Here is a 72,089-nt window from a genome sequence, read left to right as displayed (position 1 = left end):
TAAGATGACATGTTGCACTCAGTTCTTGAATATGTGTCTAAGCACAGAATGTGGAAAACTGACTTTTTCCTAATCAAAAAACGGACAATTAAGGATATCCAATGAGCAATGAGAAATGTGTATAAAACCCAAGGTAGGGACAGGTATGAGATATTTTCCCCTGAGGAAGCCATAACGGAGAAACGCGTAGGGCGTGTGATTGCAGTGAGAGACAGATAGCTGAATTCCATCACGGAGCCGGAGTCTGCAGCTGAGACGAGATTTCGTGGGACTGTGAACGATTACGTGATGCGGAAGTGATCGCAGTTGAAGACAGACGGCGGCATCGGGGCAGCATTGAGTGTGAGAGACTCGGCTGCCAAAAACTCTCAAACTGCGCATTTTTTACTACAAAAATGTGAGAGCAATACCTTCTTATTTATATTAAAAACGATTTTACACTATATACAGTATTATGTTCTCCACCTTGTCCCATGCATGGGATCCGTACTTGAGATGGAAGCCCTGTATTCAGGTTAAACTTGAATAGCTCTGTGATCCGGTTGCTGGAACGGTTGGAGAGTGTGGGAGAGCCTTGCTGCTTTAAAGAAATACCTCACGCAGAGTTCCTGGTCCCAATGGTGGATAAAGGCATTTAAACATAAAGGTTCAAATATTGGAACATACTACCCTATGATTATTTTTTGTCTCTGTTCTTCTCTTCCCTATATTTGCGCCTAGGTCACTCTTTCATGGTATCTGATTTTGCGGCATTTGTGGAGCCGTGGACCTAAGTGGCTGCAGCTATACAGGGATAGTTAGAATTATGGGTTAAACCATCTCTCTTGGTGTGTGGAATATATTATATTAAGTATCTGATTTGCTATTGTTTGAAGTTGCGCTGTTTGTATCTTGTATTTTATATAAATATATATAAATATAATACACCATTGTTTTTTGTTTCTGTTTTATTTTTGGTCCTTTCTCCTCTGCTCATATATTGGGGATGATGACTTGAATCCACGCACTGGAGGACTTTCTTCTTTCCTGTGTGGGGCTTTGCTCCTTTTCCCAACGGGCTGTTCAAAGTCCAGAGTAGTAATAGCGTAGGAATAAATATCCCAGAAAAACAGGCCTTCTGTCAAGTTGTTCTCCCTAAAGAGTTCCAGCGTACCTCCCTGGTTCAAGGATATCCAAAATGTAGTGTGTGACAGACAGATTCAGGCACAAGGGGGAGGCCTGAGTTTTTTAAGCCCCTTAACGAGGCAGTTGGGACATGGCTAATTATCCAAGCCTTTTCCCAGCTGAGATTAGCTAGGTCACTGCTGGACTGCAGACCTACACATAGGTCTGCCAGGCATAGGGCTGGTGTCTTACATTAGTTTATTTCCCTGTAACAGGGTGAAAGTCATTTAAATGTACCTTGAAAGACATAGTTTGGATCAGTGGAATACGTGTGGGTGTGGGCAAGATGACAGCCCAAAGCCTTGGGTAAAGTTACTAAATACTAAATATCCTGGGCCTGACAGCAATTCGCAAGAATAAGAAAAATATATTTGCAACAGTTGCAATGAGACGAATCACATGATGCAAAACATGTCATGATCAGGTGGGGCGCAGGACAGATATCGGTTTCTCATGCAAAACCATAACTTAGGTTGTCATATTCCATATCCAGGTGTGCATATTAAGTACACAGATGCAACAGTGACGATGGTGTTCGTCTAAGTATTATAGAAACAGTTATGCAATCTTTTATATATTGAGGTAAAATTTAAAAGTCAAAAGAAAGGTTTATTTTTTTCATTAGTTGTAAAAATGCCACCCAGAGAGATGGATGGAGAGGGGTGGGAAGAGGACAAGTGCAGAAAGGTATTTTTTTCAGTGTGTTTCAGTGTATTTCAGTGAACAAGGCTTTAGAATATAAACCCTGCAACTGCGTTATAACATTGGATTTCAACTAAGGATATGTCCATGCTGGAACATGTGAAATCTCAATTTCCAGTCAAGACCCTTTGGGAGAAGATCTGATCAATGTTATATTCTGTTTGTTTGAACCTTTTATTTTAAGAAACTGACTGCATTTTTATACACACATTCCCAGCAACCTCAAACCCCAACACCCACCACATCATATATATCTATAGTTGTGTCAAAAGGAGTGCTACTGAGCGTGGCAAATGTATATAACAAAAGACAGGGAAGCCCAATGCTACATCCAATTTGACAAAATATATATGGTAATAAGTATAAAGTTAAATACTTGAATAATAATATTTTCTTGGTCATTAAGCTTATAGCTCTTTGGCCAAAGGGTTTAACTAAATGACCATGAAAATATTATTATTTAACATTATACTTATTACCATATATATTTTGGCAAATTGGATGTAGCATATTTTTATATATATATATATTTATATACAGAAAAAGAGAGAGAGCGCACGCCCCATAGCTGTAAGGAATCCACTACTGGCTTTGACTTTTGCCTTGCAGACCTGTGCAGTTGCAGGCTTCCTCTGGCAATCTATGGCACAGGTGCTGCCTCTCATTGCAGCTTCTGCCCTGTGCTACTTCATTGGAGGAATTCTCACACACCCTCCTCCTGTGATTGGATCTCCGCCCTTTATATTCTAGGCGTTGGCTCTGAACCAGCGCCGAGCATAAACTATTCCTACCTCTATGTTACTGTCTCTGCCACAAACCACCCCAGGCCTCTCTCCTAGCGTTCTTACCTTCCAAGTTCCTGAGTATCCAGAGGCCTGGTCCTGGACGTCTGTGCTGAAGCGTTGTTGCCAGCACTGGCCTGCTGCTATCTCCTTGCAGTGGCCTACCCTGGACGTCTGTGCTGAAGCGTTGATGCCAGCACTGGTACTGCTGCATTCCCTCCTAGCAGTAGCTACCCTTCCTGTCCTGTGGCCTGCCGCTATTCTCCTGTAGTGGCCTATCCTGGACGTCTGTGCTGAAGCGTTGATGCCAGCACTGGTACTGCTGCATTCCCTCCTAGCAGTGGCTACCCTTCCTTTCCTGCAGCCTGCTGCTATCTCCTTGCAGTGGCCTGCCCTGGACGTCTGTGCCGAAGCGTTGATGCCAGCACTGGCCTGCTGCTATTCTCCTGCAGTGGCCTACCCGGGACGTCTGTGCTGAAGCGTTGATGCCAGCACTGGTACTGCTGCATTCCCTCCTAGCAGTGGCTACCCTTCCTTTCCTGCGGCCTGCTGCTATCTCCTTGCAGTGGCCTGCCCTGGACGTCTGTGCTGAAGCGTTGATGCCAGCACTGGCCTGCTGCTATTCTCCTGCAGTGGCCTACCCGGGACGTCTGTGCTGAAGCGTGTTGCCAGCACCGGTACCTGCTGCATTCCCTCCTAGCAGTGGCTACCCTTCCTTTCCTGCGGCTTGCTGCGATCCTCTTGCAGTGACCTGCCTTGGACTTCTGCGCTGAAGCGTTGGTTCTACCCGACGCTGCCCTGCGGTGAACTTCGGCCAGCCTGCTGTCTCCTCCTGCTGAGATCGGCGTCATGGGCCGAGGCCGCTCCTCGCGCAGAAGCCACCCCCGCGCTCACGCTCCTAAGCTGAAGCGGGGAAATCCTGACTACCTGTTGCCGAACTCCTGCTTCCATAACGACGATGCTGCCTTCTCCAATCCTGACCCTGCGATGTACGACTACGAACTGCGCACTCCGGATCAGTCTGCGTGGACTCAGGTCGGTGATTATATAACCCCACCTCAGCCCCGCGGTCCGGTCCCGGTTTGTGGCGAGCATCGGCGTAACAGTATGCTCGGCCCGTTAAAACCGGACCGCGCCGTGGCGGGGGATGGCAATTTTCCAACTGAAGTTATGTCCCGTCCTGCGTATCAGTCCCACTATGAAGGCCAGTATTTGTGTGAAGTAATACCCCTGATGGATGAAATGTTTACCTATGAAGGTTTAACCCCTTTGCAAAGACAATGCCGTTGTGATCTCTTTATTAAGGCTTACTGTATCCTGAGCTTAAAACAGTCTCTAGCCGAATGTATTCGCTCCCCTGATTCCCCTTTAACCTGGGATAATGTGAACCCTATGGAACTGGCCGACGCCCAAGAGGCAATCTATGCCCTGGCCTCATCACTGGACATTCATCTAGTAGAACAGAGCGCCCTCCTCATGTTGGCTCAGTCTCAAGATACACTCCATGTATTTTCCTCAACACTAGACACTCACATAATAGAACAGGATCCCCTCCTTGCCAGCTATGCTGCTGCTTGGCAGATTCTCTGTGCTACCAGTCCTGTTACTAAACCTGTGGGGTTACCTCTCTCTCCTAAGAATGGTCAAACCATTTCTCTGTCGCTGCCCGCTAAGGAAGAAGCTGCCACGCTCCCTAATCCTGAGTTAACCTCCCTAAGTTCTGTCCCTGAGGTTATTTCGGTCTTAACCCCTGCTAGTCAGGCTTATGCGTTCCCCACTGTAAATCCCTGCAGTACCCAGGTCAGTGTGTCTTCCCTAGCACCAGAGAATGAATCCTGTTTGCCCTCTTTTCCTAAACCAAAAATTCTAAGCTCTGTTTCCGAGGTTTTTTCTGTATTAACCCCTGCTAGTCTGCTCTGTGAGGTTCCTACTGCTAACCCTAGTATTCCGCAGTCTAATGATAGGTTCCTAGGGCAAGAGGCAGAACCCCCTATGACCCCACTCTCGGAGACTAGCTTCTATTTCTCTGATTCTCAGGTACAGAGTAATTTAACCCTTGGGGTTTTTCCTATGTTAACCCCTGCAGGTCAGCCCTGTGAACCTTCCTTGGTAGATCCCTTTAGTTCGTCAGTCAGGGACACCTCCTTAGCCTCAGAGGATCAACCCCTTTTGTCCTCTGACTCGGCTAAAATTCTCGGGGCTATGCCCCCTGAACTTTCGGCAATAATACTGGCTCCAGTAAAAAGTATTCTGGAGCCGTTTGTTTCTCTAAACCTGTTCGCAGAATCCCTACTCCTAGGTATTTCACTCACCCCGTCTGCCACTCAGAGAGCTGAGACCCCTGCTTCTGAGCATAGACCCCTTTTCGTGGAATCTGTTGTCGTTTCTGAAGTCCCAGACACTCTTTCCCAAATACCCACTTCAGAGGCCAGCACAGTCGTGGTTGCCCCACTTGCACTGTCTGAGTTCTCCTTTTCCCAAATCCTAGGGTTTAAAGCGAACAGTACATATTATTCTCCTTTCCAAGTGACCCCTTCTGAGATCAGCGTATCTGCTGTTGCTCCCTCAGTACCATTAAAGTTAGGGCCCTTCTTTTTGAATGATCAGCCTTTCAAGTTTGAGACTCCCTTTATCCCTGACTTTGTAAAACTGCAGTCCCTTCTCACTGTAGTTAAAAGTTCTCCAGAAGCCGCTGAGTTAAGCTTTGCCGCTGCCAAATCTTCTGTTATAGAAGCAACCTTGCCTAGCTTACTTCTGTCTGCCCTATCTGTGATGCCTATCACCTTTACTAAAATTTCTGTTTTGCAAGGTATTTCTCCTAGTAAATCTGTGATACCTGCCATTCCTTTAATCAGTTCCAAAACCCCTGTCACTAAGTCTCCCATGGAGTCTGATGCCCTCACTAGGGATTCTCAGGGACCCAATTCTGTAACAAGCAAGATGTCCCTTGTGTCTGTTGGAGAGTTTACCCCAGTTTCTCTCACGGATCATGCCACAGCCTCCGGGATGATTAAAAATGACTTTAAGTCTGGGATGCCCATTCCTGTAATAATACTGTTTCACGCTGATTCGCCCACAGTATTCGGGGTATCCACTACTGACTGTATGTCTACTACCACGAACTCAGGGGTATCGCATTTGGAACGTTCCCTTTTTTCAGAAGATCCCGTCTTTAAAATGGACTTATTTTTCTCTGTGTCTTCCACAATACTTGGGGTACTTGCTATTGACTGTCCTGTCCCAAAACTAGGGTTACCTCTCAAAAAGGTGCCTGGAGCTACCGATGTTAAAGACCCTATGTTTAAAACAGTAACAATTTGCATTGCTTCTCCCACAGTATCATGTGAGACCTGGGTACCTGGGACCTCCACTCCGAAGCCAAGCTCTAGTTCTCTGTCTTCTTTCTCTGTGTTGGAGGCACCCAGCTTTAACCCCAAGACTTTTTTCCCTAAGGTTGATGCACCGCTTAACCGCCTGCCTTGTTTTTTGGATAAAATCTGTTTTCTCACCTTTCAAACAGACTCCTTACTCGCAGGTCTCTGTGCGGTGCCCAAAGTGCCCAATCTGTATGGCAATTGGCCTCTCCCTAAGACGAAGACACCCTTACTGGACCTCGTCGCTTTACCTGAAGCGTCCGTTCCTGTTCTCTATGGGTCCACTATGGGTATAGACATGCTTATTATGTCCTTCGCCAAGGCCACAATTTCGGATTTGATTCTCTCTAAAGATCACAAACCAAAGGAAGCGGATCCTTCTTCAACTGCCAGTACCATGAGTTGCATACACACTGCTACAGACTCTCGCAAATTGCTTGGGATAGCAACCCTGCTTGGTATCAAAAGTACCGCTGCAATAGTGTGTAGTGAACCCTCCCGCCCCATTCCCTTGCTAACCACCACCCGGAATTCCTTGGAAGCTAAAGACTCTCGCAACTTCCTCCGTGCTGATTTCACCAAAGACATTGCCTTCTCTGAAGGTCCCTCTGCCATTTTTGTCCGACAATCTGTGTCCTGTGTCCCGTACTCTTGGACTATTACTATGCACCGGACACCTGGCTACCGTCCTTCCGATGTTCCCATTCCGGAGCCCTCAGGTCCCATTGTCCATGTACCAAGAACTGCAGTACCACCGCTGTCTTTCATGGCACTCGCCAATGTACATCTGGATTGTGGACCTAATTCTCGCCGGAGACACTTCAGGAACAACTCAATGTCTCCCAGACCTATGAATGGTCCTGTTCACCCAGGCTTTTCACCCAGTGGTGGGGGTACTGTAAGGAATCCCAACAAACTATGGGCTTTCAACGCCACCTCTCGCCTAAGGAGGTTTAGGAACAATTCCATGTCCCCCAAATCTGTGATGGATCTTGTTCGTCCGGAGGTCTCACCTGAAGGGGGGGGTACTGTAAGGAATCCACTACTGGCTTTGACTTTTGCCTTGCAGACCTGTGCAGTTGCAGGCTTCCTCTGGCAATCTATGGCACAGGTGCTGCCTCTCATTGCAGCTTCTGCCCTGTGCTACTTCATTGGAGGAATTCTCACACACCCTCCTCCTGTGATTGGATCTCCGCCCTTTATATTCTAGGCGTTGGCTCTGAACCAGCGCCGAGCATAAACTATTCCTACCTCTATGTTACTGTCTCTGCCACAAACCACCCCAGGCCTCTCTCCTAGCGTTCTTACCTTCCAAGTTCCTGAGTATCCAGAGGCCTGGTCCTGGACGTCTGTGCTGAAGCGTTGTTGCCAGCACTGGCCTGCTGCTATCTCCTTGCAGTGGCCTACCCTGGACGTCTGTGCTGAAGCGTTGATGCCAGCACTGGTACTGCTGCATTCCCTCCTAGCAGTAGCTACCCTTCCTGTCCTGTGGCCTGCCGCTATTCTCCTGTAGTGGCCTATCCTGGACGTCTGTGCTGAAGCGTTGATGCCAGCACTGGTACTGCTGCATTCCCTCCTAGCAGTGGCTACCCTTCCTTTCCTGCGGCCTGCTGCTATCTCCTTGCAGTGGCCTGCCCTGGACGTCTGTGCCGAAGCGTTGATGCCAGCACTGGCCTGCTGCTATTCTCCTGCAGTGGCCTACCCGGGACGTCTGTGCTGAAGCGTTGATGCCAGCACTGGTACTGCTGCATTCCCTCCTAGCAGTGGCTACCCTTCCTTTCCTGCGGCCTGCTGCTATCTCCTTGCAGTGGCCTGCCCTGGACGTCTGTGCTGAAGCGTTGATGCCAGCACTGGCCTGCTGCTATTCTCCTGCAGTGGCCTACCCGGGACGTCTGTGCTGAAGCGTGTTGCCAGCACCGGTACCTGCTGCATTCCCTCCTAGCAGTGGCTACCCTTCCTTTCCTGCGGCTTGCTGCGATCCTCTTGCAGTGACCTGCCTTGGACTTCTGCGCTGAAGCGTTGGTTCTACCCGACGCTGCCCTGCGGTGAACTTCGGCCAGCCTGCTGTCTCCTCCTGCTGAGATCGGCGTCATGGGCCGAGGCCGCTCCTCGCGCAGAAGCCACCCCCGCGCTCACGCTCCTAAGCTGAAGCGGGGAAATCCTGACTACCTGTTGCCGAACTCCTGCTTCCATAACGACGATGCTGCCTTCTCCAATCCTGACCCTGCGATGTACGACTACGAACTGCGCACTCCGGATCAGTCTGCGTGGACTCAGGTCGGTGATTATATAACCCCACCTCAGCCCCGCGGTCCGGTCCCGGTTTGTGGCGAGCATCGGCGTAACAATAGCATAACACTGTATGTTTTATTTAAAAAAAGGGAAGGGAAGGAAGGGGGGGGGGGGAATCAAACTCACAAGATTTAAAAGTAAAACAGGCAGTTTGTGAATAATATCACCACCATCCGGTTCTGCTGGGCAAAGTCACTTCCCGACCGCTGATCAGGATAGCCGCCAACCGGATACCAGGGACGCCGTTTTCTCCGTCTATTTACTGCTCAGATTCAGCTCTCCACTTCCGAGATGGCCGCTGTGTTCTTCCTGCGCTGGGTATGGCCTCGTGCGCGTGCGCAGCGTCTTCGTGACGTAATCGCGCTCTCAGTTTCCCTGACGCGTTTCATCACCAATCGGCGACTTTCTCAAAGGGCTGATGATTCATGGGTAAAAGTCCTGCCCTTTTATACAGCCAGTCCATTACTTCAACGATCAGTAACAAGGTGATTATTATTAACCCACAATAGGCTCCTAGGGTGCCGCTCATAACTTTAAAGTGCATAAGATGACTGACTGCTAGAAGAGCAGATTCGGAACAATATTATAGGGAAATAGACACTTAATGTTGAGGGATCTATAGAACTTAGTTATTACAAAAAACACACATTAAAAATATATAATTAAAAACTGAATGACACTCTGATGAGATAATGAATTAAAAAATAGTTAAAAGATAGACACAATGTATATATTGGGATAAAGGGACTATCAGACACAATTCATCTAGCACAAATAGCCTATATCAATCTATCAATTACTGAACTTGATACCATATTCAAGAACAGATTGTTCCCTATAATAAACACATAGGAGCAAAAGTGACACTGAATATATGCTCTACTGAATAAACATTTTGGTACTGATGAACGATATTGTAATAAATTACAAGACAGAAGATCCAAGAGGAGGAGAGGAGTTAGAGCGGGGAGAGTCCAACAGGGGAAGAAGGAGAACAGAAGAAGATTGATATCTCCCAATGAGGGTAAAAGTTCTATATTTAATCTGTCTTCTAAACAATTATCTATTTATGACATATCTCTGTTGGAGAGGGGTCTGTCATTTGCCCCAAAAACAGGCCCAAATGCCTTTCAGCTGTTTGTGGATCTTAATAGTTTCATTAGGAAAATCACTTTAAAAAGACACTTTAATATACAAGAAACTAACATTAGATCTAGTAAAGAGGCTGATTTTTTTAAATACACAGGATCATTTACATCTTGAAGCTCTCTCTTCATTGTTGGGGGAATCAGAATGTGTCTTGAATACATCACAGGATTGCATTGATCTGTCAAATTTGTCTTTGCATCCCATTGAAAGTAATTTCGATTTGGAGGAAGATTTAAAAGTTGTACATTCACCCTTTAGACCCAAATCGATCTTTTTCCCCTACCAGTCGAAGGGAGGTTTCGTTGAGGCCTTTTATAGCCTAGTACTGCAGGACTTTGAGGCATTATGCTGCAAAAAACCTAAAATAAATAAAAATCTGAGTCATGGAGAACTGGACGCATTAAAACAATTTAAAGAAAACCCCTTAATTGTCATCAGGCAGGCAGACAAGGGGGGAGGAGTGGTCATCCAGGACACTTCTGCGTATCTCTTAGAGGCACGCAGACTTCTGGGTGACCAAGCCTCCTACATTACACTCGAGTCTGACCCAGTCTTGGGTTATCAGAAGGATCTGAAAGAGCTTCTTTCCTTAGCACTCACCCAGGATATCATCACAAAAACTGAGTTTAAATTTTTATTTAATTCCCATCCTCGCACACCTATATTTTACCATTTGCCTAAGGTGCACAAGTCCCTGGTCAATCCCCCTGGCAGGCCCATTGTGTCTGGGGTGGATTCGATGACGTCGAGCCTGTCCCAATATGTAGATTATCATCTTCAACCTTATGTGGCTCAGCTACGGTCACATATTAGGGACACGCTCCATGTCATCGAGGCCACCTCTGGCATTAAATGGAAGTCCACCTATCTATGGGCCACATGCGATGTGGCCTCATTATATACCTGTATTGACCACACCATGGGTATTGAAGCATTAAAGTATTGGCTTGACAGGGATTTGTGCATCCCAAGGAAACACAAGGTATTTATTTTAGATTGTGTTAGATTTATTTTAAATCACAATTATTTTCTGTTTGAGAAAGTATTTCATTTACAGATCTGTGGAACGGCTATGGGCACGAGGTTCGCTCCCAGCTATGCAAATCTCTTCATGGGCTTCTGGGAGGAGAGATTTGTGTGGCACAATAAAGATCTTGGAGCGGGCCTCGTGTACTATGGCCGTTTCATAGATGATATGATTTTCATCTGGGACGGAGAGGAGGCACAATTATTGGAAATTCTTAAAACATTGGATGATAATCCCTTAGGACTAAAATTCACATTTAATATAGATGCCACCTCCATAGTCTTTTTGGATCTACTACTTACCACAGATGAAGATTTAAATATTATTACATCCACACATTTTAAGGAAGTCTCTGTAAATAACTATGTCCATGCGTCCAGCAACCATCGAAAGCAGTGGTTAGATAACATTCCTCTGGGACAGTTTCACAGAATTAGGAGAAACTGCTCCAGAGACACTGACTTTGTCCAGCAGTCTGAACAGCTCAGCCTAAAATTCAAACAAAAAGGTTATGATAATTAATTAATCTCTGATTCTTTCAGGAAAGTCAGTTCTCTTGATAGATCAAAAATGTTGCAGACGTCCAAAAATAGGCAGGTTACATCTCGTCTGGGATACAGTTCACCAGTGATTGCGGACAATAATGTTAAATCAAATTCGAGATTTATTACCACCTATAATCAGTCCTACAAAGCTATCCAGAAGATTGTGAGCAATCACTGGGGAATTCTCAGATGTGATCCTCATTTAAAAAGCATTCTCCCTGAACGAGCATCGATTGTTTACAGAAAGGCTAGAAGTATGAAAAGCATTATTGCCCCCACTAAATTGAAATCAGACAAAGTTACCAATAAATTGTTTGACAGTAGCCTAAAAGGTAACTATAAATGTGGACGAGGTAGATGTATTACCTGTAGACATTTGAAGACAGGGTCAGAATTTAGTTCTCCCAACAGAGATATTGTCTATCAGGTCAGAAACTCCATTAATTGCCGAAGTACATTTGTGGTGTACTGCATCCAGTGTGGTTGCGGGCTACGCTATATTGGTCGCACCACTAGGCCCCTCTGCACCCGTTTCCTGGAGCACAGAAGGAGTGTAATAAAGGGATTAATTGTGAATGGCATCTCCCGACACTATAAAGTTCAACATAACCAGGACCCGAAATGTATGACAATTATGGGCTTGGAATATATTTCACCCTGTGCTCTGGGAGGCGATAGATTTAAGATCTTGTGCAGACAGGAGACTTATTGGATCCACCAGTTAGGGACACTTACCCCTGGTGGACTCAATGAGTGTCTGGATGCAAGTACTCTAGTCTGATCTCCTGCCCTCTTGGACTCTCGTCGCTCTTAATATGTGAGTATATACATCAGCTCTCTCCTCGGTCCTCTTTTTCCTCCACTCCCACATCCACTTACAGTTCCCTTCCACCCACTCTTCCCGTGTAACATTTCCCCATTCCATTTGGATCCCCCCCACTCCCAATCCTACTCTTCCTCCCCATCCTTTTCCCTTCCCCCTTTCCCTTCCGATTCCCTCCCTCCCCTTACCACCATCATTATATCCCATCACCCTTGGCCATAAATGACAATAATCAGTACACAGTTATTGATAGAAGTTTTTCCACTCATTTTCATTTTTTATGTTTATTTTTAATTTTTATATTTTATGTTTTTACTGATTAACCATATACATACATTATTATAAATAGGGATCACATATGTGTTTACATGTGTAGATAAATTCCTCCGGATTAATATCTTACTTTGAATTACATTGTATTTATGCGTTATACATATATATTCACATTTATAGCTGTAGCTTTTTCATAACATCCATCCTTGTAACTCTTTCTCTCTCCCATTACATCCCTTGGATCTTCTGTCTTGTAATTTATTACAATATCGTTCATCAGTACCAAAATGTTTATTCAGTAGAGCATATATTGTATTGTATGTCTTTATTTATATAGCGCCATTAGTGTACATAGCGCTTCACAGTAGTAATACATGTGGTAATCAAATAAATAACAGATAATATAAATAACAGGGGAATAAGTGCTTTAGACATAAAAGTAACATTTCGGAAGAGGAGTCCCTGCCCCGAGGAGCTTACAGTCTAATTGGTAGGTAGGGAGAACGTACAGAGACAGTAGGAGGGAGTTCTGGTATATTCAGTGTCACTTTTGCTCCTATGTGTTTATTATAGGGAACAATCTGTTCTTGAATATGGTATCAAGTTCAGTAATTGATAGATTGATATAGGCTATTTGTGCTAGATGAATTGTGTCTGATAGTCCCTTTATCCCAATATATACATTGTGTCTATTTTTTAACTATTTTTTAATTCATTATCTCATCAGAGTGTCATTCAGTTTTTAATTATATATTTTTAATGTGTGTTTTTTGTAATAACTAAGTTCTATAGATCCCTCAACATTAAGTGTCTATTTCCCTATAATATTGTTCCGAATCTGCTCTTCTAGCAGTCAGTCATCTTATGCACTTTAAAGTTATGAGCGGCACCCTAGGAGCCTATTGTGGGTTAATAATAATCACCTTGTTACTGATCGTTGAAGTAATGGACTGGCTGTATAAAAGGGCAGGACTTTTACCCATGAATCATCAGCCCTTTGAGAAAGTCGCCGATTGGTGACGAAACGCGTCAGGGAAACTGAGAGCGCGATTACGTCACGAAGACGCTGCGCACGCGCACGAGGCCATACCCAGCGCAGGAAGAACACAGCGGCCATCTCGGAAGTGGAGAGCTGAATCTGAGCAGTAAATAGACGGAGAAAACGGCGTCCCTGGTATCCGGTTGGCGGCTATCCTGATCAGCGGTCGGGAAGCGACTTTGCCCAGCAGAACCGGATGGTGGTGATATTATTCACAAACTGCCTGTTTTACTTTTAAATCTTGTGAGTTTGATTCCCCCCCCCCCCTTCCTTCCCTTCCCTTTTTTTAAATAAAACATACAGTGTTATGCTATGGGGCGTGCGCTCTCTCTCTTTTTCTGTTTGTAGGTAATCGTGGAGTTGGTTTATTCCATTTGAGAGCAGCCGAAGACCCCCTTGTAAACATCTATACCTCCCATCATGGACTGATTATTGAAGGACTGGTTGGATTTTGATTTTTTTCATGTTTTTTATTCTTAAGCACTTTTTGCACATTTTCCACAATTTATAACATATATTTTTATGGTGTTGTGTTATGTAAATTAATTTTTTCTGTATCACGTTTATTGCACATTTGAAGTTTAGGTACACTTTAATAACTATATGCACTTTATCCATAATATTAATTACTACAGTTGATTCACTTATAGTTGATTTTAGTACCACTCTGGCGCCACATTTTTTTGTTCTTTCATATATATTTATATATATATATATATATATATTTTTTTTTTTTATGTGGTAGGTGTTGGGATTTGAGCTTGCTGGTAATATGTGTGTTAGAAATTGAATTAACTGGCAACAGTTGTTTGTAGGTAGGTGGCCCCTCCTCCCAGAGCTCACCCCTCCCCACCTTTTTAACTTGGGAGGTTTTCTCATTTTGCCATATGGACAGGACCTACTATGGTTGTTTCCCCTCATACAGAGGTAAGGCTCACAGTGTAGTGTTGGCACCTGCATATTTGGTTATGCCTTGACATTGACATGCAGGCTTATAGCGCTTTGGCCAAAGGGTTTAACCAAATGAACAAGAAAATACTATTAGTGAAGTATTTAACTTTATACAATATATATTTTGTAAAATTGGATGTAGCATTGGGCTCCCCTGTCTTTTGTTATATGCATTTTTATACCGTATGTTCTTGTAATAATCTTTTTCTGTAACCTTGAGTCCCACGGGCCAATTGAAAGCCACAGTGTCGTCTGTTCGCCTCCCTATTGGACAACCATTTAAATCCCCACCAAAAAACTGGTAGCTTCAAAAGGTAAGAATTTGGGGAAGCAGAGGGTCCATGGGGCTAAGCATAATGCAGCTGAGGTCTGAAGAAACCCCCTCTCTCTCCTCCACCATCCTGTAACACAAAGCAATGTACAATTCTGGTGGGACTTCTTTTTAAAAAGGGGGTAATTTACTGTGATTTAAAAAAGTAGTGCCAATAGTTAGCATCATATTATTCTTGTTAGGAAAGCAGTTTGCGCTCGGTTGCACCTTCATGCATCAATTGCCAATTCTCTTCAATTTAATGAAGGGGGGAGGGGGGTTTGTAGTCCAGTTTGAAAAAAGTAAACAGTATTCTTCACCAAATCCATTAGTAAATGTTTAAGCTGCGACCATTCAAATTAAGACACTGCAGTGATAAGTGTACCCTTATTTCTTACATATTTACTGAAGACAGGCTAAACTTCCACCAACGTCGTAAACCAGGTGAAATTTGCCATTTTTGAGGGAGAGAGAGAGGTGTGGGGTAGGGAGACAGAAGGAATAAGTAGGGAGAGGGAAGGGTTGGGGGAAGAAAGAAGGGAGGGGGAAAGAGAAGGGAGAGAGCGTGGGGTGAGAGAGGGTTTGGGAGAGGGAGGATATGTGGGGAGAGAGAAAATTTTGGGGAAAGAGAGAAGGGAGGGGGGAGAGAGATACCAGCGACGTTCACATATTTTTAATAAGGAAACCGCAAGAAGAAATTGGACGCATTATAGTGAATGTTTATTAAAAAAATAACAATTCTTGCAATCGGACTTAAGAATCGGCTCCCACGCTATTCTGAGTTTGACGAGCCGACTCAATGGACTTGTTTTTTCCCGACCCCCCCCACTGGCACTCAAAGGGTTAAAGGAATGATGGCGTCCAGCATTTCAAAACTTGCCATCCTTTTTTGTCGCTGATTATTTGTGTTGTTGCAATGCTTCTGACCCTTCCATGTTTTAGGATATAACAGTAACCAAGTAAATGTTCTCCACATTATGTATGTCAATCACGTGTTTTCTTTCCTCTTATCGTCCTCCTGTCCTTGTCAGAGAGCCAATAAAGATAAGGGGAGGTAGGGAGGGGAGAATTCTGGCTGTGCAAGCACTTACTGATCCCACAGTTACATAACACACAAGGGAGCAGCCAGAGGAAATCACACCCTCCCATGTCTAACATGGCATAATAACTTCAAACAGCAATCCCATCTGGAGCTGAACCGTGCTATTGTCAGCTCAGGGATCCTCTAGTTCCCAAAATATTTACCAGTGAAGGTATCAGTGTTTTGTCTCCTCCAAGGGAAACAAAATGGCCGCTTCATTGTGGCCCATGTGACGCTGGGGGGTTTAAAAACCAGGAAGTAACGCTAGTATTTTTTACCGATAAGTATCTCGGGAACCAGGGGGTCGCTAAAGTTTAAAATCGCGCGGTTCACCGGCTTCCCATCCTGTAAAAAAAAAAAAGGAAAGGTGGGGCGGGGGGAAGGCTGCTATCAAATATTTACAAATTCCTACAGGTTTCATATTTAGGTAAGATGGGCAACAGTTGCCCAGATGTAACCCTGTAAACATGTCGCTGGCATTAATTCACTTGGGTCCGAGGGTTTGTATCTGTAGGATAAGTTTAATATTGTATCAAATTTGTTTGGGGGGGTGGGGCGGGGTTGTATCTTGAGCACAATTTACCTTCTGGCAGTGAAGGGGTTAACCTTCGCACGACTTTGAGTCAAGTTTGAATCAGGCTGCGACCCAATGAATGAAGGTTTTCCATCAGCAATTCACCCCAAGATTTGGGGGATTTTAACATACACGGTTTCTATTGTACATAGGGATTGCAAGTGAAATCTTGCACGTGGTGTCCGCGGCCTACCCTTGGATCTGAGCGCAACATTCCAACCGCGGCAGTGGCCGTAACGTGAAACAAGGGTCCGCGGTGATGTCCAGGTCGGATTCCTTTACACCCGGAGGGGGGAGGAAAGTAAACTTCTGAAGCAAACCTACGAAAAAGATGAACAGCTCCATCCTGGCCAGACTTTCTCCCACACAGAGCCGGCGTCCTGCAGAGGGGAAAGGAAGTGTGTGCTTTTGTAATCTGGATATACAAATTCTTTTTTAAATACCCATAACTTCATTGTGACGGTTTAGCAACTCATGTGACAACGTGGCACTATAACAAGTCGGCGATGACGAGAACTCAAAGGTAAGATGACCAGACTTTCCCGTTTTTTTCTGGCTCTGTCCCGGTTTTCTCTCCTACTGGTGAGCGCCGACTGCGCATGCGCAAAGACCACTTGCCACTTCCCAGTTCCTGGCTGCGCATGCGCGATCGGCACTTCCCGACTGCCCATGTGCAAAGACCCCTTGCCAACCGTGCATGTGCAATCGGCACTGACCGGGTGCACATCCGTGACCAGCAAGCTCCGATCACGCATGCGCATGAGTAACCGGCAAACGCCGTTCGCGCATGCGCAGTCAGCAAGTACCGATTGCGCATGCGCAGCCGGGAAGTGCCGATTGCGCATGCGCAGCCGGGAAGGTCAAATCGCACATGCGCAGCCGGGATGTTCAAATCGTGAATGCGCAGCCAGGAATTGCAAATCGCGCATGCGCAGCTGGGAACTGCAAATCGCGCATGCGTAGCCGGGAAGTGCCGATCGCGCATGCGCAGCCGGGAAGTGCTGATTGCGCATCCGGGAAGTGCAGATCATGCATGCGCTGCCGGGAAGTGGCAGGTGGTCTTTGTGCATGCGTGAGATTTGTCCTGTTTTTTTCCGAGACAAATTTGGTCACCCTATTCAAAGGTGAAAGGGCCATCACTGGATGGTTGTGTTAAGGTGCATTAATATACTGTTTAGAGACGCTCGCCTAACCTGGTGTTTTTGTTCTGGTTTTGCCTCACGTCTGGTGGTTTTGAGTTGGGTTCTGGCTTCAGATTTTGGCAGAATATGTGCATTTCGTCATTTTTTTTAATATAAAAAAAATATATCTACTAAAGTGACATCTTATTTAATGCATATTACATATATATTTTTATATATATTATATTTAACACATTAATTTTAATATGTTGTATATAGATATAGTCTGTACAATACAAAGGGTCACATATATCTCTGTAGACCCATATTCACTAAAGGGTGCTATGCATGTGCATGCCCTAACAAATGAACGGGAGTTAAGATGTGCTAAAGCACCATTTAGTGAATATGGGCCATAGACATTGCAGAAGGTGCAAACTAAATAATGGATCTGATTTCAGATTCACCTCATGATTGTAAGCTCTTCGGGGCAGGGACTCCTTTCCTATTTATTGTTTGAATCCCATTATGTGTTATAATATTACAGTATGTGACGTGTATTACTGCTGTAAAGTGCTATGTACCTGGATGGCGCTGTATAAATAAAGACATACATACATATGGACATTATCAGTTCGTATTTTGATTGGCACATATGGTTGCCAGGCGGCTTCTCCAAAAATATTGGACACAATGGTGAAAGGTATGACAAGTTCGACACACACAGACCTCTCTCCATGCTGTTTCCCCCTCACCTTGGCCCCACCCCCAAGCTCCTGACACCTCCTCCTGATTGGCTGCATTACCCAGCAGCAGCCACTCAGGGTGGAGGAAGCTGCCCAGCCCCCTAGCATACACCCTGCTCTCTACCTGCTCAGGGAAATCCCACGGCCCCCCAAAGCCGGTCAGATCACTATGTCCAAAGAGGTAATACTGGACACATACATGTCCAGTATTACGTCTAATTTTTTCCGGGACAGTGTCCAAATACAGGACAGTCCAGTTCAATACTGGACACCTGGCAGCCCTATAAAAAATGGCTCACAATATCTAAAATACGTTTAATTTGAATGCTTTTTTTCACACATCGGTGTCTGCATAAAATCACCAATCTCCTAGATGAACCACATACATTAAACTCTAGTTCCTATTCAGTATGCTGTGCAGCAGCTATCGGCTCATTCCTGGGCTTATTGCTCCTCGTATAAGAAGATCACCGCTTCAGAGCATTTCGAATCAGGAGCCTTTTCATTTTGGAAATCAACTGAATTGGTTTATGGGTCATTGTTACCTATGGAGAAGGGCACGAAGGCTTGTTTCTTCACAAACTTCCCCTCTGCATCAATGAAGTGATTCGGGTTGAACTCATACGGGGTCTCCCACTGGGTTTTCTCGTACAGCACGGACGCTAGCAATGGGATCACGGTGGTGCCCTAGGTCACACAAAGGGAAAGATCAGAATTCTGTCGTGAAATCATTGCATCTTTACTAAAGGGTTCTCCCACCCGTCGGACTCTAACACCAGTGCAAAATGTTACTTCAGGCTCTGTTAGTAGCCCTAAGCAGGGGGGGGGGGAGGCAACTCCAGTTCTCAAGGGCCACCAAGAGGTCAGGGTTTCGGGATATCCCTGCTTGCAAATGAGCACAGTGTGTCACTTTCTGCTTCTTAACATGGTTGTCGTCACTTTTTTGTATCTCCTTATTAGAGATGTACCGGGTCCAAAAAAAATGAATGGGTACCGGGGGGAAAACCAAATTACCCAGCTGGGTAGGTTGTAAATAATTGCAACCGGCAGCCGCGGGTGAGCCGGACGAGGGCGACATCCTGGTGGTGGTGGGAGTACTGGAACAGGAGCAGAGCGGCACTACAGGACAGCCGGGGAGGAGCGCGCCCCGGCAGTCTGACCAGGGAGTCTTCCGACTTCCGGTGTCTGCTGCTACAGCGCAGCTCCTCCCCGGCTGTCCTCTAGTGCTGCTCCTGCTCCACTCGCATGTTCCTGTGTTTCCACCGCCACCAGCAGGATTCGCCGTCGTCCTCCACACCCGCCGTGCTGACTGCCACCAGGATTCGCCGTCGTCCTCCTCACCCTCTGCCGCCGGCTGCAGGTAAGTATCTTCTGCTGCTCTGTTCCTGCTGTTCTCCAAGAGGAGGACCGAGGGAGCAGGGCAGAACGGAATTAATTTGCATCTTGTGATGTTACTAATTGCGCCCATTGCTCACACACCTTAGGAATAAAGTAACCCTTGAAGTAAGTGTCAGCCGACGTTGCATGCGGGATGTGTGGAATAAGATTAGCAAATCGCTGAACTTCGTGTATCACCGCCTGAGTGAACGGCATCATGGTCCGGTCTTCAAATCTAGGAAGTCGCCCCGATGGAAGGACTGTCTGAATCTCTGATTGTACTTTCCCTGTGAATATATATATAAAATATGCATTTATTTTCAGCATATATCTCCAACAGTCACTGTTTCTGACATCGTTTCAACAACATACACTGAACGTGCTCAAAACATTTTACAGCGCTAGCTTTTGAGATGACACTTCCTGCGTTGTCACCAACATGACGTCACCATGACCTACCGTGTAGGGGGAAACTGAAAGGGGTGAGAACTGAGGAAGGCGGATTCATGTTAGCAGAAAGAACTGATTCACTAGTCTCTTATCTGCCGACAGCGTCCATCACCTACATGTGAAGGAAGCTTTTACCGTTTAGCTGGTTAACTAAAGAAAAGCGTATTTTGAGCAAACCTGACCAATGCTATGGGAAAGTGAAGTGTTGTCTAAGTATAACGCTAAATGTTACTCAAAGACCGTTCTTCAGGGGAAGTATTGAAAAACCTCCAAGTGATGCTGTGTTGTGCAAGATCACAAATAGGGAACCTAACGCAAGAATACGCATGGGAACTACATTTAATACCTTATCAGGGGAAGTGAAACTAATTGTTTTAAAACATTGGAAGATCTTACAGAGTGACCCTGCAGTGGGATCTAGAGATTGGCCTGTCTTTGCCTACAAGAGCCCACAACGTCTCAAAGACGAACTGCTCAGGGCAGAACCATAGCAGAGGGAGTTGCAAAGGTTACTATCTGCACCTATATTTGGAACCTTTCCCTGTTATAACTGTGCAAATCGCAGCTGAATATGGGACAGTACTTTCGTACACTCACAGGGAAAGCATTTAGGATTCGACAATTCTTTACCTGTTTAATTACATATATAATATACCTTCTAAAATCCCCCGCTGGACATTTACATAGGGGAAAAAAAACATAGGATTCCTCAACGAAAGGATTAGTGAGCATAAAACAACTATTTGTAACACACCAGTGGCCTGTCACTTCCATCAATATCGCCATACCGTAGCACGATGAAGCTACCGACTTATTGACCAAGTATGCCCCTTTTGTGGATCATTTCAGCTTTTGTGAGTTTAGTTTGATAGGTTTCTTTAGGTTCCAGTTTTTATCTTAATCTGTCTTTATTTAATTTGGATTAATAATTTATTTGTTACTTTTTGATACATCAGAGTGCTTGTTTTGGGTTTCTTTCTTTTTTGTGTTTCTGTTTATTTTGCCTATAGCACCGCCACCAGCATTCTATTTACTTTATTGTGTGGTCTTGATGATCATTACTTTATAATGATTTTTTGAAGCGGTAATTTGGTTTTAAATATATATATATATATTGTGACAAACGGCTTACTCCGGGGCTCCGTCGTTTGTCCGGGACTGTTTAGAACACGGTCTTTTAGGGTAGGTTAAATGATGAGGCGTCACGTACTGTTCCTTTAAACAGGCTATGCCTGGTTTATTCAGTCCCAGGCACTGAGACTGCCACAGTGCATACAACAGAAAACAGATCAAAACAAAAGCTGCTCACCTGAGCGATAACTTAACTTAGATATCCCTGACTCAGGGTTGGAAGTGGCTTTTCCACTCCCAACAACAAAACAAGGTACTTTTGCAGTCTTACACAAATGAACAGAAAGATTGAACCTGTTTGGGGAAGAGGCTTCTCCCCTCTGTAGTTCAGCAGCCTTCCAGCCTCCTGGCTCTTGTGGAGACCAGAGCAAACAGGAAATCAGTCTTACATACCTGATTCCTAATTAGCATGACAGGTGACAGAAATCAGGCAGCAGACAAACTCTGGTCTGGATCTCTCATCCCTCAGTTCCTGCGCTTGCCAAACTGTGGGATGGAGTGTATGTATTATAAGGCTGCACTCCCAGGCCAAACAGGATAGAAACTGTCTAGTATCCTGGGAGCCCTATATACGGAATTTATTACCATCCCCTGGTTTCTGTCACATATCCTCCCCCCCAGCTCAGACCTCGAGGGATGAGCGACCATGGATATTAGGGAGTGCATCCTTGACAACCCGTCAGCATTGCCATGTTTGTGCCCTGACCTGTGTTCCACAGAAAATTTAAAGGGTTGTAGGCTTAGGAACCACCTGGTCACTCTAGCATTCTTTTCCCTGTTTTGACACATCCAGGTAAGAGGTGCATGATCTGTGACCAACCGGAATTTTCTCCCCAACAGATAGTATTTGAGCGTCTCTACAGCCCACTTTATTGCGAGACACTCTTTCTCTACTATGGAGTAATTTTTCTCCTGGGGATTTAGTTTCCTACTTAAATAAAGGATGGGGTGCTCCTCACCTTGAGACTCCTGGGAGAGTACCGCCCCCAGCCCTACCTCAGATGCGTCGGTTTGGACTACGAACTCTTTGGAGAAGTCAGGTGTGACCAACACTGGTTGGGCACAGAGAGCTTCTTTCAGGCTTCTAAAGGCCTGTTCGGTTTCGGGGGACCACTTTACCATTAGCGGTCCTCTTGCTTTTGTGAGGTCAGTTAGTGGGGTTGCCTTAGTTGCAAAATTGGGAATAAACCTTCTATAGTACCCAATTAACCCCAAAAAGGTCCTTACTTGTTTTTTTGTAACTGGCCTTGGCCAATTTTGTATCGCCTCCACTTTGAGTGTTTGGGGTTTGAGTAAACCTCTGCCAATAGAATATCCCAGATACTTGGCCTCCTCCAGACCAATAGTGCATTTAGCGGGGTTAGCAGTTAGTCCAGCAGACCGGACTGCGTCAAGCACAGCTTGGACCTTTGGAAGGTGGGATTGCCAATCTTCACTATGGATTACCACATCATCCAGGTAGGCGGCAGCATACCGAGCATGTGGTTTTAAAATTTTATCCATCATTCTTTGGAATGTGGCGGGAGCTCCATGTAAGCCAAAAGGCAACACCTTATACTGAAAGAGGCCGTCTGGGGTTGAGAAGGCTGTCTTTTCTTTTGCCCTTTCTGTGAGGGGAACCTGCCAGTACCCTTTTGTTAGGTCTAGGGTTGTGAGATATCGGGCTTTGCCCAGTCTCTCTACAAGTTCATCTACCCTGGGCATAGGATAAGTATCAAATTTTGACACCGCGTTTAGTTTCCGGTAGTCATTACAAAACCTTGTTGTACCATCTGGCTTTGGGACTAAGACTATAGGGCTGTTCCACCCACTTTGGGATTCCTCAATTACACCTAGTTTTAGCATTTTTTTAACCTCTAAACTTATAGCCTTTCTTTTGGCCTCTGGGATTCGGTACGGTTTAAGGTTAACTCGGACCCCTGGTTCAGAGACTAGGTCATGTTCAATTACGCTAGTTCGACCTGGCCGTATAGAGAAGATTTCTTTGTTTCTTCTCACTAAATTCTGAACCTCTCGTTTCTGATGAACAGACAGGGTTTCAGCTATGCTAACCTCTGGGTCAGTTTCTTGATTCTCTGACGGACCTGGGGGTACTAGGGTTAACAAGACTTCTCTATCTTTCCAGGGCTTGAGTAGGTTTATATGGTATATTTGCTCAGGTTTCCTCCTACCTGGCTGTCTTACCTTATAATTTACTTCTCCCACTCTTTCCAAGACCTCATATGGCCCATGCCATTTAGCAAGGAATTTACTCTCCACGGTGGGAACCAGAACTAGTACCCTATCACCTGGAGAAAAAATTCTGACCCTAGCACCCTTATTATATGTATTCCTCTGTGCTTCTTGAGCTTTCTCCATGTGTTCCCTCACTATGGGTAGGACTGCAGCAATGCGGTCCTGCATCTGGGCAACATGCTCTATTACACTTCTGTAAGGGGTAACCTCGTGTTCCCAAGTCTCTTTGGCTATATCCAGTAAACCCCTTGGGTGTCGGCCATACAATAGTTCAAACGGGGAGAAGCCTGTGGATGATTGGGGAACTTCCCTAATGGCAAATAACAGGTACGGTAACAAACAATCCCAGTTTTTCCCATCTTTATCAACCGCCCGCCGTAACATGCTCTTTAAGGTTTTATTGAACCTTTCCACTAAACCATCTGTTTGTGGATGATAGACTGAGGTTCTGAGATGCTTGATTTTTAGGAGTTTACATAGCTCTTTCGTTACTTGGGACATAAATGGTGTTCCCTGGTCAGATAGAATCTCTTTAGGAATCCCGACCCGGGAAAACAGAACTACTAACTCTTTTGCTATGTTTTTAGCTGAGGTGCTACGTAGGGGAACTGCCTCCGGATATCGGGTGGCATAATCTAATATTACCAATATATGCTGATGTCCCCTAGCAGACTTTATTAGGGGTCCTACTAGATCCATAGCAATCCGGTCAAATGGTACCTCTATTATGGGAAGGGGTACCAATGGGCTGCGGTACGCCTTGAACGGGGCGGTGATCTGACATTCTGGGCATGAGGAACAATAATTCGTAATTTCTGCCAGAACCCCAGGCCAATAGAAGCTTCGGAGAACCTTTTCTTTTGTCTTTTCCCCCCCTAGGTGTCCCCCCAATGGATGACTATGTGCGAGGTGTAATACTACGTTACGGAATGTCCGTGGTACCAACAATTGTTTAGTTGTAACTGATTTCCTTTTATCAACCCGATATACTAGGTCGTTCTCTACCTCGAAGTAGGGGTAAGCAAGTGACCTATCTGGTTGGCCAGGAGTACTATTCTGGTCCCGTATATTTCCCCTTGCTACCGCTAATGTGGGGTCCTCCCACTGGGCCTTCTTAAAACTCCCAGGACTGACCTCTAGGTCAGCGAGGGTCTTATCCGGTTCTGGGGTAGTAAGTGTCTGCTCAACATCTTGATTTGGGGTATTCCCTACCAAAGTAGTGATGGGGAAGGGAATTTTACAGCACTCCTCCTTTTCCCCCTTCTTATTTGGGCCCTCGTCAACCTCCATTTCTGAAAAAGGGAAAGGATTTGTTTCTTCTAATACTTCGTTATGGTCCGCTATTGAACTCTGGGCGCTATTCTGAGCGGGGGACCACATTTTTAGAAAATGGGGAAAGTCGGTCCCTATTAACACATCATGTGCCAGTTTGGGTACAATACCCACCTTGAAATCTAAAGAACCAAACTCTGTTTCAAAAAAAACATCAACAGTGGAATATTCATGATTATCCCCATGTATACAACAAATTGCCACTCTTTGTGAACTGTTTCTCTGTTTCTTCTTAATGGGCAAGAGGTATTTGGACACTAGTGTGACCATGCTCCCAGAGTCAAGAAGTGCCCGAACCCTCTTACCATTAACCTTTACAAATGCCCACAGATGGTTATTCAAGGGGTCCTCTGGGCTAGGGCCCATACATTGGGACAACAGCGAATAAGGTTCCACGCTGTTGCATTGCATGGGCTCATCATTTAGTGGGCAGATTTTTGCTGTGTGGCCCCTCTCATGACAATTTACACATTTAGGTACATAGTCTGTGTCCCACTTAGAGCCTTTTCCCGGCTCCCCATGTTGGCTATTGCCCTTAGTGTGCGAACCACTGTTGCTTGTGCTGCGTGAAGGGGATCGCCGCTCTTCAGCGCCCCTTAACCCCGGTACCCTTTTACCGTCTCTGGAAGAGTCCTGGAACCTCGGGTAGTGGGGTTGCTCCACGACTGTGGGTTGCGGGTGCTCTTCTGCTGCATTGTACCTTTCTACGAGGGCCACAAGCTCATCCGCATTGTGGGGGTCACTCCGACTGACCCAACGGCGTAAGGCAGAGGGAAGTTTCCTCAAGAACTGGTCCATGACCAACCGTTCCACGATGTGGCTGGCTGAGTTGATCTCGGGTTGTAGCCACTTCCGGGCGAGGTGGATGAGGTCATACATCTGGCTTCGGGTGGCTTTATCCATCGTGAAGGACCATGCGTGAAACCTTTGGGCGCGAACAGCCGTGGTTACGCCGAGGCGGGCGAGGATCTCGAACTTCAATTTTGCATAGACGTTTGCTTCGGCTGGCTCTAGATCAAAGTAAGCCTTCTGGGGTTCGCCGCTTAGGAAGGGTGCGATTAGACCAGCCCACTCAGCTTCTGGCCATCCCTCTCTCTGTGCCGTGCGTTCAAACGTGAGAAGATAGGCTTCCACATCATCCGAGGGTCCCATCTTCTGAAGGTAGTGGCTTGCCCTGGTCATTTTCGGAACTGGGGCTGCCGCTGCCAGTGGAAGGTTACTGATAGTCCCCCTCAGGATCTCGAGTTCCTGCTGTAAGCCCTGAGCGAACCGCTGTTGCTCCTCTCTCAGCAAGCGGTTTGTCTCTTGCTGGTTTGCATTCGCGTTTTGCAGGGCTTCATTCGTCTGTTGCTGGTTGGCATTCGCCTGTTGCTGGTTGGCATTAATCTCTTGCTGGGCTATTAGCAGCTGTTGCTGGGCTGCATTCGTCTGCTGCTGGTTTGCATTAGTTTCTTGCTGGGCTATTAACAGCTGTTGCTGGGTTTCATTCACGTCTTTCTGGGCAGCGACATTGCGTACCAGCGCACCCACCACGTCTTCCATCTTGTTTGCAGAGGATGAAAAAAACTTTTTTTTTTTTTTTTTTTTTTTTTTTCAAAGTTCTTCAACCCGCAGACCCCCTAGTGCTCTGCCCGCATTCTCCACCATATGTGACAAACGGCTTACTCCGGGGCTCCGTCGTTTGTCCGGGACTGTTTAGAACACGGTCTTTTAGGGTAGGTTAAATGATGAGGCGTCACGTACTGTTCCTTTAAACAGGCTATGCCTGGTTTATTCAGTCCCAGGCACTGAGACTGCCACAGTGCATACAACAGAAAACAGATCAAAACAAAAGCTGCTCACCTGAGCGATAACTTAACTTAGATATCCCTGACTCAGGGTTGGAAGTGGCTTTTCCACTCCCAACAACAAAACAAGGTACTTTTGCAGTCTTACACAAATGAACAGAAAGATTGAACCTGTTTGGGGAAGAGGCTTCTCCCCTCTGTAGTTCAGCAGCCTTCCAGCCTCCTGGCTCTTGTGGAGACCAGAGCAAACAGGAAATCAGTCTTACATACCTGATTCCTAATTAGCATGACAGGTGACAGAAATCAGGCAGCAGACAAACTCTGGTCTGGATCTCTCATCCCTCAGTTCCTGCGCTTGCCAAACTGTGGGATGGAGTGTATGTATTATAAGGCTGCACTCCCAGGCCAAACAGGATAGAAACTGTCTAGTATCCTGGGAGCCCTATATACGGAATTTATTACCATCCCCTGGTTTCTGTCACAATATATATATGTAGAGGTATCAGTACCGTGTTAGCCGAGCTTCAATAATCAAAAAAATAAATAGATGATACCGTTCTGTGGCTAACGAAATGCTTTTATTTGTGCGAGCTTTCGAGATACACTGATCTCTTCTTCCGGCGATGTTACAATGAATGAAGCAAAAGGTAAACTTAAAAACAGTGTCTCTTGGAATGTTATCTGTGCTGTTCCTTCCCCTGGTGTGGATGTGTTTTATGGCTAGAGGTGTCAAAAGGTTACTGTGAAAGCAAGTTAAGAAAGAGTGTGTATGTGTATCAGTGTGAATAAAAATGAATGGAGAGACCACAGTATATACAGTGCTTTACACAAGGTGTGTGTGGAGTGGGACTGGATATAAATGGTGTGGGTGGGTGTGGAAATGTGAGAGTTAGTAGCACAACTAAAAGTGTGTGTGGATACTTAGTGGTCCCTATTGGTGTATAGGGATGGAAAAACAAGGAGTATTAGTATGTGTGAGAGACAGCTGTGTGTGCAAACATATAGCACAGTATGTACAGACATGGCCTTTAGCGCTTATGGGACGAGCGTTCACTACTGTCAGTAATGACTCATAAAATTTCGATCTCTGTTTAGGCCACTGCTAAGTGTCCCGAACAGTTGCATAAATTTGTATTCATGCAACCGTCTCTCTTTCGGGGTTTTAAGATTACCTTTGAGTATGGCAACCCTCAGATCGTTCATCTGATGGCCAGAGGCAGTTATATATATATATATATATATATATATATACAGTATATATATATATATATGAACAGAAAAAAGATATAATCTGCTGCGCTAACCGGAATGATGCACTGCGAAGAGGGTGAATGCACCCAATGGTGAATGACCACACAGTTACCTCCTAATAACACTAAAAGAGTAAATGTTAATGACTACTATAAATATAATATTGATATACATATATATATATACGAATACCATAACAAGCATAAACATACAACAACCACAGCTAGGGGGACAAGAAGGGAGGGGAGGGGGGGTCAGGGATGAAAAAAGAGGGGGGGGGGGAAGAAGGGGAGTGTAGTGGGAAAAAAGGTCCAAAGAGTTCGGTGAAAGTCAATATAAAAATAAAAAGTGTCCTTTAAATGCTACTGGGTGTCGCTGCCAGTCTCCAGGAAAAAAACACCTTCCTCTTGACCTGTATTAACGAAAAGAAGACAGCGTGGCTCCCATAGCATAATATTGTAATTTAATAATAAAAATGATCATAGACGTGAATCAAGAACACTTACAATATGTGCTATAATATAAAGCATTGTATAGGGTCTTGTTATTCACCCGATCGAGCCTCCGTGAATCTCCGTTGTCTGGGGAGTCTAACACTCTCTCCTCGTGGATCACTGAAGGATGCGCACAGAGATTCACGGAGGCTCGATCGGGTGAATAACAAGACCCTATACAATGCTTTATATTATAGCACATATTGTAAGTGTTCTTGATTCACGTGTATGATCATTTTTATTATTAAATTACAATATTATGCTATGGGAGCCGCGCTGTCTTCTTTTCGTTAATATATATATATATATATATATATATATATATATATATATATATATATATCGTAGAAGAAACAGGTTCGCAAATCACATCAGGACATGGAAAGAGAGTAGAAACACAACATAGTGCAATAATGTCACCCCAACAAATAACTTAATTGTTGAAAGTTCTATAAAGTTTGCACTCACGTGTACAACGTGATATTAAGGCGTTGTGGTTATTAGAAGTTACCAACTTTTGTCTCCAGATAGGTACTCCAGCTGGGAGAACGGCTGTGCTATGCTGGGAGTACGGCTGTGCTATGCTGGGAGAACGGCTGTGCTATGCTGGGAGTACGGCTGTGTTATTCTGGGAGAACGGCTGTGCTATGCTGGGAGAACGGCGGTGCTATGCTGGGAGAACGGCGGTGCTATGCTGGGAGAACGGCTGTGCTATGCTGGGAGAACGGCTGTGCTATGCTGGGAGAACGGCTGTGCTATGCTGGGAGAACGGCTGTGCTATGCTGGGAGTACGGCTGTGCTATGCTGGGAGTACGGCTGTGCTATGCTGGGAGAACGGCTGTGCTATGCTGGGAGAACGGCTGTGCTATGCTGGGAGAACGGCTGTGCTATGCTGGGAGAACGGCTGTGCTATGCTGGGAGAACGGCTGTGCTATGCTGGGAGAACGGCTGTGCTATGCTGGGAGAACGGCGGTACTATGCTGGGAGAACGGCGGTGCTATGCTGGGAGAACGGCGGTGCTATGCTGGGAGAACGGCTGTGCTATGCTGGGAGAACGGCGGTGCTATGCTGGGAGAACGGCGGTGCTATGCTGGGAGAACGGCTGTGCTATGCTGGGAGAACGGCTGTGCTATGCTGGGAGAACGGCTGTGCTATGCTGGGAGAACGGCTGTGCTATGCTGGGAGTACGGCTGTGCTATGCTGGGAGTACGGCTGTGCTATGCTGGGAGAACGGCTGTGCTATGCTGGGAGAACGGCTGTGCTATGCTGGGAGAACGGCTGTGCTATGCTGGGAGAACGGCTGTGCTATGCTGGGAGAACGGCTGTGCTATGCTGGGAGAACGGCTGTGCTATGCTGGGAGAACGGCGGTACTATGCTGGGAGAACGGCGGTGCTATGCTGGGAGAACGGCGGTGCTATGCTGGGAGAACGGCGGTGCTATGCTGGGAGAACGGCGGTGCTATGCTGGGAGAATGGCGTTGCTATGCTGGGAGAACGGCTTTTAATAACCACCATTTAAAATACGGGTTTATACCACACCTCACTGTATATTGGTATGGTTAATATAAGAATAATAGCCATAGCAATAATAATAATGTTTTTTTTTTGCATCAGATCTGATCGTTTCTCTGCCCCTTTGATATGAAGCAGTTGGTATTATTACTGCTTCCAGTTTCATTCTTTTGGGTATTTATGAAGGTTAATCAGGATTATTCCTGAATTAAAGATGACACATTAGGAAGCCGTTACAGAACTTACTCTGTATATCCGGATACCGCATCATTAGTAGAATAGCCCATTGCAACGTGGTTGAAGTTGTTTCTGTGCCAGCCATAACCAGGTCCAGTGTGGTGGCCAGCACGTTATCGTCATGGAACAGAGTCCCTTCCATCTTTCTTTCCTAGTACACATAGAAATAGTTACATAGTTACATGGTTACATAGTAGATGAGGTTAAAAAAAGACGTGTCCATCAAGTTCACCCTATTCTAAATGTAGACGACAGATACTTTATCCTATATCCGTACTTACAGTATATTGATCCAGGGGAAGGCAAACACACAACCCCAGTGACATATCATCCAATCACATCTCATAAGGGGAAAATAAATTCCTTCCTAACTCCAAGAATTACCAATCAGATTACTCCCTGGATCACCATCCTTCCTATGTATACTTATTTGGTATATCCCGGTATACCTTTCCTTTCTAAAAAGATGTCCAACCTTTTTTTGAACATATCTATTGTATCTGCCATCACAGTCTCCATGGGTGATGACTTCCACATTGTAACTGCCCTTATAAAAGATGAATATTGCTGAGGAATGCGCAACTATTTTACAGAGTACTGTTGTAATACCCAGGTGGTGGACCTGTCTTATCCGGAATAAATACAACACATGGATGTATTTATTTATTATGCCTATCTAAATATGGATCTATGTATTAAGTACTCTCGAGAAGCCAAATAAATATATACTTATGTAACGTATACACAAGTACAGTTGGATTACCAGTGTCTTAAACTGTAAACCTGTGATTTTCATTGCATAATATTAAGGGCACCGTAAGCAAGGTAAAAAGAATAATAATAAAATACCTCTTCTTGTTTGGCTACAATAGTTTCAACGAAAGAATTCAAGCAGTTATTGTTAATCGTTTGTCTCTTGGCGATGATGTCATCTTTCAAGACTACGCAAATCTCATCTATTTTTTCCAGAAGGATCTTGTGTGTCTTCATGAAGAAGCCAAGTGCTGGGTACAAATTAAATAGCTGTACAATACAGAAGAGCCGACATTAAATATAGCCATTTTAATGCTAGGTTAAGAACATATAGCATGCCATTGATTGCTTTGTGCATGTGCTTATACTTATACTATAGTGAAGTGACCTTCTAGAACTACAGTTAATATACTCAGTGTGTTCCACAGGGTACAGCACAAAGACATGTTTACCCCCAAAAAGCTCACAGCACAACGTATGAGAGGCTCGGGTGGGTGACGTCTTTGGCTCACATTAACAGTGTCAGTTTGTATACGGCAATAGGCTCTCTGAACCAATGGCTACTGAATAGACTTATCTTCTACTCAATGATCATTAGTCCCATGAGCAGTATTGGTGTCCAACCACTACTCAACCTGACTTGAGGAGGTACATCCAGCAGCCTACCTTTCCTTTGTCTATCCTTTAACGTGTTGGGGTTTAGGTGTGTTGCTATAGAGCTGTATTTATTCTGACACTTTTGTAAAGGAGGCTGTAAGAACGAATGATTCATTGAATTCAGTGAGTTATACGTGTAGCTATCAATTATTATTGACTGGTAAGGCAAAAAAAACGAGTATTTGCCCCATACTCCACGGTATCAAAGGAATAGCAGACGATGGTGTGAATGTACAAGGTCTCCCTGCACTCTCATGCAGTAATATCTAGTGAAGGTAAGGGGAGACAGATGCACACATCTGATGAAAGGTCAGCACTCTCCACCCCTTCCCTCGGCGCTCTGCCTCCCCTCCGTCGGCGCTCTGCCTCCCCTCCGTCGGCGCTCTGCCTCCCCTCCGTCGGCGCTCTGCCTCCCCTCCCTCGGCGCTCTGCCTCCCCTCCCTCGGCGCTCTGCCTCCCCTCCGTCGGCGCTCTGCCTCCCCTCTGTCGGCGCTCTGCCTCCCCTCCCTCGGCGCTCTGCCTGCCCTCCCTCGGCGCTCTGCCTCCCCTCCCTCGGCGCTCTGCCTCCCCTCCCTCGGCGCTCTGCCTCCCCTCCCTCGGCGCTCTGCCTCCCCTCCCTCGGCGCTCTGCCTCCCCTCCCTCGGCGCTCTGCCTCCCCTCCCTCGGCGCTCTGCCTCCCCTCCGTCGGCGCTCTGCCTCCCCTCCGTCGGCGCTCTGCCTCCCCTCCCTCGGCGCTCTGCCTCCCCTCCCTCGGCGCTCTGCCTCCCCTCCGTCGGCGCTCTGCCTCCCCTCCCTCGGCGCTCTGCCTGCCCTCCCTCGGCGCTCTGCCTGCCCTCCCTCGGCGCTCTGCCTCCCCTCCCTCGGCGCTCTGCCTCCCCTCCCTCGGCGCTCTGCCTCCCCTCCCTCGGCGCTCTGCCTCCCCTCCCTCGGCGCTCTGCCTCCCCTCCCTCGGCGCTGTGCCTTCCCTCCCTCAGCGCTGTGCCTCCCCTCCGTCGGCGCTGTGCCTCCCCTCCGTCGGCGCTCTGCCTCCCCTCCGTCGGCGCTCTGCCTCCCCTCCGTGAGCACTCTGATGACTTAAAGCTCCAGATACTAAAAGAATATGAGGAACTCCTTGACTTTTTGAATTATGCAAATATTAACATGTATGCAGTATCCAAAGAGGCGTGGGGCTATGTTTACTAAGTGCTGCTATTCAATAAGACACTTTATGGGCACATGAATGGGCCACAAGTTGTCTTCCAGCACCAGAAGGTGTCGTAAAGAGTAAATGCCCCTTCCTAAATATGACCCACCCCGCGTACAAACTGCCTGTAACATTTACCCACCTGTAAGTAAGGAGAGCCCAGCAGAACAACCACGTCATCAATTAGATCCAACATCTTTATGTACGCTGTATCTTTGTACTCAAACCTGTTTCCAAATATCATTGCGAATGTGATATTTGTAGGGGCGCAGGCGAATTCTCTTAACATAAATGGTTTGCCTAAAATGCAAGGAAGACACAGTATGCTATAATAAAATGCTAATGTTTGAAATAACTATGAATTAATTGAAGGGCTTCTTTTCTGGAATAGCGATCAGCCTTTGCGTTGTACTATTCAATCCTTAATGACTTGGCCAGATATTGAGGCAAAGCGACTTAGACTCTCATTTTAGAAATATTTCTATACAATTAAACATGTAAAAACACTGAGAGCTTTAAAATATATATACATTAAATACATTTGTGTTTAAAAATAAATGGAACTTTAATTTAGAAAATTAAAATGTAGTGGTACTCCAGGCGTGGGTATAAAAGTAGAGGTATACTTACACAAAATAAAGCATTTCATTTGCGTCTATGCCTGGGTCCCACTTGGACTAAAGAATGGTGAACATTTGCACAAGAAATATAAGGTATGACACACGTGTACCTAACGCTGAACGCACCGTTATACGACTGAATTTTCTCAGTAAGGAATTGAAGCTCTTCTACAATTTTGTCCTCTATGGGTTTTTTGCCCATTCCAAGGTTCCTCATGGTGGATATGGTAAACCTCCTCGATGTTCTCCACATTTTTCCAGAAGAAAAGAAAACACCTGTCAACACAAGACCGTATAATTAAATGAAATGACATGTGCAATCAACGCAGGGTATACGCTCAATAGCAACATCCAGAGTCAACAGGAGTAACAACGCAGTTTAGGTAAAGAATCAAACCGGCAGGTTCTCAGCAATAATGAATCCCCCCCCTCTCTCTCTCCTCTCTCTCCTCTCTCTCCTCTCTCTCCTCTCTCTCCTCTCTCTCCTCTCTCTCCTCTCTCTCCTCTCTCTCCTCTCTCTCCTCTCTCTCCTCTCTCTCCTGTCCACGGGGCCGCTGCTGTGCAGGAACTGGCCTGAGGAAGGTGTCTTCTCCCCGAAACGTTGCCCCCCTGACTACCCTCCCCCATCGTATTTGTAACCCCCCCACCCGCCCCCACGCCTTGTTTATTGTCTCCCTCACTCCATGTCCCTGTGTTCCTTTTCCCTCACCACCTGTGTGTAGGGTCCATTACTTTTTACCCGCTTGTGCTACATCACTCCAAGTTAAGTTGTATTATCTTGTGCTTGCATTAAATCAATTACTCTTTGGCATATACTGTACCTTGTTTTGATAATGTTCCCCGTAGTCAGTGAGTGCTGGAACTTTAGTTAATATTTGGATATTTGTTTGGGGGGAATTTGGGTCCCCTCCTGTTCCTTGTGCATCCTGCGCATTATTATTGTACTTATCCATTGAGTGCTGTCTACCATCTTTGTTCTGTCCTATATAAATTGCTACTATTTCCATCTCTGAAACAACATCTAATGAAGATCTAAGATAGTCCTATTGCGACATTATATCAGTGCAATTCAGAATAGCACGTGTTCCATAGGATTCAGTAGTAATTTTGGCACATTATATCACAACATATCACGACAGAACAGCAATCTTTTGGATATCTCCTTGGAACAAGAACTTCCTTACTTACAGCACCATTGTATGTAATTATTCTTATTGCCTAACACTTCAGAATATGTTGACGCGTTTTGCAGTTATTGTATATGATAATGACGATATTAGCATGAACTACATCTGCATCTATGTAATCATTGCCATGTATGTATGTATGTATGTCTTTATTTATATTGCGCCACTAATGCACATACCGCTTTGCTGCAGTAATACACGTGACAATCATAAAAAACAAATAACACATAATGGGGAGAAGCGCTTCAGACATAAAAGTACCATTTAGGAAAAGGAGTCCCTGCTCCGATAAGCTTACAATCTAATTGGTAGTTAGGAAGAACGTACAGAGACAGTATGAGAAATCAGACACAGGCTGCCCACTGATAGCAGGGGCAGAGTGCATCACAGGTGAGGAGTAATTGACTGAATTAACCCCTCTTGTGCTTCTGGAAATGTGCCGCTGCCGCGTATTGGAGACAGGAGCGTCCTCCGTTGCATCACGGGAGGCGGTGCGGGGGCGGAGCCTAGGTCCGGTGCTGCCTTTACCATTGGCTGGCTGCCCTTTTAGTACTGATATACCAAAGAAAGAAATTTCATTGCACCATTTATTTTAATCATAAGTATTCTAATAAAGATTATTTTTAATATTGACATTCATCATTACTGATACTTGAGTGCTAACTTAAACGGAGTACTTTCTTTCTTTGGTATATCTGTTGCACATTTCTCAGTACAGCACCGTATCTACATTACTAGCTATACACTATTAGCTGAGCAGGGGTTTCCTACTACTTTCCCTTTTCCCTCCCCCCTTATACCCGTGGTATATACCTTTTAGTACTGAGCCAGCCCTCCCACAAACTGGCTGAGCATAAACTCCTGTTTGAGTACCTGTGCTTGCTACTAGCTGCTCATTGCTGTTGCTGTGCCTTGTCTTTTCGTTGTGACCTCAACTCTTACCTGCACCTGCCTTCTCGAACCCCTAGATCTCGGCTCACTTCTGGATTCCCGCTCTCTCCTCGGCTACGGATTACGACTACTCTCCACTCTCCAACCCCTGACTACGGCAAGTACCTTGACTTACCCGAACTCTCCTACCCTGACCCGGCTATGTGACCCTGACTCTGCAATCCGGACCTGGTCTCACGGTTGTAGGTCGTGGTTATCTAAATCCCCACCTCAGCCTTGAGGTCTTGTCCTGTTTGTGGTGACCACCCGTTACAGAGAGAAGGAGAGAGAAAAAGAGAGAGACACACAGAATGGGGAGAGAGACAGCATGGGAAGGGGGGAATGAGAATGTAGGGATGGGGGGGATGGAGAGAACGGAGAGATGGGTGGGGGGAGAGAATGGAGAGATGGGAGGGAGGGAGAGAATGGAGGGATGGGAGGGAGCGAGAGAATGGAGGGATGGGAGGGAGAGAATGGAGGGATGGGAGGGAGGGAGAGAATGGAGGGGAGGGAGAGAATGGGGGGATGGAGGGAGGGAGAGAATGGAGGGATGGGGGGAGGGAGAGAATGGGGGATTGTGGGGGGAGAGATTGGGGGGTGGGGAAGAGGGAGAGAATGGGGGGATGGGAGGGAGGGAGAGAATAGGGGGATGAGGGGAGGGAGATGATGGGGGGATGGGGGGTGGAGGGAATGGAGGGATGGGGGAGGGAGAGGATGGAGGGATGGGTGAGAGAGAATGGGGAGGGAAAGAATGGAGGGGGATGGGGGGAGGGAGAGAATGGAGGGATGGGGGAGGGAGAGAATGGAGGGATGGGGGAGGGAGAGAATGGAAGGATGGGGGGGAGAGAGGGAATTGAGGACTGGGGAGAGAGAATGGAGGGATGGGGGGAGGGAGAGAATGGGGGGATGGGGGGGAGGGGGAGAATGGGGGGGTGGGGGGGCAGGGAGAGAATGGGGGGATGGGAGGGAGGGAGAGAATGGGGCGATGGGGGGAGGGAGAGAATGGGGGGATGGGGGGTGGAGAGAATGGAGGGATGGGGGAGGGAGAGGATGGAGGGATGGGGGAGAGAGGATGGGGAGGGAAAGAATGGGGGGATAGGGGGGAAGAAGGGGGGGGATAGGAGGGGGAAGAATGGGGGGGATGGGGGGAGGGAGAGAATGGAGGGATGGGGGAGGGAGAAAATGGAAGGATGGTGGGGGGAGAGGGGATGGGGGGGAGAGGGAATGAAGGACTGGGGAGAGAGAGAATGGAGGGATGGGGAAGGGAGAGAATGGAGGGATGGGGGGAGGGAGAGAATGGAGGTGTGGGAGAGAGGGAGAGAATGGGGGGATGGGGGGGAGGGAGAGAATGGAGGGATGGGGGGAGGGAGAGAATGGAGGGATGGGGGGAGGGAGAGAATGGAGGGATGGGGGGGAGAAAGGAGGGATGAGGGGGAGAATGGAAGGATGGGGGAGAGAGAATGGGGGAAGAGAGAATGGGGGAGAGAGAATTGAGGGATGGGGGAGAGAGAATGGAGGGATGGAGAGAGAGAGAATGGAGGGATGGGGGAGAGAGAGAGAATGGAGGGATGGGGAAGAGATAGAATGGAGGGATGGGGGGAGAGAGCGAGAATGGAGGGATGGGGGGAGAGAGAGAATGGAGGGATGGGGAGGGAGAATGGAGGGATGGGGGGAGGGGATGGAGGGAGAGAGCGAGAATGGAGGGATGGGGGGGAGAGAGAGAATTGAGGGATGGGGGGAATATAGAGAATGGAGGGATGGGGAGAGCAAGAATGGAGGGATGGGGGGAGCAAGAATGGAGGGATGGGGAGGGGTGAAGAGAGAATAGAGGGATGGGGGAGAGAGAATGGAGGGATGGGGGAAAGAGAATGGTGGGATGGGGAGAGAGAGAATGGAGGGATGGGGAGAGAGAGAATAGAGGGGTGGGGGAAAGAGAATAGAGGGATGGAGGGATCGGGGAGGGAGAGAATGGAGGGATGGGGAGATAGAGAATGGAGGGATGGCGGGGAAGGAGGGGATGGTGGGGAGGGAGAGAATGGAGGGGGGAGAGAATGGAGGGATGGGGGGAGGGAGAGAATGGGGGGATGGGGGGGAAGGGAGGGAGAGAATGGGGGGATGGGGGCAGGGAGAGAATGGGGGGATGGGGGGAGAGAGAGAATGGGTGGATGGGGGAGGGAGAGAATGGGGGATGGAGGAGAGGGGAGGGAGAGGATGGAGGGATGAGGGAGGTACAGAATGGAGGGATGGGGGGAAGAATGGAGGGATGGGGGGATGGAAAGAATGGAGGGATGGGGAGGGAAATAATGGAGGGATGGGGGGGGAAGAATGGAGGGATGCGGGGAGGGAGAGAATGGAGGGATGGGGGGGAGAGAGGGAATGGAGGACTGGGGAGAGAGAATGGAGGGATGGGGGAGGGAGAGAATGGAGGAATGGGGGGAGGGAATGGAGGGATGGGGGGAGGGAGAGAATGGAGGGATGGGGGGAGGGGGAAAATGGAGGGATGGGGGGGAGGGAGAGAATGGAGGGATGGGGGGGGAGGGAGAGAATGGAGGGATTGGGGGAGGGAGAGAATGGAGGGATGGGGGGGAGAGAATGGAGGGATGGGGGGAGAGAATGGATGGATGGGGGGGAGAGAATGGAGGGATGAGGGGGGAGAATGGAAGGATGGGGGAGAGAAATGGGGGAGAGAGAATTGAGGGATGGGGAGAGAGAGAATGGGGGGATGGAAGAGAGAGAGAATGGAGGGATGGGGGGGGGGGGGAGAGAGAGAGAATGGGGGGATGGGGAGGGAGAATGGAGGGATGGGGGAGAGGGGATGGAGGGAGAGAGCGAGAATGGAGGGATGGGGGAGATTGAGAATGGAGGGATGGGGGGGGAAGAGAGAGAATGGAGGGATGGGGAGAGCAAGAATGGAGGGATGGGGGAAGATAGAGAATGGAGGGATGGGGGGAGCGAGAATGGAGGGAGGGGGGGAAGAGAGAATAGAGGGATGGGGGAGAGAGAATGGAGGGATGGGGGAAAGAGAATGGAGGGATGGGGAGAGAGAGAATGGAGGGATGGGGAGAGAGAATAGAGGGATGGGAGAGAGAGAGAATAGAGGGTTGGGAGAGAGAGAGAGAATAGAGGGATGGGAGAAAGAGAATGGAGGGATGGGGGGAGAGAGGATGGAGGGATCGGGGAGAGAGAGAATGGAGGATGAGGGAGAAAAAGAATGCAGGCATGGGGAGGGAGAGAATGGAGGGATGGGGAGATAGAGAATGGAGGGATGGGGGGAGAGGATGGAGGGAGAGAGAATGGAGGGATGAGTGAGAGATTGAATGGAGGGATGGGGGGAGGGGGAAAGAGAATGGAGGGATTGGAGGAGGAGAGAATGGTGTGTGTGTGAGAGAAGGGGGGACAGAGGGGGGCAGAGAGACAAAAAGGAGATGGGGCAGTTGGTGATGTCATTTGTTTTATAAATATTTTTTTTTTACTTTTGTAAATCTGGTCACCCTAGTTAGAGAGGCTGACACCAGAAGGAGTAGAAGTTATATGTGGGAGGCGAGCAAGAGAGCATACAGAAATAAGGCAGGGACCAGGATTGGGAGAGAGATCCCCAGAAGCAAGGACAAGAAACATGGAAAGAAGGAGAAAGTGTGAGGCTGATGTGTAATACGGAGGCAAGCAATAAATCCCTTTACATTGTTACAAATGTTACTACTGTGTGTAATTTGCAGTTATTGGTTGTGTGATATTTAGAAGGGAATGGTTACCAACAGCTCGATAAGACACTTCTTGTCTTGAATATACTATTCTGTCGTTGCTGCATTAGGTGGAAAAGTATATTCATCAAGTTGTTCAAAATGACAAATAGAATTACATTTCTCTTTCTGTGAGGGGTGTTAGAGTCACGAGCATGATAAATGAAACTTCTTGCATGTGGACCTACAGCATTTAATACCGTGCCCGTAAATGTACAGTTTAGAGTCCTACTTTGTCAGAAGAACAATTCATTTTTTGGAATAATAAAACTATAGTTTATTGTAATATTATGCAGGTTCCATTGTTTTTCCCTTCAATTCTAAAAGGATCAAATAAATTAACTGAAACAGTCACTAATTCATAAATAATACCAGCAAATTAATGATGATAGGAAAGAGAATTCTTCTTCGCCCAAATCTGTTATTACAATGGACCAGTGCTGTAATATGGAATGGTGTGTATGTGTGTGTGTGTGTGTGTGTGTGTGTGTGTGTGTGTGTGTGTGTATTTATATATTAATACAAATAATATGCATATTTAATTCTGTACCATTTCCATGTTGGATTGCGTGAAAAATGGGTACGGCGGCTCTGTCTGAAAATATATCGGCACAGTCCACAAGAGCCTCCTTCACAGTCTGCAATCCCGTCAGCACAACTGCTTTATTCCTGCCCAGGTGAATGGTGAATATTGGCCCATATTTTTCTGCAAGCTTTAAGAGAGCGTATAATAAAGCATCTCTGGTAACATAATAACATATTACAATCTCTTTATGTTAAGCACCCATTGTATTACAATAAACCGTTAAACAGTTCCAAGTGTATCTATGCATTTCCTTTCGGGTTCAATATAATTAATATGAAGAAAGAGCCCGGCGCAGCGAGGTAAGTATGATGATAAAATGTATCAGGTATAAAGGAAATATCCCAACATAGAAAACATTGGTGAGTTCATAGCGGTGATACCGGGCTCTGGTGTTGGATGGTAATTTGGGCAGTGTCCAGCTGGCGGGGACGCTCCTACAGCTGTAAATAGGATTGGTCGAGCCATTCTTGATATCACTTCCTATTTTTTGGGCGAACCACGAGGACTGTCCCTGCTAGCCGGACACTGCCCAAATTACCGTCCAGAACCAGTGCCCGGGGAGAGCAAGAATGGAGGGGGGGGGGGGAGAGAGAATAGAGGTATGGGGGGAGAGAGAATGGAGGGATGGGGAGAGAGAATGGAGGGATGGAGGGAGAGAGAATAGAGGAATGGGGGGAGAGAGATTAGAGGGATGGGGGGGAGAGAGAGAATAGAGGGATGTGGGAAAGAGAGTGGAGGGATGGGGAGAGAGAGGATGGAGGGATGGGGGGAGAGAGGATGGAGAGATGGGGGAGAGAGAGAATGGAGGGATGGGGGAGAAAAAGAATGGAGGGATGGGGGAGGGAGAGAATGGAGGGATGGGGGAGAGAGGATGGAGGGAGAGAGAATGGAGGGATGGGGGAGGGAGAGAATGGAGGGATGGGGGAGATAGAGAATGGAGGGATGGGGGAGAGAGGATGGAGGGAGAGAGAATGGAGGGATGGGGGGAGGGGGAAAGAGAATGGAGGGATGGGGGGAGGGAGAGAATGGGGTGTGTGTGAGAGAAGAGGGGACAGAGAGGGATGGAGAGACATAAAGGAGAAGGGGGCATTTGGTGATGTCATTTGTTTTATAAATATTTTTTTTAATGTGTCCCGGTTTTTACTTTTGTAAATCTGGTCACCCTAGTTAGAGAGGCTGACACAAATTACCATCCAGACCCAGTGCCCGGTATCACCGCTATAAACCCGCCAATGTTGTTGTAAGTTGGGATATTTCCTTTTTACTTGATACATTTTATCACCATACTTACCGTGCTGCGCCGCCGGTCGCTTCATATTTTTTTCATTTCCAAGTGTGGGAGAGGAGGCAGCAAGAGGGAGTTCACGTCCGTTTGATATCACAGTGAAAGAGCAGACCTGCGAAAAGGGCTTCTTGTGTTCAATATCATTAATGTATGTCATGAAATATGCCCATAGCAAATGTGTATCTCTCCCACTTCTCATGTATTTGAGGCTCTTCAACCAGCAGGAGAAACACAGACAATGGAATTCTCAGCTCGGAACACTCTACTGGTTTTGGATTCACACCAACTAGTAAAGTATCTGTCACGGTGAGTCATTGTATCAACAGTTTAACCGTTTCTTGTCCTCGCTGAACTGTGATTATTAGTCCGAGCCCGGAACCCGTGACGTTACTCCCTTTATCAAACCTGCTTGTCCTTACAAAAACTTTCAGCTCTGCACAGAACCAGATAGAAGGAAAAGAACTAAACTTCTGTCTCCCACCTTATGTCATATGAAAAAGCCTAAATAGAAAAGGAATTTAATGGTTTGCAGTATACAACCAGTATTCAACCCTCTTCTTCAGGGATATGATTCATACGCCTGAAGAAGAACCTAGTTTTTTGGTCCAATAAAAATGATAATTTCTTGTACACTTTTTCCTTCACTTATAGGTGTAAGTTCTATTATGTAAAGTACGGAACTCCCCCCTGTCCCTCATACTCCAGGGCATGGGTAAAATAACCGAATAAATGAATGACTCTACCTTAATTAGTGATAAATCTTGTCTTCTCATGTCCAGCAGGTGCAGATTCCCAATCAGAGGTAGAGGTGTTGGACCGGGGGGCCAAGCTGACCTTTTAGATCCAGCGATAAAGTACATTGAACAAATCAATACCAGTAAACTGATGATCAGACCAATGGTCACTGAATAAGACAGCAAGGTGAATAACATGGCCATTCTCTGTAGTGTCCGCACTGCCTACAAAAACACAAATGTTGTTGTTTAGTCAAGGAGGTTTAGCAAGAGGGACATCAGACAGCAAAAGGGCACTTTATATAGGGTGACGAGGGGAGGCAGCTCTGATAATGCTCTGATAATTGGTTAATCATTTGCTGGTTTCACCTCCAATATTTCACGTGCTCTGCTCACTGTTACAGTATTACTTTGTACTGTCATGTGAACCATTATTGCAACAATGGCTCAAATCTTTTTTTTTTTTTAATTTGATTTTATATCCGTTCTTGACATGAAAGGAAGGATCAGACCCACACATTACTTCTAGTCACAGTTATCACGTTCCAGCAGCCTGTGGCATGTATAAGGATTGTTTTATATGAGTGATAAGAAGGTGTTATGGGCTGACAAAGCGTTTTCCAGGTGCGTGAGTTCTTGTGAGATTACCAGATCTTTCTGCGTATCTCTAACAAGTGATATCACGGACACTGAATGTCATTCTTAGCTGGTATTTCACCCGTATTGTGTATACATTTAATACGGGGCTTCTAGCACTGTGTGACTAAGTTACAACAAAGCAAAGTGAGAGGGGAAAGAAAGTTAAAATAGAGAAAACTTGTGTAAGATGTTGGATAATGGTAATTAAAAAAATCTGTATTCTCTTCCTACCGAGTACTGTAGAGAGGAACCTCGCTCAGAAACCCCTAGATGTTGTTAGCGTGCTGCCGAGGGAGTGTGGGTATCGAGATAGAGAGATGTGCCTAAATGAGGCACCAAAGATCCCTTCTAAGAGGCGCACAGCAAACCTTTATAATATAATTTGGTCAGGGGTGAATTGATATATACATAAAATAAAATAGGTTTATTAAATAACTTCGTTAAAATCGTGTTGTGTAGTGTGATGTGTATGACACAGATAAAAATAGACTGGTTAAGTCTATAGTACTACTCTGTTATCCTAGTCACTACCAGTAGTGAACAATGCTAAAGTGATGGTTTCACACAGGTTGCACTCTTATGAGAGCTTATCAGGATGTAAAGTGTTACTGCTTACAGCTGATTCCTAAGTCCAAACTTAATAGTGTACATCTGTTGTTATCGGTGCTAAACTAGACTTTGTAGACCTGAATAGGCAGGGGATAACTGCTGGCAGCGGATAGCCCGTAAGTAAGGCTCTCAATGGGCTAAAAACTGTACTAGTGTCATTAACGTGGTCCCTGTTGGGTTCTGAAGGCAAAACACACAGCCAAAGAGGGTAAGTGAAATTAGCTGTTCTAGTGTTTAACCTCTTCGCACATATATAGTTACTGCCAGATATTGTTTAAATGAATCAGATACCCAGCTGCATATAGTTAAGTGCTGGGTCTTAGGCAGGGAATGTGTATATGTTCTTCCTAAGAGGCTCCACTAGAAACGGATCAGGTATTTATTATGCAGTATGGGGTATTCCCCTCTGTGTATCATCACATATCTGTAGTGTGCAATTACACTCCAGTGCTGGCAGAGTTCACGATGTCACACTGTACAGGACAAGCTTGCTACAAATAATGTTACTTTGTCACAAAAGGGGCAGAGTTTGAACAGGTAAGGTATAGATCTCTGCTGAGAAAGTTTCTAGGTCTGAACCCAGTATAGTTTCGTTGGAGTAGATCAAATGTCCAACTGCATATGGTTAAATGCTAGTTCTTAGGCAGAGGAGGTGTGTCTGTTTCCTCAGTACGCAGTAAGTATTTCTGCTAAAAAACGGGTCAGGTTTTCACTGCAGGTATATACCCAGAGACAGGGTAAATTGTTCCTGCAGATAAATATATACTGTGGGGTGGTTCCCTCTATATGTTAGCATATACTGGCAGAGTACAGTTAAACCGTAATGCAGGACAAAATCGCAGTGTCACACTGCACAGGGCAGGATTGCTGCAAATGTGGTAAGTCTCTCCAGAGCTCCTCTGTTCACCGGGTGATATAGGCACAGCAAAAAACAAGTTACAAACACCTCTTTAAGTGGGTGTATCAGTTATAGTAACCATGAACATTGTTTAGCATACATGTAGCAAGTGTTAATACCATGAGTTAGTTAATAGATCGTTACTTTGTCACTACTGGTGACTACTGGTAGTGACTAGGATAACAGAGTAGTACTATAGACTTAACCAGTCTATTTTTATCTGTGTCATACACATCACACTACACAACACGATTTTAACGAAGTTATTTAATAAACCTATTTTATGTATATATCAATTCACCCCTGACCAAATTATATTATAAAGGTTTGCTGTGCGCCTCTTAGAAGGGATCTTTGGTGCCTCCTTTAGGCACATCTCTCTATCTCGATACCCACACTCCCTCGGCAGCACGCTAACAACATCTAGGGGTTTCTGAGCGAGGTTCCTCTCTACAGTACTCGCATTTACCCGCAGGTCCTCTCTATCCTGCTTTCCACCTCAGCTCCCCCTTTCACTCTTCTAGTGTTACAGCCATATATATATAATGGCAGGCTTCCTATCCAGGACTATGGATTTTAACGACTGGGAAGCTGACTCAGAAAACATCTTTTCTGTCACACATACTCCTCAAGAAGAACCCACTGTTAATAATACAAAACTGTATTTTCAAAATATGGAGCGATTATACAAAAAGCAATCACGCCTATGGTGGGAGGTCTGTAGCCTACAAAAGTACGAAAAAAACAAAATGATACCGAGAGGTTTGAGAGTCAATCTCTCACCGTCTTATCACAACCAACAGGATGCTTTCATTAAAAAATGGGATGACATAATAAGCAAATGCTCTCATGATCTAATGACTTTACTTATTGATAATGAACTCATAGAGCTTAAAAAGGTTAACTTCGAGGTGGAGAAAAACAAAAAAGAAGCATCTCAGTGGAAGGAATCTCCTAATTTTGAGAAATTTGAAAATATCCTTCAAAAAACAACGGATCAATACGTTAAGGGAATTAAAGAAAGGAAACACACTAAGTACCTTAGAGACAGTGGAGATTTCGCTAGGGGTAAGATTTACCGACACCATTTTCAAGCAGAAAAGGCTAAAATGCAAGAACATAGCGATTCATCCACTGACTGGGAGATGTCTGAGACTGACGAAAGCTCGAGCTATCAAAATAAAGTCATGACAAGGTCAAAAACAAGCAAAGAGAAAACTACTACACAGGCAGAAACTCATTTTTTAGACCAGGCCCAGGACGCCATAGACTATGGACCCGAAAGACACGGAGAGGAGGGATATTGGAGAGGAAGAGGAAGAGGCAGGTGGTCCAATCACAGAAGACAAAGGAAAAGGAGATATTAATAAATAATACCACCACAAACAATCAGGGCAAGATCATTAATCTTTCAAAAGTGACCCTGACAGATGCACAAGTTAGCCTTTTGGAGAAAGGCCTTTCCTATGTCCCCACGAATAATTTCGATCTTTTTGAATCGGTAAAGGATGTCAATCTCTTTGCCCGCAAAATGTTATTGCACAAATATTTCAAACAAAGAGAACGCAACATGCCACCTAATGAGTTCACAGAACTGTTACAAACCCAAGATCAGGGACTCCTTACTGATCTAATGGACCTCCTTGATGAAGGGGAAAAAAACCCAGGGGATGGACCACACACCCAACTTAAACCACAAAGTCGCTTCACCCCTCACCAAGATACATGTGCCAATATCTCCACTTTCCTTAATTTAGTTATCAGTGATCTGGAGGGTCTAAAATCAACAAAAAAACAAAACAACCTGAATCAACAGGAACTCAATGCACTGAAAGAGATAAAAGAAATGTCTGAAATAACAATCAAACCAGCAGACAAAGGAGGTAACCTAGTCATACTGAGAACCGAGGACTATCTAGCTGAGAATTATAGACTACTAAGAGACAAACAATGTTACAGGATTCTCCCAAAAGATCCCACTGAAATATTTCAAAAAGCTCTGGATGAGATACTGGAAAGGGGCATAACAACAAAGGTGATAACAACCAAAGAACGTGAGTTTATGACACCAAAACAACCAACCATTGCCACGTTCTACAGCATCCCTAAAATACATAAGAACATCATTAAACCTCCAGGTAGACCGATAGTCTCTGGAATCGGTTCCCTCACCGAAAACTCCAGTATCTACATTGACAAAGTGTTGAGAAAATTTGTGACAGCTATGCCATCGTTTGTACAGGACACAAAGGATGTCCTGAATAGACTGGAAGGGATACAGGTTACACCTGACACCTTATTAGTGAGCTTCGATGTTGAATCCCTGTACACAAGTATAAAACATGACATTGGCCTAATGGCAGTCGAACATTTTCTCTCGTCCCGCAGCCGCCTCTTCTCTGATCATAATCAATTTGTTGTAGAGCTATTGGAATTTGTACTACGACACAATTACTTTTTATTTAACTCAAAGTACTACCTCCAAATACAAGGCACAGCCATGGGGACTACGTGTGCCCCTACGTATGCCAACCTGTATCTAGGTTGGTGGGAGGAGGTTAGTGTCTTCTCTGAAGGTATGTCACTATACACTGATCGTGTAGACCTGTGGATCCGCTACATAGATGACATCCTACTACTTTGGAGAGGATCCAAAAAGGAGCTAGAAACCTTTCTGTGTGTACTAAATTCCAATGATCACAATCTAAAGCTCACTTCGGAGATAAGTGCTACAGAAATCACGTTCCTGGACCTGCGTATCACTGTAAATGATGATGGATATTTATCCACAAGCAATTTCAAGAAAAAAACTTCCACTAACAGCTATTTAAAAGCTGACAGTTTTCATCCTCAACCTCTCATTAGAGGTATCCCCACAGGCCAATACTTGCGCCTCAGAAGGAATTGTTCAGACACTCAAACCTTTAAAAGGCAAAGTATGGAAATGAGGGACAATTTCCTTGCGAGGGGATACTCAAAACGACAATTGAAGACAGCGTACCATCGGGCCATCAGCACCACACGCCATGATCTCCTTAAAACTAAGTCACAAGAGAAATCAAATATGAAAGAAATTAGATGCATCACAACATACCACAATCAGTGGAGAGATATTAATAGTATCCTATCCAAGCATTGGCATATACTAACTAGTGACAACGACCTGAAATTGGTCCTAAAAAATCGTCCGTCAATCGTATGGAGACGATCAGCTAATATCAAGGACCAAGTGGTGCACAGTCATTTCTCTGTAAAAAATAAAAGAAGCAAAACGTGGCTTAGCATACAAGGATATTACAAATGTCATGGCTGCAAAGCCTGTACCTACATGAAGGAAAGTAAACAGTTTACTAACACTGGGGATACAAAGTCGTTCAAGATCAAACAATTCATGAATTGCAAAAGTTCGGGTATCATCTATCTGATCACCTGCACATGTGGCAAGAAATATGTTGGAAAAACCAAACGAGAACTGAGACGCAGGGTTTTGGAACACATTGGAGCCATAAGAAATTCACTGGACACCCCTGTCTCTCGCCACATCAGAGAATTCCATGCAGGACAGATCAACACCCTGACATTCCAAGGAATAGACCATATACCACCCAGTATTCGCAGAGGAAACTGGGACAAAAAACTATTGCAATGTGAAGCCAGATGGATCTATCTCCTTAATACACACTATCCGTCTGGTATGAATGAGGGCTTTGTATTCACCCCCTTCCTCTAACACCTCTCAACTTAGTAGACAGGCTGTCTAAGCTCTATGTTTTTGCATCATCTAGAGACAGTGTATGTGCTTCTCAAAATGTATTATCATGGTCAGGATGACTTTTAAATACATCTCACATGTGGGATGCAGTACCTCTGCACCACCACTATCAATCTCGGCAACTAAGCGTCCCGCGGCTACCATGGTAACCGCCGGGTATAAAGGGGCCGCCAGGGACGTAGACACGCCCACCCCGGAAGAAGTCGCAAGAAGCGACGAAACATGCCGGATGTCGGGTCTTTGCCGACATAGTACTACTTGTGCACCATATAGCACGATCTATTAACTAACTCATGGTATTAATACTGGCTACCTGTATGCTGAACAATGCTCATGGTTATCATCACTGATACACCCATTTAAAGAGGTGTTTGTAACTTGTTTATTGCTGTGCTCTTATCACTCGGTGAACAGAAGAACCTTGGAGAGACTTACCACATTATTTGCAGCAAGCCTGCCCTGTGCAGCGTGACACTGCGGTTTTGTCCTGCATTGCAGTTTTAATGTACACTACCAGTATATGCTAATACATAGAGGGAACCACCTCACAGTATATATATCCGCAGGAACAATCTGCCCCGTTTCTGGGTATATACCTGCAGTGAAAACTTGACCCGTTTTCAGCAGAGATACTCACTGTGCACTGAGGAAGCAGACACACCTCCTCTGCCTAAGAACTAGCATTTAACCATATGCAGCTGGACACTTGATCCACTCCAACGAGATTACACCGGGTTCAGGGCTAGAAACTTTCTCAGCAGAGATCTATACCTTACCTGTTCAAACTCGTCCCCCTTTGTGACAAAGTAACGATCTATTAACTAACTCATGGTATTAACACTTGCTACATGTATGCTAAACAATGTTCATGGTTACTATAACTGATACACCCACTTAAAGAGGTGTTTGTAACTTGTTTTTTGCTGTGCCTATATCACCCGGTGAACAGAGGAGCTCTGGAGAGACTTACCACATTTGCAGCAATCCTGCCCTGTGCAGTGTGACACTGCGATTTTGTCCTGCATTACGGTTTAACTGTACTCTGCCAGTATATGCTAACATATAGAGGGAACCACCCCACAGTATATATTTATCTGCAGGAACAATTTACCCTGTCTCTGGGTATATACCTGCAGTGAAAACCTGACCCGTTTTTCAGCAGAAATACTTACTGCATACTGAGGAAACAGACACAACTCCTCTGCCTAAGAACTAGCATTTAACCATATGCAGTTGGACATTTGATCTACTCCAACGAAACTATACTGGGTTCAGACCTAGAAACTTTCTCAGCAGAGATCTATACCTTACCTGTTCAAACTCTGCCCCTTTTGTGACAAAGTAACATTCCCTGCCTAAGACCCAGCACTTAACTATATGCAGCTGGGTATCTGATTCATTTAAACAATATCTGGCAGTAACTATATATGTGCGAAGAGGTTAAACACTAGAACAGCTAATTTCACTTACCCTCTTTGGCTGTGTGTTTTGCCTTCAGAACCCAACAGGGACCACGTTAATGACACTAGTACAGTTTTTAGCCCATTGAGAGCCTTACTTACGGGCTATCCGCTGCCAGCAGTTATCCCCTGCCTATTCAGGTCTACAAAGTCTAGTTTAGCACCGATAACAACGGATGTACACGATTAAGTTTGGACTAAGGAATCAGCTGTAAGCAGCAACACTTTACATCCTGATAAGCTCTCATAAGAGTGCAACCTGTGTGAAACCATCACTTTAGCATTGTTCACTACTGGTAGTGACTAGGATAACAGAGTAGTACTATAGACTTAACCAGTCTATTTTTATCTGTGTCATACACATCACACTACACAACACGATTTTAACGAAGTTATTTAATAAACCTATTTTATTTTATGTATATATCAATTCACCCCTGACCAAATTATATTATAAAGGTTTGCTGTGCGCCTCTTAGAAGGGATCTTTGGTGCCTCCTTTAGGCACATCTCTCTTTCTCTTCCTACCGACTTTAAAACCCACAAATCTGGGATTCAGGGCCGCCAACAGGGGGGTCTGCTGGGGTTGGCGTCCCAGGCCCCAAGAGTTAGGGGACCAGGCTGTCCGGGCCCCCTGTGTGACCGTGGCCATTAAAAACAAAACAAAAATAGTGTGGCTGCACCCGGTGCCGGTTCTCTCTGACGGCAGCACCGGAAGCGCGCCGGCATGAGAGGGAGGCCCGGCGCGCACGTGAGCAGCAGCGTTGGACAGTTGCCTGCATTAGTCCGGCAGCAACTGCTGTGACCTGCTGCTGGGCCCCCGCAGTCACTGCCCCCCCGCAGCACCGCCAGCCATTGTCCTCCCCCGCAGCACCCCCAGCCACCACCACCACCCCTGCAGGCACCACCCCCCCACAGGCACCGCCCCCCCCACAGCCAACGCCAAACACTGGGCCCCCCCTGCATCACGGCCTCCCCTCGCAGTCACTGCCCCACCTGCATCCACCGCCCCACCCCGCAGCACCGCCAGCCACGGTTCCCCCTCCCGCGGCACTCCCAGCCACTGCCCCCCCGCAGCACCGGCAGCCACTGGGCTCCTCCCGCATCACTGCCAGCCACCACACCCCACAGCACCGCCAGCCACCGCTCCCCCTGCAGCACCACCAGCCACCACCCCCACAGCACCGCCAGCCACTGGCCCCTTACCCCGCAGCATCGCCAGCCACCGCCCCCCCCACAGCACTGCCGCCACCCCTGTAGCACCATCAGCCACCCCCGCAGCACTGCCAGCCACTGGCCTCTTCCCCCACAGCATCGCCAGCCACCGCCCCCCCCCGCAGCACTGCCACCCCTCCTGTAGCACCACCAGCCACCGCCACCCCCTGCAGCTTCCGCCCCCTGCAACAACTGGCCCTCTGCATCCACCGGCACACTGCCCCCCCCGCAGCCACCCCCCCCCCCCCACAGCCACCGGGCCTGACCTGAGACCATCCCCAAGGTAAGTCTGATTTTTATATATATTGGGGGGGTGGGGGTATATTTTTTATATGTATTTGGTGGAGTTTGGGGTATATTTTTATATGTATTGGGGGTTGGGGTATATATTTTTTATATGTATTGGGGGGTCGGGTACTTTTTATATGTATTGGGGGGGTATTTTTATATGTTTTTGGAGGACGTGGGGGTATTTTTTATATGTATTGGGGAAGGGCTATATTTTTATATGTATTTCGAGGGTCTCTCATATTTTAGCATTGTGCCCAGTATTTTTGGACACGCCACCTGGCAACCCTTGCCGTCCCCCCCACCATCCTGCAGCCACCGGCCTAATGCCACTTCTTGTAGCAATGACACCCCCTTCGCAGCCACCGGCCCTCCCGCAGCAAGGCCCCCCCACGTCATCGTCCCCCCGTAGCAGCCATCGGTGCGCCTCCCCCACAGTAGCAGCCACTGCCCCCCCCATAAGCAGCCACTGCCACCGGCCCCCACCGCCCAGTAGCAGCCAACAGCCGTCCCTAAGCCACCGGCCCACCACCCATCCTGCAGACACCGCCCCCCCCTCTGATTTTTATTTGTATTGGGGGTTAAGTAAAAGTTTTTTTTCCGTGGTAGGTGCGCTATGGGTTTGGGGGGTGGGGGTGGTGTGGCCCTGCTCCTTTCATTTGTCCCAGGCCCCATGATTTCGGTTGGCGGCCCTGCTGGGTTTTGTCATGGGGTGCAGGAAAAATGATCTTCCTTCTTGTTGATAGATTTTATGGATCTTTACAGACCATAAAATCTTATAAACAGTGGAAATAAGCAAAAGCCCTTTAATGTACCTTAAAAGACATTCCTGAGAAGGTTCAGAGGGTGGGGCCAGGAAGACAGTCCAAAGGTTTGTGTAAGTTTACTAAATATAACATACTGTGGATCTGATATTAGTCAGAAGAATAACAAATATATCTTTGTAACATTGTGACAATCACACACATTTTATGATGCTAAACAATCCCTGTGAGGGGGCAAAGGTCATATATCCGTCTGTCTCAAACTGTACAAAGATTGTCTCTGTGCCTGCGGCAAATTCACCCGAAGGCGATAAGCCGAGTCACAATATTCTAGGCATTAAAATGTTGCAACATGGAACACATTAAATGCTGATACTAAGCAGGTGATAAAAAGGATAGAAAGGATCCCAATAAGGGCCTGTATTGTTCTGACAATACTAGTGCTCTCAGTACCTGGTCCATGCTGGAAAGAATCGGCAATAGGAACACCCCCGATCTCCAAATTCATAACCAGAATTTACCAGGGCACATTCACCACATCATATCCAACCAAGACCATCCAACCCAGGGGGAAACGTGAAGAATGCACCATATTTGTCTGCAAGCTGGTAAACAGATTTAAAGAACAGGTCAACACGTGTATTTAATACATTAAGGGAGATTGTGACGATGCTAGAAGTTGTACACTGCGCATGTGCGGCGAGACCCGGCAGTGTTTTTTTCTGCGCGAGCGCAACGGCAACATGCGATGGGTGCGAGTGACGGTGCGCGTCTATTAGTACCGTAACGTCACTCGTGTTACGTTTTTTTGTTACAGCGCAATGATTTTTCCCCATAAAAACCCTGTAAGCGCCAGCAAAGACGTTTCACTTCAATGGGCATTAATAATACACATTATGAATGATGCACCTCAGGTCCTCCAGCAATAAAGAGCAATCATTATGTATTTATCATACCATAATCACACATTACTAACCAGCGCTTTGCCGTAAGACACATTATTGGGCTGGAAGAGATCCTACTGCTCATTTATCGCACAATATGTCTAACATTGCTGCATAATATATACATATATACATACATACAGTACATGCATATACAGGGCTGCTGGAACTATTTTGTGACTGGAGCTGCTGTGCATCGTGGTGTTAGACACCCACCCCAATCTGACAGAACATAACGGTACAGATGCGCACCCCAATCTGACAGAACATGGCGGTACAGATGCGCACCCCAATCTGACAGAACATGGCGGTACAGATGCGCACCCCAATCTGACAGAAGATGGCGGTACAGACGCACGCAGATAAACACTTACGGGAATGAAATAAAAGGTTTCTGGGACGAAAGTTCATGCAATCCGTTCTCCAGGTATCAATTCCCAGAAGCGGGGTTGATGCAGGGAACAAGATGCAGTCTTTTGGCTGGGGGCGCAACTTGCCACCCCTATATCTTCGCCAAACGAAAGAATTTCATTCTGCCCTTGCAGAATTCGTTTACAAGTCCCTAGATCTTACGAAATCCTGAGCGGGGTACTAATTCGTGGTTGCGCTGAAAATGTCCTTTTTGCACCGCCCGCTATCCTTTCCGATGTAAAGCAGAGAACACCTCCCCGATGGCGTGCACGGGCTTATAATACCCTCACAAGCCTATCTGGGCAATGGGCAACCGATCCTTGGTGTGGGAGCCAAATTCTGCCCTATGGCAAGGTTGCCAATAGTTCCTGTAGCCGGGCAAAGGGCGTCACGGAAGGCTAAGGGTTATGTGCTAAATTCTCACTTGACCCGCTTAGCATACCTGACCAAACCCCCTTGCCCCGGCAACAGAAAGTCTACCTGCCTTGAGATACCTCAAAAACCAGAGACAGAACATGAAACACAGACAGAGCTCAGTGCGCATCCAGAGAAACTCATACACGGCACAGTGCCTAAATATATATGTATAAATATCTATTAAATAAAATGGTCTTTGAGTTTAACATTTTGGCCAAATTGTTGTAAGCCCCTGAGCCACTGCACGGCAGACCACATCTCAAGTGTACCTAACACTAATATAAATTTGTAATAACCTGTGCATTACCAGGAAGAATGATTTATAATAAATCTGTCAAAATTAGTTGCATAGTTCTAAGTCTGAAGCTTTTATTAACCTGTACATTACCAGGAAAAGCACTCTGTATTAGATTTGTCACAATCATACTGCAAGCAAGCAAGTTCCCCTGAGAGTGGGAGATGCTATGGAGTGAGCTTTTAACCAATATGAGCTTGTAGGTGTTCTATATGTTTTGTAATTCTTGAGATACCTCACCATTTGCTAGGCAAATGGCTTTAATTCATTTACCGGCACTTCACACCCATGCTGGGTTACAATCTTTGAAGCTCCGGGCTTCCACAGACATCCTGACGGCATCTCCCCAGGGTCTCTTAAAAGCCCGGGCATTCAGTTATGCATGACTCCCCATGGAATGGCTAAACACAAATTATCTGAGTGAATCTTTAATGTATCTGCTGTCCCTTTGAATGCCCTGTAAATCCCCCAGCTCACATAATTTTAAATGTACCTACACCTGGGCTATGCCCGTTTATGTATTTATACACATGGTACAATTAATAAAATCATATCAATCTGAATGATTCCCTTCTAACCCTTTGCATACATAAAATTAGAAAGCTAGGACATTCCTAACTAAAGTTATACCTTTAATTGTGTAAGGGCTTTGATGTGAGGTGTTTAAACAATACATTTCCCCGTCTGCGGTCGGAACTCAATGTAGCAATCAAACCACAGACGTACTTATGCAATTGACCTGAATTGACTGAGTTAACCACAGCCTACAGTGTTACAATTTCGGAAACACTTATCTAACCACAAGCCAATTATTCAATTAACTTTGTGGTTATGGCTGTTCCCCGGTTTGTCTTGTGGTTTAGGCAGTGATACAATGTTGCAATTTCATTGCTCACCGCAAACCGCAAGCTGACTTATCCAATTAACTAAAGCGGAAAAGAGAAAAAGTTCCTCCTTGAATGCACTCGGATGAGCCAGTATTGATAGTAATGAGTGTGTTAAAAACCTTTTAATCACAAGAGAAGGTTAAAAAAGAATTGTACAGAGGGGCATGGTATATATAATCCAAGGCCAGCCCCTAAAAGGCAAACCAGCAGAATCGTCCTCACTCTTGAGGAGATATGGGTATAACAACACCTAAATGTGGAACTGTGTCGCTCAGATAGTACCCTTTCCTATAATACCAGATTAGAGGGTCCATAAACCATATGGAAATCCTTATGTCAATAATTCAATGAACCTAAAATGATATAGGTCATTGAAGCTAAGTCTGGAGGGTAATTATCTTACACCGACTGGACAGATGGTATATATCTGGGTGATGTCCCTAGTCCACTTAAGCGGTGTGTATAGTAGAAAAACAAGACATGGTGAAAACAATAACAACGCAACAAAGATTATAGTCAAAAAAAGAAAAAACTCAACCACCATGTACATATAGTAGTGAGATGTGTAGCTAAATAGTGTGTGAGCTCTGCAAAGGACAAGCACAAAGTGTGCTAACGGAGACGCCCTGAGGCACGGTTCAAAGACCGTATCCAGTTATAGCCTCTATATACTCGTTGATGTTTAGTGCAGAGATCAAAATCACAAAAAGCCTCTAACAAAGATTATAATCAAAAAAAGAAAAAACTCAACCACCATGTACATATAGTAGTGAGATGTGTAGCTAAATAGTGTGTGAGCTCTGCAAAGGGCAAGCACAAAGTGTGCTAACGGAGACGCCCTGAGGCACGGTTCAAAGACCGTATCCAGTTATAGCCTCTATATACTCGTTGATGTTTAGTGCAGAGATCAAAATCACAAAAAGCCTCTCTAGAGTCCAGTAGTTAGCACTAATCAGGCCCAGTAGTTATAGGTTGCTGATAAGTACATGGGGTGAGGAACAAACTAACTCATAAATCAGATTAAGTCTCCCTCTAAGCAGGTAAATATAATATATACACAGCTAGCGCTGATAATGGTCAGTTAACAGAACCCCTGATTACATCCCCCTCTCTTATTTGCACATATTATGCTGGTAACCTGAATGGTAGCTATGATAGAGTGAAAACATAGCAGACATAACAATTCACAGTAGATTGTCAGGACAGGATAGTATCTTCAGTCCTAATAAGGGTGCTACTTAGCTCTTGTGTGCACTCAAAAGCCGCTGCACCATCGTTGGTAGAGGGGAACGGCAGCATAATACCAGGGGAGGGGTATTCTGGTCTCGAGGCAGCAGCTACAGCCGCGGAGGCGCCATCTTGGGTGCGGTGACGTCAGGTGACTACGAGCGTGGTGACGTCACCGCACCCAAGATGGCGCCTCCGCGGCTGTAGCTGCTGCCTCGAGACCAGAATACCCCTCCCCTGGTATTATGCTGCCGTTCCCCTCTACCAACGATGGTGCAGCGGCTTTTGAGTGCACACAAGAGCTAAGTAGCACCCTTATTAGGACTGAAGATACTATCCTGTCCTGACAATCTACTGTGAATTGTTATGTCTGCTATGTTTTCACTCTATCATAGCTACCATTCAGGTTACCAGCATAATATGTGCAAATAAGAGAGGGGGATGTAATCAGGGGTTCTGTTAACTGACCATTATCAGCCCTAGCTGTGTATATATTATATTTACCTGCTTAGAGGGAGACTTAATCTGATTTATGAGTTAGTTTGTTCCTCACCCCATGTACTTATCAGCAACCTATAACTACTGGGCCTGATTAGTGCTAACTACTGGACTCTAGAGAGGCTTTTTGTGATTTTGATCTCTGCACTAAACATCAACGAGTATATAGAGGCTATAACTGGATACGGTCTTTGAACCGTGCCTCAGGGCGTCTCCGTTAGCACACTTTGTGCTTGCCCTTTGCAGAGCTCACACACTATTTAGCTACACATCTCACTACTATATGTACATGGTGGTTGAGTTTTTTCTTTTTTTGATTATAATCTTTGTTAGAGGCTTTTTGTGATTTTGATCTCTGCACTAAACATCAACGAGTATATAGAGGCTATAACTGGATACGGTCTTTGAACCGTGCCTCAGGGCGTCTCCGTTAGCACACTTTGTGCTTGTCCTTTGCAGAGCTCACACACTATTTAGCTACACATCTCACTACTATATGTACATGGTGGTTGAGTTTTTTCTTTTTTTGACTATAATCTTTGTTGCGTTGTTATTGTTTTCACCATGTCTTGTTTTTCTACTATACACACCGCTTAAGTGGACTAGGGACATCACCCAGATATATACCATCTGTCCAGTCGGTGTAAGATAATTACCCTCCAGACTTAGCTTCAATGACCTATATCATTTTAGGTTCATTGAATTATTGACATAAGGATTTCCATATGGTTTATGGACCCTCTAATCTGGTATTATAGGAAAGGGTACTATCTGAGCGACACAGTTCCACATTTAGGTGTTGTTATACCCATATCTCCTCAAGAGTGAGGACGATTCTGCTGGTTTGCCTTTTAGGGGCTGGCCTTGGATTATATATACCATGCCCCTCTGTACAATTCTTTTTTAACCTTCTCTTGTGATTAAAAGGTTTTTAACACACTCATTACTATCAATACTGGCTTATCCGAGTGCATTCAAGGAGGAACTTTTTCTCTTTTCCGCTTTGGTTATACTTTTCCTCTTTTGCACCGGTATTTGGCTCGACACCTTATTACTTATACACTTTTTACCTGCTGATGCGGGAGCATCCCTTACCCCTCCCTCCCCCCCCTCCCCATTCTTGGATTATCTTATCCAATTAACCCCTTAAAACCCTGTTAGAAGGCCCTTTTGCACCCCGGGAACATTTTACACAGTTTAAAATACATTTTTAGGACTGCAGTCAGCTCTGCACCGCAGAACTGACACTCTAAAAATACCTTTGATGACTCAGGGGTACCTAGCCGGGTAGATTACTTTTATTTTCATGGCATAGGTACCCCTTCACCGTCACAGACACGTACCCCAATCTGACAGAACATGGCGATACAGACACGCGCCCCAATGTGACAGAACATGGCGATACAGACACGCGCCCCAATGTGACAGAACATGGCTGATAATGTGTATTTTATAGGGGGTACTCTATATCGATTTATAAAGTTAAGTTGTTTTTCTGTTGTTCACCTTTGCACCATATATGCCCCATCTATGTTGGATGAATGCCAAGTATGTGTTCGGAAGGTAGTTCCTGTAAAAGCAGGAAGTCTGGACACATGCGCAATGTCACACTGTACTATTTCAGCATTTTAGTGTCTCAAGTCTCGAGTCAGAATTTATGACTTCATTCAAAGACAGACTAGTGTGACTTTTAGATAAGGAGTTAATGTTAGAAAAGGGGAAGTAAGTTTTCTGCACGTATACTCGCTCGCTTGCTTAGCTATATAACCCCTGATGTAACCAAGAATAAACTAGGGTGAAGTATTTGACAAAGCTGTGTCTGACTCAAATTACTTTCTGTGAGGATTCAGGGATCGCGGCGTCCGCGCCCTGGTTCCTCTTCACCTGCGTTAACCTCCGCTGCCGTGGCGCGCGCCCCTCGCTGGCGTCACTCACCTCCGGCGTCTCGGGGGTTCCCCGCCGTACTCTGCGTCCTCAGGCTCCTGCAGGATCTTCATGCTCTCACGCGGCCGCCATGTTTCCCGGGTGCGCGCCTGAACAGCGTGCGCCGGGTGAAGATAATTTATTCACTCTTGCTGTGAAAACCCGCCCCCAGCTCACTAATAGGACCTCCTGCCAAAACAAGAGTCCTCACCTGCCTGCCAATCAAGGGGACCTATCCAGGATGGCTCCACGCATTCCTCCAGGCCTGCCTCCACCTCTGATTGGTCAGCCACACTTTATAATGCCTGTCCTTCCTCTCACTCATTGCTCGACATAGTTTTCCACTAGGATACTACTCTGGCATTCTCTCTCTCATTCTCTCAGGTACGACTTGGTTTGGCAGATGTCTTTCTCTGGCTCTCGACCCCTGCTTGGACAACACCTTGCGGAATTCTCCAATCCCTGACCTTGGCTAAAACGGCAACGACGACGGCACTTCTACACCGGTACCGGCAAGTATTGTTAGCTAAACGTCACCTGGCCTGGCAACGCCTAATCACCACACTCCGGACACACTCCTTTTGCTGTGGGTGCGTGCCCATATACGTTCCTCACCTCAGTAGAAGGGACGGGTCTGGTCTGCGGGCAGCACCGGCGTAACATTATGTCGAGCCCACAAGACGCAGACCAGACTGATGTGGACTCTATGATGACGACCATGTACCAACAAGTCCAGGCCTTAACGGATCAAGTGGCTCTCCTCTCCCAACAGGTACAGGACCTTTCTCTACGGGCACCACCTGCGGCTGCACCGCCGGCGCAGTCTGATTCAACATCCACTTCATCCTCAGCTCCGAAGATTCCGGCTCCGAGGCCCTACGCAGGGGACCCCCACGCTTGTCGTGGCTTTCTCAACCAGTGTGAGATCCAGTTCGAGATGGCTCCGCAGCTGTATGCTACTGGCCGGAAAAAGGTAGCCTACGTATATAGTCTGCTCACAGGTAATGCACTGGCATGGGCCTCCCCAATCTGGGAACTACGCCCAGATATTACCCGAGATTACGCAGCCTTCAGACGAGACTTTCGACAGGTCTTCGATACCCCCGCATGACAAGAGACTGCTTCTGATTCTCTGCTGGAGCTTACACAGGGACGTCGGCCTGTGGCCCAATACGCCTTGGAATTCAGAACCATAGCAGCTAAGACTCGTTGGGGTCAGGAGGCCTTAGTCTCCGTCTTCTGGAAAGGCCTATCGGACTCCCTGAAGGATGAACTTGCTTCTCAACCCAGGCCAGGACTGCTGGAGGACCTCATCACCCTGGTTATTCGTATGGACCAGCGCCTTCAGGTACGCCGCGCTCAGCGTCAGCAACCCCGGTCTACGCCTTTCCGTGCTCCCTTTTCCAGGTTCTCTACTACCCTGAGACCTGTCTTCTCCCCTCTGCTGGTGCTGGAGGCTCCAGAGGCGATGCAACTCGGAGTCCAGCAACCTCGGTACCGTTACGACAACTTCGCTCTACCGGAGAGTCGTGCCATCATTGCGGATCTTCTGAGCAGCGCACTCGTAACAATCTACCATCTCCGGGAAACGACCAACCCCAGTGAGTACGAAGGGGCGCTCCCTGGGTGCTAAATCTCCTTGTCCCCCTCCCAGAAGGGAACTTCCTAAAAGATTGACCATTCCCATCTCCCTTTTGGGGCTGACCTTCAGCACCTCCACAGCAGCGTTTATCGATTCCGGCGCAGGAGGGAACTTCATGGATCAGACCTTTTCTGAACAAAATCAGATTCCACTTTCCAAGAAGAACTCTTCCGTTGCCTTGGTCGGGATTGATAATCAGCCTTTCACTCCGGCTTATATCTCCTTGGAGACCGGACCTATCACCCTTTCTACTCATTCTCACAAAGAGACTCTGGGCTTTGACGTGTTTCATGCCCCGGGAACACCGATCACGCTTGGCTTGCCCTGGTTACAGAAGCACAATCCGCTCATCGATTGGGTTTCTCCTAATCCTACTGACTGGAGGTCAAGGTCAGAGGAGTCTTCTTTGTCTACCGAGCGACCATCCTTTCTATTAGCTAGCACATCCAGTCCTCTGAGGGAGTTACCTTCTCCGTACGCAGAATTTTTGGATGTTTTTAGCAAGACACAGTCTGAGCTCCTATCCCCTCATCGTTCCTACGATTGTCCGATTGACCTGGTATCTGGATATACCTTGCCTAAGGCCAAATCTTACCCTCTCTCGTTGCCCGAGACGGAAGCTATGGACGAATATATTCGTGAGAATCTTAAGCGGGGCTTTATACGTCATTCCAACTCCCCTGCGGGGGCCGGATTCTTCTTCGTCAAGAAGAAGGATGGTACTCTCAGACCATGTTTTGATTACTGGGGTCTGAACCATATTACGGTAAAGAATCGTTATCCACTCCCACTCATCTCCGAACTCTTTGATAGACTTCAGGGGGCCAACCTCTTTACTAAACTTGACCTTAGTGGGGCATACAACCTCATCCGCATCCGTGATGGCGATGAATGGAAGACTGCCCTTACACCCGTAGCGGACACTACGAATATCTAGTGATGCCCTTCGGTTTGTGCAATGCACCAGCAGTTTTTCAGGACTTCATCAATGACATTTTTTGGGACGTTCTCAATCGCTTTGTCATTGTCTACCTGGATGACATCCTTATTTTTTCTCAAAACTTACAGGATCATATCATCCACACGAAGTTTGTGCTTTCACGCCTCCGAGAGAACCGGTTGTTTGCCAAGATGGAGAAATGCATTTTTCACCAGTCTACCACTTCCTTTCTCGGATACATCATCTCCAACAGAGGCTTGGCCATGGACCCAGAGAAACTGAAAGCCGTCGTGGATTGGCCGCAACCCAATTCCCTCAAATCTATTCAACGGTTTTTAGGTTTTTCCAACTATTACCGGAAGTTTATCCGTAACTTTTCTACCATTGTCGCCCCTATCACGGCACTGACCCAAAAAGGTGCAGATCCTTCATCTTGGTCTCCAGAGGCAGTTACGGCATTAGAAACGCTGAAACAAGCTTTTGTCTCTGCTCCCATCCTTCGACACCCAAACACTAATTTCCCATTCACCCTAGAGGTTGACGCTTCGGACTGTGGGGCTGGTGCGGTTCTGTCTCAGAAATTTTCTTCCCAGGATAAACTTCAGCCTTGCGGGTTTTTCTCCAAAAAGTTTTCTTCTGCAGAGAGAAATTATGACGTGGGCAATAGGGAACTTTTGGCCGTCAAGTTGGCCCTTCAAGAATGGAGACATCTTCTGGAGGGGTCTAAAGAGCCATTCACTATTCTCACGGACCATAAAAACTTATTGTACATTGAGAATGCCCGTCGTTTAGGTCCTCGCCAAGCCCGCTGGTCGTTATTTTTCTCCAGATTTAATTTTGTTCTCTCATATATTCCCGGCACTAAGAACGTCAAGGCGGATGCCCTCTCCCGGCAATACTCTTCTGAAGAGAGATCGGAAAAGACCACCGAGCCCATCCTCCCTAAACAAAGAATCTTAGCAGCTGTGGCATTCAAGAATCTTGAGAAGATCATCAAGTCACAAGAGAATCTTCCGACCGGTCTTGAGGTTCCAAAAGACTCTTTGTATGTAGAACCCAAATTCGTCCCTGAAATATTGGACTGGGGACATGCCGCCCGTTCGGCAGGGCATCCTGGATTCAAGAAGACTTTGGATCTCATCCGTCGCACTTTCTGGTGGCCCAATATGGTTAAAACCATTCTTGAATTTATACGGTCCTGTCCGGTATGTGCGCGTAACAAGATTCCTCGTCAGAAACCTCAGGGTCTCCTCTTACCTTTACCTATTCCGGAGCGTCCCTGGTCCCACATATCGATGGATTTTATTGTGGAGTTGCCTAGGTCGAATGGCATGAATACCATTCTTGTGGTAGTAGATCGGTTTTCCAAGATGGCACACTTTATCCCTCTCAAATGATTACCCTCCTCACCCGCCCTAGCTGATATTTTCTCCAAAGAGATTTTCCGTATCCATGGGATTCCCATATCCATCGTGTCTGATCGGGGCTCCCAGTTCGTCTCCAAGTTCTGGAGGAATTTCACCAAGAGACTGGGTATCTCATCTTCCTTTTCTTCTGGATATCACCCTCAATCCAACGGACAGACCGAGAGGGTTAATCAATCCCTCGAGAAATACTTAAGGTGCTTCGTCTCTAATTCTCAGGATGACTGGGCAGAATTACTTATCTGGGCTGAGTACGCCTTTAATTCTTCCAGGAATGAGTCTACCCGTGAGACCCCCTTCTTTATCAACTATGGATTCCATCCGGCTCGCCTACCTATTTCTAAAGACTCCTCTGGAGTACCAGCCGTGGACGAGCATATTGCCCTCCTACAAGACTCTTGGTCCAGAATCCAATCTGCACTACAAAAAGCATCCTTGTCTTCTAAAACCCAGGCTGATTGTCACCATCGTCCGGCACGCAACTACAAACCCGGGGACAAGGTTTGGCTATCATCCAAGAACATCCATCTCAAAACTCCTTCCCTCAAATTGGCTCCTAGGTTTCTGGGTCCCTTTTCCATCTTGGAGCAGGTAAATCCGGTTTCCTTCTGACTCCAACTTCCTCAAAGCATGAGAATTCCGAATGTCTTTCACACCTCGCTTCTCAAACCATTCATCTCCAGTAGCCTCTTTCCGGACCACACTTCTAAACCAGATCCTGTGATGGTACAGGGTAACGAAGAGTACGAGATACAGGCTTTACTGGATTCACGTCTTTCAAGAGGTAAACTCCACTTCTTGGTCCACTGGAGAGGTTTTGGACCCGAAGAGAGGTCATGGGTACCCCTGAAAGATATTCATGCTCCAGGACTCCTCAAACGCTTCCGAAAGAAGTTTCCATCAAAACCATGGAAGGATCGTCCTGAGGCCGATCCTGAGGGGGGGGGTACTGTGAGGATTCAGGGATCGCGGTGTCCGCGCCCTGGTTCCTCTTCACCTGCGTTAACCCTCGCTGCCGTGGCGCGCGCCCCTCGCTGGCGTCACTCACCTCCGGCGGCTCTGGGGGTTCCCCGCCGTACTCTGTGTCCTCGGGCTCCTGCGGGATCTTCATGCTCTCACGCGGTCGCCATGTTTCCCGGGCGCACGCCTGAACAGTGCGCGCCGGGTGAAGATAATTTATTCACTGCTCTTGCAGTGAAAACCCGCCCCCAGCTCACTAATAGGACCTCCTGCCAAAACAAGAGACCTCACCTGCCTGCCAATCAAGGGGACCTATCCAGGATGGCTCCACGCATTCCTCCAGGCCTGCCTCCACCTCTGATTGGTCAGCCACACTTTATAATGCCTGTCCTTCCTCTCACTCATTGCTCGACATAGTTTTCCACTAGGATACTACTCTGGCATTCTCTCTCTCATTCTCTCAGGTACGACTTGGTTTGGCGGACGTCTTTCTCTGGCTCTCGACCCCTGCTTGGACAACGACCTTCCGGAATACTCCAATCCCTGACCTTGGCTAAAACGGCAACGACGACGGCACTTCTACACCGGTACCGGCAAGTATTGCTAGCTAAACGTCACCTGGCCTGGCAACGCCTAATCACCACACTCCGGACACGCTCCTTTTGCTGTGGGTGCGTGCCCATATACGTTCCTCACCTCAGTAGAAGGGAGGGGTCTGGTCTGCGGGCAGCACCGGCGTAACACTTTCTCCTCTGTGGTGCTCGTATTCTTTTCCTGTCCAGCACCTTAGGAGTAGTAAAGGCCTCTCGAGAGGGTCTTCCAAGGGAAGGGGAAGGTCCATACTAAGTTGGAGTAAAGGACAAATTTACAATGGCGATACAGACGCATGCCCCAATCTGACAGAACATGGCGGTACAGACGCACGCTCCAATCTGACAGGACACGGCGGTACAGATGCGCGCCCCAATCTGACAGAACATGGCGGTACATACGCGCGCTCCAATCTGACAGAACATGGCGGTACAGACACGCGCCCCAATCAAGAGTATATAATTGAATTTGGATTATAACATAATGTTCGTTCCTGTTTCAGGTTTACGAGCTGTAACTTTACGGCGCTTTGTGGATGTGCCTATATTTTATAGGGTGCAGTACCTAAACATACCACAGAGTGGCAGTGCAACTCTATTAAAGCAGCAATATTACTTTAAAACTTTTGTTTTATTTTTTTTCTTATTTGTATATGTAAAGCGTGTAACAATGTATCATTCTGCACTCTGACCTAAACTGGCAATCATTTGGGGATCCTGTTATAAATCTGTCAAAATCCCGATTATGTGCCTACCGGAATGGATGCTTCACTCCGTGTAACTCAGCAGCTACAATGTATCCTGATATTATTAAGTTAATGTTATCTATTGTTACAGTTTGCAGCTCAAACTGCTGGAAACATTTGCAACACATTATCCCAAACAGGAATTTGTTGCAAAGATTTTGCACTGCTTGGGAGGTGGGTTAATTCCTGCTATAGAAATCAAAGCATGCTCTAAAACTCATTAAAAGTGGCATATAGAGTTGAATAAAAAAATGTTTAAAAAAATACAAAATAAAACAGTTGTTATTATCTAATACAGCATAAAAGAGGGATAGTGGGTGCTCAAATAGTTCCAGTCCACGTATTCAATAACCACAGTACAAATATAATAAAGTAGAACACTCATGCATGGAGTGGATATAAAACACAATCCGTGGGATGTCTGATAACAATAATCCCTCCTGAAAGTGACAGCAACAAATGTTGTCCCACGATGCTGCAACCTCATTGGAGGGGAATGGTAGTTGCTTCACTTATAACCATAAGACAATGTACTCACTTGAGTGTATCATACTCCTTGATAAAGCCCCTACGAGGCGTGAAACGCGTAGGAGCGTCTTTTGACCTCCTTGTTTGTGATGGATCAATAAATAATTTTTACTTTCAACTGGCCTGGCTCCCTTGGTTGTGCGCTGCTCCTTTTCTCCTTATACTGCTATTATCTCATACTGCAGAACTGATTTAGCTAAAGAAAAAGATATAACATTTCACATGTTATGCAGCTTTAAGTACCAGAAAAATGTGCACATATGAAACTGCTGTGATTGTTGTTGCCTAGCAACACTGGGTATTTAAACATGTGCCTTTCCCTGTACAATCAAACCCCTAATGAAGTCACCAGTGTGACAAAATGCGTAGGGTCACGTTTTTTTTACACCGTGCCACACGTGACGCAGAAGCGACTGCGAGGAGGCTCAACACACAGCAAACTGCTTCTACTCCATTAAATCAGCTGGCATGCTGCGTTCATCCATTACGGACTTAGGGATCCCCTACCTGTGTGGTCTTTACCGTTGTGAGGACTTGCACAGACTGATAGTGAGTGAGCGCATCTACTAATCGTGGAGCGAGTCTGGCCTCTTCCTTCCTGCGTGTCGGGGTAACGTGTGCTGCACAGTTGTTCTCTCCAATGCAATTAAATGCTCAGCTTGTGAGTAATATTCTTGTTGACTGTATTTTAGTATCATTACATTAGTTTTTTATAACAGAGTTACGCAATGGCCCTTGCGCTCTTTGTTTACAAACACACACACACACACACACACACACACACACACACACACACACACACACACACACACACACACACACACACACACACACACACACACACACACACACACACACACACACACACACACACACACACACACACACACACACACACACACATTAAGGTAATAAGTCAGTAAGGAGAACATGGACAGGTATCATAGACCAATGCTTCTTACCAAACAAAGGATCAAATGCTTCTTACAGGTAAAACAATCTAAATATAACTTTACACAATGGACACGCGTTCTTTTCACAAATGTGGGAAAACAAATTTGAACAACCAATCCTAATGTGGGGGGTCTTTAGTTAAATGAAGAATATATCACTGGTGTAGTCAGAAATTCCTGACATGACCGGTACTAGAAACAGAGTTTGATTTTCACTGTAACTTTCCCCCGCGCTTATCCTAGTTACATGGACCAATGCGTTGTGCACCGACCATTACAGTATCATTGTATCTTTTGCTCTTTCACTGATGTGCAAACACACTCATCTCGCTGGTCACTGGGTGCCCCCTCACCACAACAGTGAACCCCACCTCCTTACAGCAGCACCGGAGTATTTTCTCATGGAGCCATACATAGGGTGACCGTATGTCCCGGTTTAGCCGGGACAGTCCCGGAGTTTAATAAAACGATAGCGGAGTTGGTGGGGGAGGTGGAGAGGGGAAGTCAGTCTCAACTTCCAGGGTCTGCTGCAAGGACAGACCCCCTGCTCCACAGGTAGGGACATTTAACTGGTAGTAACAAAAAGGAGAAAGCAGCGCACTGCCCGGGAGTCAGGTGGTATAAAAGTAAAAAATATATTTATTCAATACAAAACATCACCCAAAGGAGGTGTGAAGCCTCCTACGCGTTTCGGACACGGATATCCTTTATCAATACTCCTTGATAAACGACATCTGTGTCTGAAATGTGCAACGTGAGTTATGGACAATCATTAGTTCCAGTCTGTGTTATGCTTTTCTCCAGTGAGGTGTTACATCAAGGTGATTACCAGCATTTTTTATTGTTCCCTTCAGGAGATGCAATATTTATTATTTACTGGCTACTCACTTATCCCTCAGTACTTTACCCACTCCATAGTAGAGTCATACTCGTGAGTTATATATACAAATAATCATTAATGACATCGTTTTGATATTCCATAATCACTGGAGCACTCACTTTCTTTATACATAGGGACTTTTAACTGAAAGGGGGGGAGAGAGAGAATGGGGGTGGGAAGGGGGGGGGGGTTAGTGTGTGTGTGTGTGTGTGTGTGTGTGTGTGTGTGTGTGTGTGTGTGTGTGTGTGTGTGTGTGTGTGTGTGTGTGTGTGTGTGTGTGTGTGAAAGGGAGAGAGGGAGAGAGAAAACTGAAATCAATAATACAGCATAAATGGAGACGCTATTAGACAAATTCCATTATAATATTTATTTTTAAGTGATGTGATTTGCTTTATAAATATTTTTTTTTAAATGTGTCCCAGTTTCTGATTGTGAGAATCTGGTCCCCCTAAATACGGTTCCCACCTGCTCTTTCATATCTATTAGTGCCTGTGACGGGGAAGGAAGGGGTTAAACTTATTTGCTATGCATTACTGTGTTTGCCCTGTCCCAGCCATTTTTATCCCCCATTTGCAGGCCATTCCCTGCCTGCAAGGGTAAAAGACAAGATGCATTGCTTGTCATACCCTCTAACCGACACATGATGGCAGTCTAGCAGCTGGCATTTCAATGAGAAATACTAATTCTAGAACGAAAGCACCCAGAAACCTGATTTTTGAGGTGCAAGTACAGTAAGACACCACATGCACCTACATATAAAAATTACAGTTATAACACAAACGTAACATGTTGTTTTAATAAAGTGTGTAAAAACTGCAGATCTTAAATGTAAGACAGGAGGTATTTTTTTTAAGTCCAAGCAGGAATTCCGTGGACATACAGCTGTGAGATGGGTGAATGAGCTGGGGTATTTTTATGACGGAGCCTCAAAGGGATCTAGCTGATTAGCATCTCCCTGTCTAAAAGGGTGTCAGTTATGAAAAGACCCAGAGACCCATAATATATACACGACTCAGTGGTGCCAAGGTATGGGTGTATCCCAGGTATGCTAAGTGGCATGGGTGTTAACCTGACTCATGCGCCCAGCCCACCGGACAGCCCTTCTGTCTGGTCTTATGAACAGTGGAAAACCTGACTATTGGTGGGTTAAATTGTTCCCACAAGGTGATTGGATCCACATGTTAAAGATAGCTTTGGCCAGTCTAGAACTATGGCTCCCCCAGGTATCCCCAGTGTGATTCCTGAATTTTGATCCATGATGTAAAGTTGCAAGACTTTGTTCCAGCACAACGGCAACCGGTCCAGAAGCGAAGGGGTTAATAACAACATAACCACAGGACTTTAAAACCAAGGTTGCATTTCTGGCGCTTGCAAGCAGAGGACAATTTCTTTCGTTCCAAGGACAATTTCTTTCGTTCACTTATCCCAGTAAGTGTTGTTTTAAGTGTATTCTGCAGATGTCGTGTGTTTGGCTATTAAGGAAATAAATCACAATTTATTTTGCAACTTGTTCTGTTCAATCAAGTACCCAGAAATATAAATGTGTTGATAAAGTTGGTGTCCATCGTGACAGTGCCGCATGGCAGAAAACACTGGATCCTGAACCTCCTTCTTAGAGCAGCGCTGGATCCCAACGTCTTCTCATTCGGTTTGGATCTCATTGCCAGTATCTTGTGACTTAATCTCCCCCCAACGCCCCCCGCACCCCAGACTCCAGAATGGATAGTAAGCTATGAGACTGAGGCTCGTGTTGCGAATCATTCTATGTGCTGTATTAGGGCAGATGGGTAACATTCCTCTCCCCTCCTGTCCCTTCCATAGTGATACTGGATCTTTATCTGTATTTTACTCCCCCATTTTGTAGCCACCCCTGGATTTTCTCTTTTGAGAGCAGATCTCCACCCATCATCCAACACTGCAGGTAAGACCCCTCCGCTCACCCCCCTCCCTCTGTTGTGGCCCTCCCCCTGAGCCCATTCCTCCTCTCTTCCCCCCCACCCTCATACCTCATTCTTCCTCTCCCCCCATACCTATACCTCCCTCTCCCCTCCAGGCCCATACCTACTCTCTTCCCCCCCCCCCCCACCCATACTTCCTTCTCCCTCCCCTCCAGGCCCATACCTCCTTCTCCCTCTCCTCCCATGCCCATACCTCCTTGTCCCTCTCCCCCTCTCTCTTTCTCTGTTGTGGCCCTCCATCCCATGTGCATACCTTCTTCTACTCCCTCTTCCCCCCCAGGCCATACCTCCCTCTTCCCCCCGGCCCATACCTCCCTCTCCCATCCATACCTATACCTCTTTTCTCCCCCTGCCCATACCTCCTCCCTCCCCCCTCTCCCCCTGTTGTGGCCCTCCTTCTACTCCTTCTCCCCCCAGACCCATTCATCCACCTTTCTCCCCCTCTATACCTCCCCTTCCTCCCCCCACCCATTCCTCCCTTTCCTTCTCACCCCCCCCCCTCACCCAAGCCCATACCTCCTCCATTTCCCCCACTTCTCCCAGGCCCATAACCTTTGTCCTCCCTCTCCCCCCCCCCTCAGGGCACATAACTACCCTCGCCCTCCAGTACAATGAGAATATACAATCAGTATGATAGATATTCCCATTTCTTTTCTTTTTTTAAATTCCCTTTTTATTACAAATTTCCAAATTAAATGGGGTACAGAAAATAAAATTGGGGGTATGCAGGGAGGGGGTGGGGGTGATACAGAATGCAATATACATTCAGTTCAGAGCTTAGAGATAAGAACCATAGTTATATACTATAATAATGTACTGAGTTATACAGTGGAATAATAAAGATACTACAAGTTACTGCTTGGCTTGTCTGAGTTAATATGTTAATGGGGGTGTTCTACCCGAGTCCCTGCAAAAGGCTGCCAGATCTGTGCATACTTATAGTAGTTACCCTTTACTAGACTGGTGAGATTGCTCCTCTGGCAGCGTACCGTATGTAATCTTTAATTGGAGAGAGTTGGCACCGTTTGTTTCATCCAATGGGATGCAGCGACGCATCTAACTGCCGCGGCTATCTGGGAAATTAGTTTGTTCTCACTTCTACTGAACATGACTGATGGTCTATTCAGAAGTGGGGTCCAACTAACAAGAGTGGCGCTCTCAATTGGCAGAGGTGCTTATTTGAACAATAATGTGCACTTGGCTTATATAGTCATCAGTGTGAATAAGAGGTGTATTATACCAAGATTGTGCAGAACAGTGTGATACATTTCTAAAGCACTACTCCCACATAGTGGTGGATAGTGGGAGTGACACACAAAAAATATTACCATGTGAGAGTTTGAGTGCTCCACTCAACCTTCAACGAGAAAGAGTTCTCAGGTTTCTCAAGTGCAGCGGTTCCAAAGGGATGAGGGAGCGGAGGGCATCGAAAAAGGAAAAAGAAACCGAAATTGACCATCTAATAGTATCGTCAGAGTAGGTGAAGGTATTAATAGAAGAAAACCTCCTAAGGTTATACTCACATCCTAGTGAGTATCAGTAAGTATTTCACAATCTGTGGTAGGATGATGTGGATTATCCCGAAAGAAGAAAACAATAAGGCCGTTCTTCAGAGTTAAAACACATTCTCTGTGGAGCGGCGGTCTCACCGCTTCTACGACGCCGATGGAGTCAGCTGTTGGATGCCGGCTGGTGTTACTTGCGGCAGCGGCCGCCAGAAACCGTCGACAGACTTGACTGGAGTTCCTTCCCCAATGGGATGCTTCTTCTCACGGAAGTTCGTTACTGTTGCACGCCTTAAAGAATGGCCTTGTTGTAAGTGCGCATTTGAGAGGCGTGCGTTTATCATTCTATAAAGTTTGTTACATATACTTTGCGTGATGGTGTTCTCGTCTGTTCTTTCGAGATAATCCACGTCGTCCTACCACCAACTGGTATTTGCCACAGATTATGAAATACTTACTGATACTCACTAGGATGCGAGTATAACCATGGGCTTGTTCTATAGTAGGTGTGCCCGCCTGCGCGAATGCGCATGCACGTGACGCACACTTTTTGTGTGTACGGTCGGTGCGCTGCCGGGTGCGACAGGCTGGGAAGGTTCTGTGTGTGTGTGTGTATGTATGTGTATGTGTATAGATTGTGTGAGTTAATAATTTATTCAATAATATTTTTTAAATAAAAAAAACCCATGTACAGTGTGCATAAAAAGTATTTTTATTGTGCAATGTTGATACACATACATACATACATACATACATACATACATACATACATTACAATGGCGGCAGTGGATCAAAAATGTACGTTTCCCTGTCTTTTCCCCGATCGCACGGTCCTATTATAGAAAGGCTGACTAACCACAGCCAATTATAACTGCCATGTGCGCGCCCTGCGCAGCAAGCGCACACACTATACTACGGGCCTTAGGAAGTTTTCTTTTACTAATACCTTCCCCCTACTCTGATGATGCTATTTTATGGTCCTTTTCTGTTTCTTTTTAGGGTGACCACCCGTCCCCCTTTTGCCGGGAACAGTCCCGGTTTTTCGAGAGCTGTCCCGGTTTCCTGTGTGTCCTGGAAATGTCCCGGTTTTTCCTCCATGATCCCCGTTTTTTTTAGCATCGCTGGCGGTGCGCGAGTGATTAGCTGCGGTGCGCGAGTCTGCGGTGGTGCGGAGGAGGAGACTGCAGCAGCCCGGCTGGTAAGTATTTTTTTTTTTTAACCCCCCCCCTCCGTCAGCTTCCTACCTTGTTGCCAATCCCATGCGTCCCGGCATTAAGCCCCGCCCCCGGCATCATCCTTCACCAAGGCCCGGCATGTGGAATGGATGGAAGGAAGGGTGCCGTATGGGAGGGGAGGGGCAGGGTGCCTGGGGGCGGGGCTTCCGCTTCCTGCGGCAGAGCACACGTGGTGTGTGTCTCTGCCCGCGGCTCCTGGCTCTTCTGCGCGGTATCTCCCCCCCTCTGCCCGCCCGGGGGGGTAGGAGGTGGGTTTTTGATCCTTTGCCTCCTGTCCTGGTGCTCCCTTCCCCCCCCCCCCCGGTCCCCTTGGTTCGGGAGATGGGCGCGGGGGCTGGCAGTGGTGGCTGCGCGGTGTCCCCCATTCTGCCCCGGGAACCGTGTCTGCCCGCCGAGGGAGGGGGGTCGCAGTTTGTACCTTTGCGTCCCGGCGCTCCTATCCACCCCCCCCCCACCTTGGTGCGGGAGATGGGCGTGGGGTGGGTGCAGGGGGAGGCGGGGAGCCGCCTGCTCGTGGCTGCCTCTGTCTGTACTCCAGTGTGTGTGTGTACCTATGTGTGTGTACCTGTGTGTATGTGTACCTGTGTGTGTACCAGTGTCTGTGTGTGTGTGTACCAGTGTTTGTGTGTGTGTACCAGTGTTTGTGTGTGTGTACCAGTGTTTGTGTGTGTGTACCAGTGTTTGTGTGTGTGTGTGTGTGTGTACCAGTGTTTGTGTGTGTACCAGTGTTTGTGTGTGTACCAGTGTCTGTGTGTGTGTACCAGTGTCTGTGTGTGTGTGTACCAGTGTCTGTGTGTGTGTGTACCAGTGTCTGTGTGTGTGTGTACCAGTGTCTGTGTGTGTGTGTGTACCAGTGTCTGTGTGTGTGTACCAGTGTGTGTGTGTGTGTGTGTACCAGTGTGTCTGTGTGTGTGTACCAGTGTCTGTGTGTGTGTACCGAGTGTCTGTGAGTGTGTGTACCAGTGTCTGTGTGTGTGTACCAGTGTCTGTGTGTGTGTACCAGTGTCTGTGTGTTGTGTACAAGTGTGTGTGTGTGTACCAGTGTCT

General features: G+C 46.3%; 1 protein-coding gene across 1 annotated transcript; it reads right to left on the bottom strand.

Annotated features, from left to right (window-relative positions):
- Positions 1–15,129: 15,129 nt before the first annotated feature.
- CYP2W1 (cytochrome P450 family 2 subfamily W member 1) lies at positions 15,130–41,706 on the bottom strand. Its single transcript, XM_075565510.1, has 9 exons — positions 41,444–41,706; positions 39,380–39,542; positions 33,099–33,248; positions 32,495–32,652; positions 30,609–30,782; positions 29,769–29,910; positions 19,433–19,617; positions 18,499–18,640; positions 15,130–16,466 (listed from the first exon to the last, which is right to left on the bottom strand). Exons 1-9 carry the CDS (start codon positions 41,636–41,638, stop codon positions 16,276–16,278), a joined length of 1,500 nt encoding a protein of 499 aa, XP_075421625.1. The 5' UTR covers positions 41,639–41,706; the 3' UTR covers positions 15,130–16,275.
- Between the last annotated feature and the right edge of the window lie 30,383 nt (positions 41,707–72,089).

The sequence above is a fragment of the Ascaphus truei genome, chromosome 11 (genome assembly GCF_040206685.1).
Source record: "Ascaphus truei isolate aAscTru1 chromosome 11, aAscTru1.hap1, whole genome shotgun sequence".
NCBI lineage: Eukaryota > Metazoa > Chordata > Amphibia > Anura > Ascaphidae > Ascaphus > Ascaphus truei.
The sequence above is the reverse complement of the archived record's forward strand: the minus strand, read 5'-3'. Positions and strand labels throughout refer to the sequence as shown.

Coding starts and splice junctions, on each gene's coding strand:
- CYP2W1 (XM_075565510.1), bottom strand. CDS start 41,638: ATGGCCATGTTATTCACCTTGCTGTCTTATTCAGTGACCATTGGTCTG. Junction 39,543..41,443: donor AAGATTTATCACTAATTAAG/GTAGAGTCATTC, acceptor GCTCTCTTAAAG/CTTGCAGAAAAATATGGGCC. Junction 29,911..30,608: donor TTGTAGCCAAACAAGAAGAG/GTATTTTATTAT, acceptor TATGTGTACTAG/GAAAGAAAGATGGAAGGGAC.